Here is a 72,089-nt window from a genome sequence, read left to right on the forward strand (position 1 = left end):
AAATATTCAATAGTGAGATTACTGGATTGTAGGGTAGTTTTATTTTTAATTTTCTGAAGAACCACCACTGTTTTCCACAGAGACTACACCAGTTTACATTCCCACCAACAGGGCATGAGGGTTTCTTTCTCCACATCCTTACCAACACTTGTTATTTTTTGTGTTTTTTTATTTTAGCCATTCTAAATGTGAGATGACTAAATTTCACTTTTAAGAAAATTTCCAGGTGATGCCTGTGTGGCTCAGTTGGTTAAGTGACCAACTCTTGTTTTCAGCTTATGTCACGATTTCATGGTTTGTAAGTTTAAGCCTCGGTGCAGAGCCTGCTTCAAGTTCTCTCACTCTCTTTGTGCCCCTTCTGCATGCTCACTCTCTCTCAAAATAAATAAAGAAGCTTAAAATAAAATCTCTGAGAGTGGCCTTCAATGCTGAGAACATGAATTTGAAAACATGTCAGCTAGAGCTTAACAATAGAGATGCTTCCTGCTAAAAGGAAATACAACTTGAATGGTGGTTACACAAGTGTTCGATAATTGAAGTAAATATATTTAAAGAAGGAAAAACAAACTGCACGTATATTACTATAGCAGTATATTTAAAACATATTTTTCTGGCCATGAAATTAAGTGAGATAACATGCAAAAAAGCTTTTGCTTTGATTCTTACGCACTCTTAGATAAAACTGATATAAACTTGAGGCCACACCAGTATAAGATTCATAAAATGTAGACTTTTCATTTCATTGTTAGGTGCTTACACTTTATTATTCAGTGCCTGGAAGTGCCTACACTTTCTGAGGAACAAAGTTTCATGAAAATTGCACTGAAATTATTTTGAAGTTTGAATGTGAAGATGCATGCCAAGGCATTCATTGGTAGTAGTAAATAATTCTTGGCTAACTCAATTGTTTTCTAGCATTTCCTGATTTACCAGAATGCTTTGGTTAACCACCTCAGGTTGACAGGTTATGGTGTCACCGATTCACTCTACAAGGAGAAAGTTAACATTTGATTGTGTTATAAAGTTATGTCTCTTTAAACATTCTCATGAGGAAAAGCAGTTTTATTTCTAATTTGTAGACTATTCTGCATCTTTGGTATTTCTTCCATGGGGTTTTAGAAGTAAGTTAGCATTGTGAGTCCTGAAATACAACCATTAACTCCTCTCTTTATTAGCCTATCTTGCATCTCCATAGAGTTGGTCAGAAACATACACATGCAGCCTTCAGCATGCTATTGAGTTTAGGTGGTATTACTTGCTAATTTAATGCAAATTTCAGACTCAATAGGAACCTTGCCTCCATACTGTCTAGGGAGTCACAGAACCAATGGGTAGATAAGAGACAAACCCAATGCTCTCCCAGTTATGCCAGGGCCTAACATGTCAATTCTGTTTGACAAATATATCATTTGAGTAAATATCTGTTCTGATGTCCCAAGTTGTGCAAAGAATGACCATACAATTCTAAAAAACTGTCCGTAAAAGGATCTGTCTCAGTGGAAGTGTCATTCTGAAAGGTTGTAGCTGCCAATAATGCTAGAGAAACTCCACCCCTATGTGGAATGTGCTCATTTACCTCTTTTAGAAAGATGGGGTGGGTGTTGAGTTTGTAATATGAGGTTTCCAAGAAATGGAACTTCAGCATGAACTTTGTCTGCAGGCTGCATGTGAATATCTGGCTGGAATGTATATTATTGGCTTCATGGCTCTCAGAAGCTCATGGAAGAAGAGTGGATGTAGTTACTAGTCGGGAGAAACCTGTTAAATTTTGATTCTAAAAAACCTAGTAATTGATAATATAAATGAAAATACCAGTGAAAGTTTAAATACATGAGGTACATAGATTTACCAAATAAGTAAACTGTTTTTTTGTTGTCTGACTATGATAATTAAAAACTTATTGGGGCACGTGGGTGGCTTAGTCAGTTGAGCATCGGCTTTGGCCCAAGTCATGATCCCTCACTTTGTGGGTTCGAGCCCCGCATCAGGCTCTGTGCTGACAGCTCAGAGCCTGGAACCTGCTTCAGCTTCTGTGTATCCCTCTCTCTCTGCCCCTCCCCCACTCGGTCTCTCTGTCTTCCAAAAATAAATAAACATTAAAACAATAAATAAATAAATAAATAAATAAATAAATAAATAAATAAAAGAAATAAAAACCTATTAATTAAAGATATACAATTTATATATGTGGTCTTTCTCAACCTCTCTGTGTTTCTTTTCTGTCACAGTCCGTCTCTATGTCTTTATATATCCATGTGTGTGTGTTATCTATAATTTCTTTCTTTTTTTGGTGGGGAGGCAGAAAACAGATCAGATCACCTACACTAGAACTCAGAAATCGTCACTAGTTTAAGTACTTCCTTTCCTTTATATCCTTTTCTCTTTTTGTCTGCCTAATTATACATACATGGAGAGAAGTCTATAGTTCAGTGTATCTAGTTATCATTTAATCGATCATCAACATTTAAGGAGGTTATACTATCTGCCTGGTACTATTCTAAGCATTTTGCATGGACTAACTCATTATATACCCAAAAGAGTAACTGACAACAGGGCTATTATTAAATGCACAGATAGTTGAATCACAAAGATAGAAGTGGTAAAAATGGAATTCAAAGCCAGGGAGTCTGACTCTAGAACATAAACTCTTGACTGCTATATTATTTTACTTTGCAATTCTGTGCTCTGTATTTTTCCACATAATAAAATATATTTTGCTGTTAGCTGCTGGTAATGGTTGCCTAATATTTTATGAAATCTGATATTATTTATATATGGGAGGGGATGAATTTAACATTACTTCCTGTTAATTCACATAAAGTTTTTAACTTTCTATTTTTTAGTAGAGAAAACAGAGTGGGATTAAAATTGTTTTTTTTTTTCACAATCAATTTGGGTTTTTAGGAATGGTCACTAGGATTTATTTTTGTATTATTAAGTTCATCTTATGAATTAAAAAAACATTCTACTGTAAAAGTTCCTTGATGAACTAAAGACATGTTGCCTTCAAGTTTTTCTTGCCTTTTCATTGTAGAAGGTGGCTATCATCTTGGAATGACCTTATCTGTGAGAAGTGCAGATTCTGAAACTACAATTGTTTTAATGGCAAATCTCAAGTGCATCTGCTATTGAAGTCACTGTCTTTGTGCATAAAGAATACAAGGTATTTTCAAGATGAGAAAATTTTCATTTTGTTGTTGTTTCCATGTTCAATGCCCATAAACTATGCTTAGCAAAAAAAAATTACACTGATCTGTCTCAAGCTTAAAATGTTTGGTTGAACTATTTCATCAACCATAAGATCTTAAATCCATGCTAATCATTTCCATTTTTCAAATTTCTTAATGTTTGTTTATTTTTGAGAGAGAGACAGCACAAGCAAGGGAAAGGCAGAGAGAGAAGGAGACACAGAATCCGAAGCAGGCTCCAGGCTCTGAGCTGTCAGCACAGAGCCGGACATGAGGCTCGAACCCACAAACCGCGAGGTCATGACCTGAGCAGAAGTCAGATGCTTAACAAGCTGAGCCACCCAGGATCCCCTAATAATTTCAATTTTTGATCACAGTTCTCATTTAGATTATCACTGTTTTTTTTTCCTATGCTATGGCAAAAACCCATAAAGTGTTTTAATAAGAAAGAAATATACTTGCCTAAATATGATACCCAAGTTACTTGTCCACTTGTGTATTTATACACAATATATATAATATAATATACGTTGCACGTTTGCATCTTCCCGAAAATTTATGTTGAAAACTAACCCCCAGTGTAATTGTTTTAGGAGGTGGGGCATTTGGAAGCTGATTAAGTCATGAGGATGGAGCACTTATGAATGAGATGAACACATTTATAAAGACACTTCCCTTGCCCATTACATTTTGTGTAGCTGCAGTGAGAGGACATTTCTCTATGAATCAGGAAGCAGGCTCTCACCAAACACCAAATCTTGGATTTTCCAGGCTCTGGAACTGTGAGAAATAAATGTTGTTTTAGCCACCCAGGCTATGGCATTTTGTTATAGTAAGCCCAGATATACTAAGAAATTATCAATATCTATCTATATTTATATATTTTTAAAATATATATATTTAGATATATGTAAGTATATATATCTAAATATACTAAAAATTATCAATATCTATCTATATTTATATTTTTTGAAATATATATATTTAGATATATGTAAGTATATTTATCTAAATATATATTTGTTAGAATATTGATATGTCTAATTCTACATTCCATCTATAATTGTATCTATAGATGGATATAGATAGATACATATGTGCATATAAACATATATAGTAACTGGATAAATGAGAAATTGCTAGAATTTTTTATTGTAATATCGTTAGACTAAAGAACAAATTTATAGCATTGTAATAACATTTTCCATAGCATAGAACTTTTGAGATATATATATATATATATTTTTTTTTTTCTTTTTTAAGAGAAATGATTGTGAGGTGCCTGGGTGGCTCAGTCAGTTAAGCGTCTGACTCTTGATTTTGCCTTAGGTAATGATCTAATGGTCTGTGAGTTCAAGCCTGGTGTCGGGCTCTAGGCTGACAGCTCTCGAGTCTGCTTGGGATTATGTGCCTCCCTCTCTCTCTGCCCCTCCCCAGCTCACTGTCTCTCTCTCAAAATAAATACATAAACATTAAAAAAAGGAGAGAGAGATGATTGTATTAGAAAAGGAAAGTGGTTTATACAACCAGATTTAATCATCAGAATCAATTCCATTGCCATACAAGGTGTAACTCAAATTGACTCACATAAATAAGGGAATGTATTGGCTTATATAAAAGAAAAATACAAGGGTAGATTTGATTCCAGGAGTGGCCAGATTACCAGGGTCAAACTAGGTTGTAAAGATTCGGCCCATTCCCATCTCCCCACCCGCATGTGGGTGCTTTCTTGTCTGTGCTTTCATTTAGGTTAGCTTCACTGTCAAGCAGCAAATCTCCAAACTTAGTTGCCCTGACAGGTCCTTTACTGACTTTCTAGCTAGTGATTTCACTAGAAAGAGATATTTTCATTCCAACAACTTTCAACAAGTGCTGGGACTGAGTCTCATTTATTCTCGGGGTCATTGTCAAATGCCTGAAACTGCCAAATGAAATGCACTGTATTGGCCAAGTTATGTATCTCACTAGAGCTGACATGGCATCACCCCCATGGATGGAGATGAGGATTTGTTTTCAAAGAAAAGTTGGTTCAAAGACAGCAGAATGAAAGCCTTGCAGGCAAAATTCGATACACTTGACATAGCATATAAAAAGGGGGTATAGCATTATGATATAAGAAGAATAACTTGAGCATGAGGTTTGACTGAAATTGAAAGCCAACTTGTGTGTTGAAAATGGCAGAATCTGTAAAACTGTTATTTAGAAGTAACAAGCAGATTAATTTCTACCAACATGTTCTACCGTTTGGAGAATATGATCAGAAGGATCATTTAGTAGGATTATGATTAGGAAAGAAAAATTTTGAAGACCTTGACAGGCTCTGAGGGAAATAATGCTCAGGTTGATAATGTACGTAGTTTTCCATATTAAAGGACTTTCTACAAGGCTACTTATATTTATTGTTTTCAAATTTTAATGTTTTTATTTATTTTTGAGAGAGAGAGAGAGAGAGAGACAGAAAGAGACAGAGAGAGAGGGAGACACAGAATCCAAAGCAGGCTCCAGACTCTGAGCTGTCAGCACAGGGCCTGATGCGGGGCTTGAACTAATGAACCGCGAGACCATGACCTGAGCTGAAGTCAGGCGCTTAACTGACTGAGCCACCCAAGCGCCCCTCTACAAGGCTACTTTTAAAGTGTTTTATTTCTATCTTAAAAAAGAAACTGGTTTACCATTTCCCTGCCAAAGTTTATACTTATTAATGCGTATGACTGAGTGAAGTCTTTGCTAAGTGCTTTTTATAGAAGAAAAAGGAGATTTGTTATGAAAGACTAGTGGAAGTTTTACGGCAAATGGTCATGGTTTGGGGTCTGTATGGCAACGTGTAGCCCGGTGGGTAAGAGGAACTTCCTCAAATTTGTGTGTAACCCAGGACTGGTGAAGAAGCTCAATGTCTGGTGGATCATGAAGCAAAGGTCCAGGGCACATCACTTGTGGACCAGGCAGTGAGCAACATCATCAGGGAAACATGAGGAAACTTCATTTGACTCAGGAGAAAGCAGAATATAGAAGAAGCTACTTGGCAAGATTTCATTCAAAGTGGATAGAACTAGAATGTATTATGCTAAGTGAAATAAGTCAGTCAGAGAGGGACAAATACCATATGATTTCACTCATGTGTGGGGCGTAAGAAACAAAACAGACGAACATATGGGAAGCAGGGGAAGAGGAGAGAGGGAGACAAAGCACAAGAGACCCTTAACAATAGAGAACAAGCTGAGGGTTGATGGAAAGAGGTGGGAGGGGAGATGGGCTAGATATGAGTGATGGGTATGAAGGAGGGCACTTGTGATGAGCACTGGGTGTTGTATGTAAGTGATGAATCCCTGAATTCTACTCCTGAAACCATTTCTGCATTGTATGTTAACTAACTAAAATTAAAAAGAAAAAAGAAGAAGCTACTTGGTGAGTACATTGATAATTAGGTATATGAATACATACAGATCCCTTGAAAGATTTATGAGAAGGGTGGATTATGTTTCAGTAAATGAAAGATCATGCAGCCAAAGATGAAAATAGAATAAGACCTTGGGAGAAGCAACATGCCTGTAATTTCATTGATTAGAATTCACCGGTGTGTTATGGTAATATTTATATTGGTATGCAATATAGATTTCAAAAAGATATTTGTTGATATCTTGACCATACACGATCAAGTTTTGCTACAAATACAATCCACTCCTCAAAAAAAAAAATCACTTCCAAATTGTGACTATATTTACTTGGATAAAGATACTAAGATTTAGAAGTAAATGTTAAGCTTTTGGAGCATGGAGGTTCCTCAAAGAGTTAAAAATAGAAAGAACTACCATACAACCCAGCAATTATACTGGTAGGTATTTACCCAAAGGGTATAAAAATACTGATTCAAAGGGGCGCATGCCCCCTGATGTTTGTAGCAGAATTCTCAACCACAATCAAATTATGTAAAGGGCCCATATGTCCATTGACTAATGAATGGATGAAAAAGATGTGGTATGCACATACAATGGAAAACTGTTCAGTCATCCAAAAGAATGAAATATTGTCATAAAAAACGAGGGGGAGGCAAACCATAAGATACCTGTAGAGAACAAACTGAGGGTTGACGGAAAGAGGTAGCTGGGGAAAAGGCTAGATGTGTGATGGGTCGTAATGAGGGCACTTGTTGCGATGAGCACTGGGTGTTGTACTTGAGATGACTCACTAAATTCTACTCCTGAAATTAATACTACACTATATGTTAACTCACTAGAATTTAATTAAAAACCTGAAGCATAAGAACCCAATGAAAGAAAATTAAAAACAAAGAAAAAGTTGTGTCACACTAAAGAGTGGTGATCCTCTTTTATATCTGCACAAAAAAGCATTTATGTCTGAAATATTAAAAATCTAAAATTAATGGGAAATTAATTAATTGAAATTAATTGAGTAAATATTTATACAATATAGAAATTAAATAATTTATATAATTTAATTAATTAATTATATATTTATATAATTGCTTAAAATTTTTTCCAGTTTATTTATTTTGAGAGAGAGTGAAAGTGCATATTTGAATGTGGTGAGGGGCAGAAGAGACGACAGAAGGAATTCCAAGGAGGCTCTGCGTGTTGTCAGTGCAAAGCCCCATGTGGCGCTCCAACCCATGAACCACGGGATCACGACCTGAGCCAAAATCACAAGTCAGACTCTTAACCGACTGAACGACCCAGTCACACCCCTATAATTGTTTCAATTATAAGATTTCCCATTACAATAATTTTGAAAATTTTATTGGACATCTACTTTAAATTTACATAACGTATGTAGTTGAATATTTGGTAACACCTAGTTTAGGGTTATAAAGTTATTTTTGAATAAAATAAATAATAAAAGACTTCCTATTAAAATTTTTTTAATTGATTAATTAATTTATTTTGAGAGGGACAGAGAGAACGCAAGCAGGAGAGGGGTGGGCAGAGAGAGAGAGGATCCCAAGCAGGTTCTGCAGGGTCAGCACCAGAGCCTGACGTGAGGCTTGAATTCACAAAACCGTGAGATCATGACTTGAAACGAAATCAAGAGACAGATGCTTAACCAACTGAGCCACCCAAGTGCCCCCAAAGTCTTCCTATTTTTAAAAAATGTTTTATTTTTGAGGGAAGAGAGGGGCAGACGGAGGGGGGAACAGAGGGTCTGAAGCCGTGGTGACAGCAATGAGCCCGATACAGGGCTTGCGCTCACAAACCATGAGATCATGACCTGAGCCAAAGTCGGAAGCTTAACTGCCTGAGCCACCCAAGTGCCCCAAAAGTTTTCCTCTTTTCTTCAAATTACTCAGTTTACTTCAATACTTAATAAATGTCATCAAAGCTTAGATGGGGGATGATGAATTTTTATGTTGTTTACAAACAAAGGCTTTGAGGTTTGTAGTTATTACTGAATTATAGTTTAGAGTTACATAAATTTGGGGATAACCAAATTCCAAAAGTACTTCCCAGGGTTCATTAAATTACAATTTTTGCTGTTAGGTAATTTGGTCAGGCACATGGGCCATCTGTTGAATTGAATACCGGCTGTATAATCTGCTTGGACCATCTTTTTGTTGTATATAGTTTATCTCATTTATTTAATTACTACATGCTTCCAGATTTTTGTGGTTTGCAATATGTTCACTCAACGAAGTTCTGTCCATATTGCATTCTTATTCATTGAGAAGCAACTAACATTTCTTGTTGATTAACAGTCTGCTTTGCTTATCATTTAGTGGTAGAATGATAGCACCAGCACTGGTTTATTTCTCTTTTTGCAAACTTTATTATGTGTTTATTATTGGTAAGAAATGTATGCATTTCATTAAAATTATTTAATGTTTTCTTTCTTCCCTTGTTCAGAAAATCTGAGCATCTTATGGATATTAGCATAGTTTCTCTTCACTTTTGTCATATTCTGAAATATTTTAAAGTTGGAAATGTTTGAAAATGTGGAATTCTCGCCTTCTCTGTCTCTCTCAGAAAAAGTTATGATTACTCTGATATTCAACAGCTATTACAAATTATACCTGATCCTTCATCTTTCACCTTTTTATTATTATAGTCATCATCTAGAGATCTTTCAGATTATCCTCCTAATCCATATAGATTCCTATTTTCTAGTTTTCCATGAAGAGCTGAGATTGTATCTGCTTGCTTTTCTTACTTGAATGCATTCATGTAATGTGGAAAATGAACCATCATCATTTCCTTTATATGGTATCAGCACATTAATTTCTAAAAGTTCTGTAAGTTAAAGCATTTTGCATTGCATGCATTTAGAGGAATAAAAAAAAACAAATTCAACTATTTGCTTGTCTGGTTGTCCTATTAGTATAGTACACTACAGTGTTCTTTATCTCATAATTTTTTTGTGAAACCATTAAAATCTCTGTATTGCTTTACATGTACAGAAGCACTTCTCAGGCATCATAGAATCCCTCTAGTTTACTGTACTAAATTGCTTAAATTTTAATATGTGTTTAAAGTATTTGGAACTGACACTGTGCATTTAATATTATACCCTATGGGAAATCATGCTACTGATTATTCCCCCCAACACATTTTTTTTTTTGGTTTACTTCTATATAATTGATTGTCATAATTCTACCATGTTAAGAATTCATTTGATCTCGTGTCTTTAAATTTGGATCATGTTGACTTTCAATTTTTAAAACATCAAGAGACTTCTGCTGCAGAACAACACTTCCACAAGCACAGCCATAAAAGCTGAATAACAGCTGGTTGAGGCATTTGGGAACAAACTCAAGGCGGAAAAGCCATGAGGTTTCAAGATCACAGAGAGCGAAAAAGCGCATGCACATTAGAGCAAGCCTCATATCTTCTGCTGCCTTTCCCGTTTAGGCATGTGCTAATTACTAAGCCACACTTGGCAAGAGTTATGTATATGTATTTTGTATATTTTTTCTTTATGTACATTGCCTTCAAGAGAAAAATGAATATATTAATTACATTACTCATTCATCTCAGTAAATTATATACTGAGACTATTAATTTCAATCTTTAATTTTATTATTCTTTTTGCTTTTCATCTGTATGATGCCTTATGTGATGGGTGGCTTTTTTATAAATAAGAAAATTGTGCTTTCTACGTAATTAACTGCTGTATTAATATGACAAAGCATAGAGAGCTAAGTGAGAACTTGTTCATAATTATTTGTTCTTTTTACTTTTAATACATTTATTGAAAATCATCTCAATAACAAGGAATATTTGTTTACTTATTTTACTGCAATTACAAAGAAAATTTACCAAATATGCGTTGTTTCTTATAGGTAAGCAATACTAATTCATGTAGTTCTCAAAGTTGACTCAGAGGACACAAAAATAGAAAGTTTTTGAAAATCAGTTTACAGTTATAAGAATTAGTTGTTCATGAAGACGAAACTACTTACGTTTTGCCTGGCATAATAGATCTAGATGGAAAGTAGATATAATAAAGCATAAATCCCATAAAACTATATAGAAAAGGTATTATAATCTGCACATCCATTTGTATTTAATAATTATGCTTGTGTTTGCATGGCTTTTATGATTTATGAAGCCTTGGTCGAATTACCCAAATTAGCTTCCATAATTATGGAAAGAGGTTAATAATGACAACCCGGTAGCATCCAGTGTCTAATAAAGTATTCAATAAATATTAACATTTCTGTAATAAAAAAACGTATTTTCTTCTTATTCAATTATTTTTAGGACTATATTTAAAGTATGATAAAATAATTAAAAATTGACAGTACTATATAGTATTTTAAGCATCAAGTAGATATTTATAAAAAATAATCTATTATTTGAAATTTCAAATAACCTTTCATATCAGAAATTTATATTTAATTTTATAAACAATTAGCACCTAGAAAGAAATTTAGAGATCTTCCAATCTAACTCTCTCATTTTGTAGATGACATAACTGAGATGTGTAGATATTAAGTGTATTTTCCAGAATCACAAAGACTATTACTGGCAAGTCTAAAATTAAATTTCATATTACTTTGTTTCTGTTCAGTATTTTGGCTTCATAGCTGACTGTCTCTTAATTTATTCTCACCATTAGGAAAGGAATTGAGGTAGAAATTGTGATCATAGTGCCTTACTTATCAACTCTAAGTAAATGTCAGTTAAGTTATAACTCACTATGATCATTCTAGTTTTCAATCTCTTTTTTAAAGACTTCATTTCTACATTTTTATTGCCAATGTCCATTTTTCTATTTTGGTAATTTTTGTTGTATCCGTTTAAGATTTTTTAAAACAGGAATATAATCTTCTCAAATATATTAATACTTGTTATTGCCAACAGAGCTGACATAGATTCAAAATGACTGTAAGGGTATATATATATATATGTATATATATATATACATACATATATATATATATATATATATATGCTAGTAATGAACCGACCCAGATGAAAAATGTCCACTAAGTTGTGGAATATGAAAAATGAAAGAAATGTATGCATAAGTAGAATGTACTAAAAGAGGCAAAACTCAACAAGGGAGCCATTTGCATCACTAAAACTCAAAAAAATTACCAAATATGTCCAAAGAGTAGTGCAAGGTGGAGATGAAAGCAGAAGGATTAGTTGAAATTGTAAGAAGAATCCGTGAGATCCCTTAGGTCCCCTTTCCCAGTTTTCATTTTTCTTAGCCTGGTGAACAGCCCCCACGCAACAGGAAACAAGAGGTTTACTCTTTAGCGAAAGTAGCAGGAGGCAAAGAGACTCCCCATTAGGATACCAGGAAAAAAAAGAAAAAAGGTAGGGGAAATTAATGATAGTTTAGCTATCTGAGCATTGCCATTGAGAAATTCTTCCCAAGCTCCACGCTTTCCCTGGTCCTCGATAAGGAAAGCTCTTCTGAGAATTTAATATAATTGGACAAGGCAGCATTTGATTATGTTTCGAGGTGAAACATGTGCTGTTATCAGGGAATAATGTCATAGTAGCTTTTACATTGCTTTGATCTGACTTAATTGATTCCAGAAATAAACCAAAAAAGATAATGAAATTGAGTGATTTGGCTAATAACCTTATATACAGTTTTCTGTGTTCTCTATAGTGATGACTGGATCTAACTAATTTCTGGTTTCAATTGAGCATGCTCGTATTCTGGCTTAGAAGTGGCTGTGATTTCTGATTATATAAATATAATTTGTTTTTAAATGAATTTGTCTACATTGAGGTGCTCAGATATGAACCCTGCAAAGACTGAAATGTTCTTGCACGCTTGTTGTTCCATCAAAAATATCCAACAATTGATAATTCATAAAAGCAGCATGAAAACCTTGTGCTTCCAAAGTTGAAATGACCGTGACTAAAAATTTAATAACAAATCACTATTCCTCAACCAGCTCTTCCAGTTTGGATTGATCATGTCCACAGATGATGATGGTTTATTTTCTAGCTCAAAATGAAGAATGTTCAGGTCTGAGAGCTGAGGCCATTATTGTTCACGTCCTTTTGATCCAGGAAATTCTTGCCCAAAAAGGCAAAAATAAGGCTGTAACGTTCAACATACTGCATTATTTAAAAAAAAAAAAAAAAGTGATGAAACGAATTTATCTAACCAAATTGTTCATCCGGGCAATTCGATATTAATCAAGCAATTCATTTACTTACTAAAAATTACTTCAAGGCCTATGTCTTGCTGTGTCCAATAATACTAAACTATTATGTCACAAACTTTACCCGATCTCAATAAATAATCTTTTTAAAGGACAACTTGATCTCAGATTCCAAAACCATGAATAAGCATTCATCCATAATTTCCCCCTGCAAGTCTCTCTTTAAACTGTAGTGTTTTCCTTTACTGGGCATGTTTAATAAACTTTGCACTGTTAACAGATTAGTGCACCAGTCTTTCGAGAGAGTGAGCTTTCAGCAGGGATTTCTTTCCCCAACTCAGCAGTCTGGTTATATATAAAGTTGAAGTTCAAACATACCTGAAATATAAGCCAGAACTTTCATTTCTCCTAACAAATAATTTTTAATTCACTGAGAGCCATGGTAGAGAGATGAATTTAGCTATATTTTATTATGGAGATCGTTTATTTGATCTCTTTACAGTAGGTTTATTTCAGTTCCCCACCTTTGGTGTTCTTGAAGATTCCTTAAGATAAGAATGTGGTGTGATCATTCAATAGTTACCACATGAAATGTTAAACATTTACGACTCTAGATCTGATATCAGAAAGACTTCTGTTTTATTCACGTCTATGGAAAGCCCACACTGTGCATGATATGCGGTTGCACTCCATAATATTTGTTGAATTAATGAAAATATTAACTGATTCATGGCTTGTAGAATTCCCTTCACTTCTGGCACCTGTGGATTTAATTCAATTTCTTCCAGAGGTAAATATCCCATCAATATAAACTACATTCTATGAATTACATTTTATCCACCAGGTGTTTATAGTGCAAGAGTTTCTGTTTCAATCTCACTGGCCTTCTCATAATATCAAATACTAGCTCCTTCAATGCATCCAGTCAAAATTCTGGAAAGGAAGCTGGTGAGAGGAGAAAACAGCCTAAAGGAACGATTTAAACCTGCAGGGACTGTTTAAATTTCTGAATGGTACAACACTTTACCTTTGATTTTAGTAAGTTTATATACTCTGTTCCCAAGCAGATGGTGAAGCTTATGAAGAAGGTGAAATGTGCTCTAGAGAAATAAAGATGGTACATCCCAATATAGTGTTAATAAGTTACTGACCTAACATTATAGGTCTTACACAGAGACTCTCTCAGATTCATTTTTGTGTGTCAGAAATCTTGTTATAAAATAAATACTAATTATTCATCCTATATGTTCAGTGATCAAGATTTTTTTCTTGCAGAACCAGATAAAATATTTATCTTATTAGTGAGTCTAGGCATAGAGACAATTGTTTGGGGTTCCTCAACCAGGATGATCTTCTTGTCTTTCTTACCCTCTTCATTCCTTCTCCCTACTAGAAGATAATTTTCTATTATAGGGGTATATCAGTTTAATGCTATGATAGAAGGACAGTATTGTTAGGAGGTGTCTTATTTATCTTATAAATGTTCCACTTTGAAAAATCTAAACAGATTAATTGTACCAGCTTAGTAGGACTTTGACCACAAAGATACATTGCCTTGCCTCTAATTTTTTGACCCCAGCCTTGATCACTGAAAGGGGAGAAGATAAGAGGAGGGATTCCAAGAATAGTTTATCAATGTATATGAAAAGTCGACCTGAAACATAAAAATTATTTTTTTTTAATTTCCTTTTGTGCTGTGAATGTGTGTTTGGTAATCCACAATTACACTGCACATACACATTCTTTGAGACGTTGAATTTGTATTTCAATTCAAAATTTGAGAACCTGCTGTGTATTTAGTATGACATTGATTTCAATTCCCATCTTTTCTGTTATGCACAGGCTTTCAATTTGTACCTCATGATTCACTTATTATCTGGGATCAATGGTGGTTGTTCTACTTCTGCTAGAATACATGTGGCAGATTGTTTTCCTTGACCCTATAAACCTTAACTGATAGCAGTATAAAGGAACAATCAGGAAATGTTGAATGTCTGGGACAGGATAATAAAATGATTTATACAAATGAGCTAAAATGAGAAAAGGGGGCACGAGTGAAGATAATAAGGATGACCAAATCCATTGTGTTGTTTACTATAGTTAGGTACCTATGGATATTAACTCTTACACCTCAAACAAAATAAGTCTTATTATTGATTGTCTTTTTATTTCTGGAATATTGGGTATTATAAGAATTTTAAATACAAACTGTAAGCCAGTGATTATTTTTTAAAAGGCATTATAACTAATTTCATTTCTTATAATCCTTATCTATAAATGCCAATGTTCTTGTACTTTCTTGTAATCCTGCAAGACAGTCTAAGTGCTTATTTACGCATATCCTATGCACAGTTAAATTAATTTATAAATCTAACTTCTGATTTTTTGCAATAAAGCCAGTGCACGGTGTATCCAATTGAGCTATTTTTACAGCACAAAATGATCAAAACTTCCATTATTTAGGGCGCCTGGGTAGCCCAGTCAAACATCAGACTTTTGATTTCGGCTCAGGTCATCGTCTCACAGTCGTGTGATCAAGGCCCATGTTGGGCTCCACGCTGAGTGTGAAGCCTGCTTAAGATTCTCTCTCTCTCTCTCTCTCTCTCTCTCTCTCTCTCTCTCTCCTTCCTCTGCCCCTTTTCTCAGCCCATGCTCTCTCTCTCTCTCTCTTTACAATAAACAATGATGCCATTATTTATCCAACAATCGAATTGAGAGCTAACAAAAATTTGCTGACTTCCTCTAATAATTTAAATCATCTATGGTACATAGATACCAATAAAAAAAGAATCCTGAGGTCTGTTATGACGCACCACTATTTTTAACAAACTTATATAACATCATTTTAAGATGTATAGCTCCAAGTTATACTCTGACTGCGAGAAGCTAGAAACCATTAAAAGCGAGTGACTTTCTGCCTCATGCTGAGTATGACTTTTTAAAATTAATTCAGAGTACCTTCAGATGCCAAGAAGAAAAAGTTTAACCACTAAATCTCTCTCCAGATCTGTCTATTTTCTTAACAAATAACCAGGCAACAGGTGGTTTGAGGTACCGCACAATCTCCCCATAATCTCTAGAAACTAGCCGCGTCAAAGTTGCTTGAAATTAATTATCCAGATACGTTTCACCTAAGCATCTCCAAAACAAAATTCTTGTAGTCCTATGTCCCTTTATTATTAGATGCCTTTCACTAATTCACATACCAGTGTCTAGAATTAACTTATATCTATTGAGTAACATATGTACAAATTGTTCTCTGCCTTTCTAATATCCAATCTGAATGTAAAGTGTCTTACCTTTCGACAACACTGATGTATGTAATGTTCATTTGGATTCCAATCTTCAGCAAAGTTATGATTTGTACATTCTTTCACTATTCAAATACCCTGAAGTCAATTATCCCCCTATCTATGGACACATTCCATTAACACCATTTATGCCTTAAGTGAAAAATATTAAAAATAAATTATTTTATTTGGACATAAAATTAGGCTGATTATGACCAATTTTTATGTTTTAATCATTTAACAAAATGGTTTTCTTAATGTTTGAGTCTTTTAAGACTACGAAAGCAATTGACAAGAAATAGGCACATTAAAAGGCCTTATGTTAACACTTATTGACATAAATTATGATACTCTATTTACATTTTGTCAGGATAATAATCAATCATTCATGTCCAGCTCTCATTTCAATATAATGGCATAAAGATCAAGGCGAGTTATGAAAGCAATTATCTAAAACTCACCATTTAGGTAATATAGAGTTCAAATATTTAAGCTAATTAACATTACTACTACAAAAATCCCTATTAACAAAATTATTAACCATATAATTATTCTTACTGAGGCCTAACTCTTATGTGGTTTTCAATAATAATGAGTGAATAGAACCCAATAAAAACTCCTTTTCTCTGGGAAATAGATTAATTAATTGTTAAGGTTTTAAAAAGAAAAGAATGAACAGAGACGACTGAGATCAAAAAAATTCCAGGAAGAGAGATGCATTTCACTGAAAGCTGATACCAGGTAGTACGTAATAAGACTATTTTGTTCCATTGATCTTGTGACTATTTCCATGCCTGTATGATGCTCTTTTGATTCATATGCCTTTGTAATATAATTTAAAATCAGAAAGCGTGAGGGCACCTGGGTGGCTCAGTTGGTTAAGTGTCTGACTGTTGACTTCAGCTCAGGTCATGATCTTACGGTTCGTGAGCTCAAGCCCCGTGTCATGTTCTGCACTGATAGCGTGGAGCCTGCTTGGGATTCTGTCTCTCTGTCTCTGTGTGTGTGTGTGTGTGTGTGTCCCTCTTCCACCATCAGAAATAAATAAATAAGCATTTAAAATCAGAAAGTGTGATTTCTTAGCTTTGTTCTATCTCAAGATAGAATAGCTTTGGCCATTCAGAATCTTTTGTTGTTCCACACAGATTTTAAGATTGCTTTTTGTGCTTCTTTAAAGAATGTCATTGGAATTTTGGAAGGGAATGCATTGAATTTGTAGGTGGCTTTCAGTAGTATGGACAATTTGACAATATTCACTCTGCTGTCACTCCATAAAGATGGCTAGACATGGCTGTCAGAGCCAGGAGACCCAGGGAGGGGGCAGCTCCATCCTTCATGTAGCTGCCTCAAATGGTGGGATGCCAGGTATGTGCACACGCTTGTTCCAGGGAGAAACCTGTGACTTTTTTTGCTCTCGTTATTGAGTGAGCTGAATGGAGAAGGAGCTGTCCGCAGGATTCCCCAGTATCCACGGAAGATTTCAGCAAGCCCCAGATGAAGTTTGGCCCTGAGGCAGCAGCTTTGAAAGTATACAGATAAAACCCTTTCAGGGAAAGACTTGGAAATTGGTATTTTGCCTGTTTCCTTTGTGTTGAACCCTGGGTGATCGCTGTTTGAGAACGACTTCTTTATTTCCTATGGTCTTGTAGAACTCGTGGATGGAAGTTGTGTTGGATATTAGAGCCTGATGATCTGGGGACCAGTCCCTCATGCAATAACTATAAAAGCTGGGGCACAGACACGTGTACAAGCTGTTTCCCGTGAGATTTTGGTGACTTGGAGAGGGTTTGAGAAAGAAGTCAGTGGAGGTGACTGCAGGCTTTCCCAGTCTCCTGGGAACATTGTAGCAGGCTCCTAGTTATGTATGAAATTAGAAGCCTGGTCTTCAAGCAGCAGCTTTTAAAGTATGTATATAAACCCTTTCAAGGAAACAATAATAAATGAGTCTTTTTACTTGCCCCCTCTGCATTGAGCCCTGGGTGATAGTTGTATTTTTTTCTTGCTTGCCTGTTAAGAAGAACTTCCTTGTTTTCTATAGTTTTGTGGGTCTAATGGATGCAAGCCTCTTTGGCTTTCAGAGCCTGGTGTTCTGAGGGCCTATCTTTCAGGTGGGAATCTCTAAAGTTGGGGCACTGGAGGTGAAATAGAGACCCCAAAAGTAAACCCACATATATATGGTCAATTAATTTATTTAAAAAGGAGCTAAGAATATACAGTGTGGAAAGGATAGTTTTAAAAAAAAATAATAATGTTGGGAAAACTGAACAGCTATACACAAAAGAGAGAAACTAGACTTTACCTTCCACCATAAATAAAAGTCAACTCAGAGTGGGACGCCTGGGTGGCTCAGTTGGTTGGGCGTCCCACTTCAGCTCAGGTCATGATTTCGCCAATACTGAGTTCAAGCCCATATAAGGCACTGTGCTGACAGCTCAGAGCCTGGAGCCTGTTTCAGATTCCGTGTCTCCCTCTCTCTTTCTCTGCCCCTCCCCTGCTTGCGCTCTGTCTCTCTATTTCAAGAATAAATAAACATTAAAAAAATAAAAAAAATCAACTCAAAGTGGATTAAAACTTGAAGAGAAGACATTAAACTTCAAAACTGCTAGAGGAAAACATAAGAGGTAAGCTCCTTGACATTGGTCTTCGCAATAAGTTTTTGGAGTTGACATAAAAGCAAAAGAAACAAGAGCAAAAATAAACAAGTGGGAGTACATCAAACTAAAAAGCTGGTGTGCTGCAAAGGAAAATCATAAAGTGAAAGGCAACATATAAAATGGAAGAATATATTCACAAACTATATATCCATTATGGGGACAACATCCAACATATATAAGGAACTTACAAAACTCAGTACCAAAGAAGCAAACAATCCAATTTTAAAAGGGACAAAGGATTTGAATAGATATTTCTTAAAAGAAGACACGCAAAGCAACATCACCAATCAGTAGCGAAAAATACAAATGAAAACCACAGTGAGATATCTACTCACACCTGTAAATGCTGATGGTGACGTGGAAAAAAGGGAATCTTTATACCCTCCCTGAAGTAATGTCAATTGGTAGAGTCACTATGAAAAACAGTATGAGGTTTCTTTGAAAAATTAAAAATAAGGTGCCTACATGGCTTAGTCAGTTAAGCATCCTATTCTTGGTTTCGGCTTAGGTCATGATCTCATGGTTTCTGAAATTGAGCCCCACACTGGGCTCCATGCTGACAGTGTGGAGCCTGCTTGGGATTCTTTCTGTCCCCTCTCTCTGACCCTACCCCCACTTGCACTCTTTCTTTCTGTCTCTCAAAATAAACGAATAAACTTTAAAATAAAATAAATTAAAAATTAAAAATAAATCTACCATATGATCCAACTATCCCACTCTAGTTTTATATCCAAAGGAAACTAAATCATTTTCTCAAAGAAGTATCTTTACTCTCATGTTCATTGAAACATTATTTATAATAACCAAAGTATGGCTCTGTGTCCACTGATGGATAAATGGATTAAAAATTGTGATGTGTCTATATGTATACATATGTGTACATACATATGTGCATATATATATATATATATATATATACACACATATACAAACAAAAACTGAGTTTATTAACTTTTTAGGCAAGGGAATACATACCAATAAAGAATTCATACTATGGAATATTATTCAACCTTGAAAAGAATTAAATCCCTCCTTTTTTGTGTGTACGCTACACGGATGAAACTTCAGGGCTAAGCAAAGGAGCCAGAATGAGAAAAACAAACACTCCACTTATTTGTGGAATCCGACAGAAAAAAAATTCTAAAGTCAAAAAAAAAAAAAATAGGGACACAGAGAGTAGAACGGTGGTTGCCAGGAGCTTGGGGGTAGGGAAAATAGAGAAATGCTGGTAAAAGGTACAAACATAAGTTGTAACTTGAATAAAGTCTGAGAATCTAATATACAAATGGTCCAAGACTGGTAACACTGTATTGCATAATACAAATTTGCAAGGGAATGGAATATTAATGTTCTCACCAAAAAAAGAAACAAAACCAAAAACAAGGTAAATATGTGATGGATGTGCTAATCACACATTGTACACTTCAAATATCTTATGATTTTATTTTCAATTGTACTTCAAGAGTTGTAAAAAGTATCAGTATTGGCTCACTGATCGTGATGAATGTACCTGACTAATGCAAAGTGTTTGCAGTAGGATAAACCATCAACTGTGTGCAGGGGGCGGAGCTATGTATATGAGCTTCTCTGTATTGCCACTCCATTTTCCTGTAATAATTTTCCCATAAAATTGCTCTATAAAAATAAAATATATTAAAGACAATCAATATGAAAAAATAATGGAGAAATAATTATAGTGTAAGATGTTTTGAAACTATGATTTTAAGATTCTGGAAAAGAGAAAGCAAACAGTAGAAATAAGGTAGAGGAAACACAAATCTAAGGCAACAGCCACAGTACATGGCCTCCCAAGGGAGTCACCAGAGATGCTCCAAATCTTGCAAAAATGATACAAAGATTAAAGATGGACGTGGGTAGTGAGAACCGTACTTATAAACTTTGCTGCAGGTGCAATCCACTCTCTTTCCTTCACAGAACTATCAGCACCTAATTGTGGCCTCCGCTTGTAGGTAAAGTCTAGAAAACATTTTAGAAAAAGTTGCACTCTACCTGAGAAATCTAAGGACGGATATTAATTCCTGGGAAAAGAAACAGAAAATCCTAAGAGAGCAAGGGGCTTAAGGAGGGATGGAGAAGAAAGAAGTGGAGAGAATGTCATTCCCCTAAAGTGAAATGAGCTGAAGTGTTCCTCCAATACTCTACCAGAGCAGTTTTGGGGATTTTAGTTGCCTGCTTCTGTCTGCTGCTTGATCCATACTCTCTCTGGGGTAGCCGGTCTATCAAGACTTGTATTGAGGAGAAAGCCTGTTATAGAAATATGCATGTCACGACCGCAGAGATATGTTGCATTAGGCACCGGAGGAATCGTACTTTCAGAAATCTGGATGGAAAAGCAATAAAAAATACATATTTTAAGAAAACCAGCAACATGAACAAAAAAGACTGAGCTGAACAAACAAAAATTAACTTTCAAAGAAATTATTATAAGACTAGAAAATAACCTTTGAAATTTATATTACGTATTCACAGAAATTGAGAAAATGTTTTATACATAAAATGCAAAGAGACTACTATAAAAATGAGCAAAATAGGAGACAAGTTCTTGAAAATTAGATTATGACCTCTGATATGAAAAATTCACAGGATAAAATGAATAATAAACCGTTAAAAGAGGAATATAAAATTAATCATATGAGAAAAATTGAACACAGATGACAGTGTATAGATAACCAGTTGATAAATGATCAGCTAATATTTGGCAAGGTAGCTAAGAATACTCAATGGACAAAAGAGGGTCTCTTCAATAAATGGTGCTGGGAAAATTAGATATTTACATGCTAAAGAGTAAATCTAGAACCTTATCTTACATGGCTCACAAAAACTAACTTGAAATAAATTAAAGACTTAAATGTAAGACCTAAAATGGGGAAAAATCTTCTTGACATGGGTCTTTACAATGATTTCTTGGATATGACACCTAAAGCAGAAGGGGCAAAATCATGACTGCCTCAAACTCAAAACCTTCTGCACAACAAAAGAAATGAGCAACAAAATAAAAAGGCAACCTATGGGAAAATATTTGCAAGCATACATCTGCTAAGGGTCTAATGTTCAAACTTTATAATGAACTCCTACAACTCTATAGCAAAATAACAAATAGCCAATTAAAAAATGGGCAAAGGACCCACATAGACATTTTGCCAAAGAAGATATTCGATTGGCCAAAAAGGTACATGAAAAGGTGCTCAACATCACTAATCATTATGGAAACGCAAATCAAAATCATAATGACTTATACCTCACATCTGTTAAAACAGCTATCATTATGAAGATAAAGGGTAACAAATGCTGGTGGGGATGTAAAGAAAAGGGAACACTTGTGCATTGTTGGTGGGAAGGTAAACTGGTGCAGCCACTATGGGAGACAGTATGGACCTTCCTCAAAAAATTCAAAGTAAGACTATCATATGATCTAGCAATGTCACTGCTGAAATAAAATCATATCCTAGAGAGAGATGTGCACCATCATGCTCATTGAAGCATTATTTAAAGGAGCCAAGCCCTAAGTGTCCATCAGTGGATGAATGAATAAAGAAGAACAATGTGTGTATGTACACACACACACACACACACACACACACACACAGGAATATTATTTAGCCACCAAAAAGAAGGAAATTCTGCTGTTTGTGACAACATGGACGGATCTTGAGGGCATAATGCTAAGTGAAAAAAGTCAGAAAAAATAAATATTGCATGATCTCACTATGATCTCACTTGTGGAATCGCAAAACACAAAAACAAAAACAACTCATAGAAACAGAAATCAGATCTGTGGTTGCTACAGTAGGGATGGGAGAAGGGGGAATTGGATAAAGGTGGTACAAACTTCCAGTTGTAACATAAAAAAGGTCTAAAATTAATGTGCAACATGACGACTATATTTAACAACACTGTACTGTATATTTGAAACTTGCTAAGAGAGTGCATTTACAAGTTCTTATCACAAGGGAAAAAATAAACCAATGTGAAGTAAGGTGTTGAGTAAGTTTATTGTGGTAAATTTTTTTGCAATATATACATGTATCAAATCATTATGCTGTACATCTTAAACTTATTAGATGTTATAGGTAAATTTTATCTCAATAAAACTGCTGGAGAAAAGAAAATCAGTTTGTTATTTACTGCAAAAGAATTAAAGAAATAGAAGAAAAATCCGTAAAGCACTATATTAATATATCAGGACTTCCTTAAAATGAGAATAAATAAAATTGAATTGTCAGAAACAAACAGAAAATGGGAGAAAAATTCACAGAGCTGAAGAAATATACTGTCTTTGATTCAAATTATAAAACCATATGATAAATTAACAGAAGGCCCACCCGCCTGGGCGTTTCAGTCAGTTAAACACCAGACTCTTGATTTTGGTTCAGGTCATGATCTCACAGCCATGAGATTGAGCCCAGTGTGGGCTCTGAGCTGCTCATGGAGGCTGCTAGAAAGCCGCTCTCTCCTTCTCCCTCTTCCCCTCCCCCATTTGCACACTTGCACACATGCTTTTTCTCTTTAAAAAAAAAATACCCACCTACCACCTAGAATGTCAACTTTGTAAAATTTCAGAGCCAAAATGGAAAAAAAATAACATACTAAAAAAATCATAGGTAGTTTTTAACATTTATATTTCATGTTATATAAACTCAACAAATATAAAGTTTAAATGGCTAACATTTAACAAATATAACAAAAATAGTAACATCTGGCATAAAATTTCTATTATTTTTAAAAGCCTAATATAAAAATCAAATGCATGTGAGGCTAACATATCCCTTACTGTGATTCTTTTCTTTTTATGAATTTTAGTTGCCTTTAAAAACTGCACAAAGGCCAAACTCACATATGAAATCATATGGGATAACATTCATAGCAGATTCCATTCGCAGCCCATATCCCAACCATTCTGATATGCTCCTCAGGATTTCTAGGACCAGCCTCTCTGGACCAGAGGGGATTTTTCTGGAATCAGTAGAAAAGTGCTGCAGGTCTGTATGCTATTGTGGTGAATTAAGACCTTTGGTAACAGCTCTCAGTAAATGATTCCCGATAATGTGTATTTACCACAGATATGCTAAGAGAAAGAGAGAGAGAGAGAGAGAGAGAGAGAATTTGAGGGAGGCTCCAGGCTTCAAGCTGTTAGTTCAGAACCAGACGCGGGGCTCCAACCGTGATATCATGACGTGAGCCTAAACTGGACACTCAACTGACTGAACTGGTGAGGTGCCCCGGATATGTGTTTAATAACATTTCCCAAAGTGTTCAGTCAGGATACTCTAGTTGCCTGTGGTAACAGCAGGCTTAATACTGCACTCTCACTGGCTATCTTCTCTTCCAGGTACCACTCCCTGGTTCCCCTCCTTGAGGTTCCTATATATACTAAGACTATTCAAATCTCTGCCTCGGGGTCTTTTGGAAGAATTCAAATTTAGACGGGATCCATTTTCAGAAAACTTGAAAAAATACAGCGATGCACCACTCTGTGTTTTGAAGAACAACTAAAATAAGAGGGGTGGGTTAAGATGGCAGAGTAGTAGGGGGACCCTGGGCTTACCTCATCTCTCAAACACAGCTAGATCAACATCACATAATTTTGCACACCTAGAAAATCAACCAGATGATTAAGAGAACGATCTGAACAATTAGAGGCAGAGAGTGTCGCAGGCTTATTTTAACAAACAAATCAAAACACACTTACTTAAGGGTCCATACACTCCCCACTGCAAGCAAGGGGAAACTCTGCACAGCACTGATCTGTGGAAAACAGCAGCCAGAACACAACAGGAGAGTGCACACAGCATACACCAGAAGCACTTCCTGAAACACCAGGCACTGGACATTGTATGACCCCTCTTAACACAGCATTCTTTTCATGAGCAGGAAACACAACAAGCTTTCATAACACACAAAAGACAGAAACCTAGACAAAATGACAAGATGGAGGAATTCTCCCCAAAAGAAAGACCAAGAATTAAAAACAGCCAGGGATTTACTCAAAAAAGATATAATCTATATGAGCAAAAATGTATTTATTTATTTATTGATTGATTGATTGATTGCTTATTTATTTTTGAGAGAGAGATAGAGTCGAGCAGGGGAGGGGTAGAGAGATGGAGACACAGAATCCAAAGGGGCTCCAGGCTCCGAGCTGTCAGCACAGAGCCAGACATGGAACTTGAACCCACAAACTGTGAGATCATGACCTGAGCTGAAGTCGTACGCTTTACCGACTGAGCCACCCAGGCGCCCTTATATGAGCAAGAATTTAAAACAACAGTCATAAAAATACTAGCTGGGCTTGCAAAAAAACCATAGAAGACACCAGTGAAACTCTTGCTGCAGAGGTAAAAGACCTAAAAACTAATCAGGCTGAAATAAGAAACACTATAACTGAGCTGCAAAACTGACTGATGTAATGGAAATGAAGATGGAAAAAGCAGAGGAATGAATAGTGATATAAAGATAAAATTATGGAAAATAATGAAACTGAAAGGAAGAGGGAAAGGGAACTATTAGATCACAAATATAGACTTAGGGAACTCAGTGGCTCCTAAAAGTGTGATAATATCCATATCATAGGAGTTCCAAGAGAAGTGGGAAAAAGGGGCAGAAGGTTTATTTGAATATGTTATAGTTAATAACTTCCCTAAAGAGAAGAAGGAAATGGGCCTTTAAGTCCCAGAGACATAGAGAATTCCCTTCAAAATCAATAAAAACAGGTCAGCACCAAGACATATCATAGTGAAACTTGCAAAACACAAAGATAAAAAGAGAATTCTGAAAGCAAATAGGGGAAAAAAATGTCCTTAACCTATAAGCGTAGACACATAAAATTAGCCACAGACCTGTCCGCAGAATGGCATGATACATTCAACATGCCAAATAGCAAAAATATGAAGCCAAAATACTTTATCCAGCAATGCTTCATTCAGAATAGAAGGAGGGAGAAAGAGTTTTCAAGACAAGAAAAACTAAAGGAGTTTGTGAACATTAAACTAGCTCTGCAAGAAATATTTAAGGGGACCCTTTGAGAGGGATAGGGAGACCCAAAACAACAAAGGATAGAAAGGAACAGAGGCAATCTACAGGAACAGTGACTACACAGGTAATATAATGGCACTAAATTCATATCTATCAACAATTACTTTAAATGTAAGTGGACTAAATGCTCCAATATAAATACATAGCTTACCATAATGGATTAAAACAAAACAAAACAAGGCCCATTCATATCCTGCTTATCAGAGACTCATTTTGGACCCAGAGAAATCTCCAGATTTAAAGTGAGGGAATGGAGAACAAATTATCATGCTAATGGGCATCAAAAAAAACCTAGAGTAGCTATACCTATATCAGACAATCTAGATTTTAAAACGAAGACTGTAGTAAGTGATGTAGAAGGGCACTGTATCATAATAAAGGGGTCTATCCAAATAGAAGATCTAGCAATTGTAAATACTTATGCCCCCACTTGGAACACACAAATTTATAAAGCAATTAATAACAAACTTATTTATAATGATATTATAAACTCATTTATAATAATACAGTAATAATAGGGGACTTTAACATCTCACTTCCAGCAATGGGCATATCATCTAAGCAGATCAACATGGAAACAATGGCTTTGCATGACACATTGGCCCAGATAGACTTAATAGGTATATTCAGAGCATTTCATCCTAAAATGGCAGAATACACATTTTTTGAGTGCACATGGAACATTCTTCAGAATAGATCACATACTGGGTCACAAATCAGGCCTCAACAAATATGAAAAGATTGAGATCATAACGTGCATATTTTCAGACAACACTATGAAACTTGAAGTTAACCACAAGAAAAAGTTTGGAAAGAATTCCAATACATGGGGGTTAAAGAACATCCTATTAAAAAATGAATGGGTTAACCAGAAAATGACAGAATAAATTTAAAAAACACATGGAAGTAAATGAAAATGAAAACTCAACATTGTAAAAACTTTGTGATGCAGCAAAGGTGGTCATAAGAGGGAAGTGTATAGAAATGCAGTCCTTCTTCAAGTTGCAAAAAAAGTTCTCAAATACACAATCTAACCTTACACCTAAAGGATTTGGAAAGAGAACAGCAAATAAAGCCTAAAACCAACAGAGGAAGGGAAATAATAAAAATTAGAGCAGAAATAAATGATATTAAAAAAAACCAGAACAGGTCAATGAAGCTAGGAGATGATTGTTTAAAAAATTAACAAAATTGATAAAACCCTAGCCAATCTTATAAAAAAGAAAAGAGAAAGTACTGAAATAGATAAAATCATGAAGGAAAGAGGAGAGGTCCCAACCAACACAGCGGAAATACAAATAATAATAAGAGAATATCATGAGCAATTGCCTGCCAACAAATTGGGAAATCTGGAAGTAATGGATAAATTCCTAGAAACATATAAAATACCAAACCGAAATAGGAAAAAATAGAAAACTTTAACAGACCCATAAACTGCAAATAAATTGAACCAGTAATCAAAACTCTCCCAACAAACAAGAGTCCAGGGACAAAAAGCTTCTAGGGGAATTCTACCAAACATTTAAAAAAGAGTTAATATCAATTCTTACAAAAGCGTTCCAAAAAATGGAAATGAGAGGAAAACTCCCAAACACATTCTATGAGGCCAACATTACATTGATTCCAAAAAGCGGGCAAAGACCCCACTAAAAAAGAGAATTACAGACAAATACCTCCGATGAACATGGATGTAAAAATTCCCAACATGATACTACCAAATCAAATCCAACAGTAAATTAAAAGAATTATTCACCATGATCAAGTGGGATTTGTTCCTGGGATGTATACCTGGTTCAATATTCACAAATAAATGTGATACACCACGTTCACGAAATAAAGAATAAGAAACATATGATCCTTTCAATAAATGAAGAAAAAACATTCAACAAATGGTGTTAGGAAAACTGGATGGTGACATGTGGAAGAAAGAAACCAGACCACTTTCTTACACCAGACACAGAAATAAATTGAAAATGGATAAAAGACATAAATGTGAGACAAGAAACCACCAAAATCCCAAAGTAGAACCTAGGCAGCAACCACTTTGGCCTCAGTTGTAGCAACTTTTACTAGAAATGTCTCCAGAGGCAATGGAAACAAAAGCAAAAATGAAATAATGGTACTTCATCAAAATAACAAATTTTGCACAGCAAATAAAACAATCAGCAAAATTGAAAGGCAGCCTATGGAATGGGAGGAGATATTTGCAAATGACATATCAGATAAAGGGCTAGTATCCAAAATCTATAAAAACTTATCAAGCTCAACACCCAAAAACTAAATAATCCAGTCAAGAAATGAGCAGAAGATATGAACAGACATTTCTCCAAGGAAGACATACAAATGGCTAACAGACACATGAAAAAATGCTCAACATCACTCATCATCGGGGAACTACAAATCAAGACTACCATGAGATACCACCCCACACCTGTCAGAATGGCTAAAATTAACAACACAGGAAACAACAGATGTAGGCGAGGATGCAGGGAAAGGGGAACATTCTTCCAATGTTGGTAGGAATGCAAATTGGTGCAGCCACTCTGGAAACTGTATGGAGTTTCCTCAGAAAGTGAAAAACAGAACTACCCTATGACCCAGCAATCGCACTACAGTTTTATACTCACGGGATCCAAAAATACTGATTCAAAGGGGCTCATGCACCCCCAATGTTTATAGAAGCACTATCAACAATAGCCAAAATATAGAAAGATCCCAAATGTCCATTGACTGATGCTTGGATAAACAAGATGTGGTTTATATATACAATGGAATATTACTTAGCCCTCAAAAAGAAAGAAATCTTTCCATTTGCAAAGATGTGGGTGGAACTAGAGTGTATTTTGCTAAGTGAAATAAGTTGTCTCAGAAAAGACAACTATCATATAATTTCACTCATATATGGAATTAAGAAAAAAAACTGATGAGCGCAGGGGAGGGGAAAAATAGAGACAGGGAAACAAACCATAAGAGACTCTTAAATGTAGAGAAAAAACTGAGGGTTGATGGAAGGAGGAGGGTGGGGGATGGTCTAAATAAGTGATGGGCATTAAGGAGGGCACTTGTGATGAGCACTGGGTGTTATTTGTAAGTGATGAATCACTAAATTGTACTCCTGAAACCAAAACTACACTATATGTTAATTTACTTGAATTTAAATACAATATTGGAAGGAAAAAAAATAAAGTAATGGATCATTTCTTAGAATGAAATAACTTTATAAGTGGCATTAAAGTACCTGACTAGAGTTTTAATGAAACTCTATATTTGGTCAAATATATATAATTTCAAATCCTTTCAAATCCTATAATTTCAAAACCAGTATCCAAGAAGATACTGGTTTAAGAATTAGATAGTATGTTGTTAACTCACTTGAGAAGTCTTTCCAGAGAAAGGCCTCTGAATTTTTCTTCGAATCTCAAAATTTTTTAAACTTATTTTTGATGGTAATCGGGCATTATTGGTATTTAAGTAGTTCATTCAAATAACATAAATTTCACTCGAGAATTGTCCCATTTATTTGAATTGTCTTTGTTTTTGCTTGTAAGTTGTTAATTACGGTCAAGTTTTCTTTACAGAAATAGAACATAAGTCATGACAATTTTAAACATCTATTATACCTTAGCCATTATTTAAATTACATATACACTTGAGTTTGGAATCCTAAGTTTTCATAACAGAACTAATAAAATTCCCTGGTTGAATAATTTTCTGTCAACATAATGATATATTCAGTTATGTTTCTGATCAGGCAAATGTATATTAAATTCAAGAGTCATGAATGACTTGGTTTGTGTTTGTTTTGGTTATAAACGGAATACAACATAATTACATATAAATTTCCCAAAGTATTTAACAGTAAAATTTTGACATGCATAACATTTCCCTGATATGATAACACTTAAAAGCTATCAATATTTAAACACACTTTAATTTGTGTCATTAAGGCTGATTGCATTCCTGTAAATTGCCTTTCCCCATAATTATAAAGGACTCAATTTATTCATCAGTATGTTAAACCATATATAATGTTTAAATTTGAAAAAAAAAAGACTCATTTATCAGAAAAAAAAAAAAAAACATGAAGATGACTTAACCCAGATATCTAAAGTTACTGATAGAAGATTATCTTTTCTTCAACACTGTCATCTGGCTATGTATTTAGATGTTTGTCTGTTTTATTATTTCTTTAAGGTACTTTGGGAGCTTTTTAATGACAGGTTTTTCTCCATTTAAAGAAAAAATCTTATATTTTACTTCTTTATATATTGTTACCTATTTAATTTTTTTGGTCTTCACGGAAATAAATATAAACCTTTAATGAAAAATTAAAAAGATGATTGTACCTGGAGAAAAAAAGAAGTCTACATTCCTGGATGAGTAATCTGCATTTTACCTATGTATTTAAAGGACTCCTAGATATAAATCTCATAGGATTTTGAAGCAATACGAGAAATACTTGAGTAACTTGGAGAGATTGTGTGTCTGAGAATACCCAGAAAAATGTAGGGAAAAAGCGTTGTTTAGCATATACTCATTCTGTCAGTTGATTTTATATATATATATATATATATATATACACACACACACATGTATTTATATATATGTATTTATATAAATATAAATAATATAAATAAAAAATAAATATTTATTTATAAATATTTTATAATATATTTATAAATATAAATAAATGTAAATAAATGTAAATGATAAATATAAATATAAACATAATAAATATACATATATATATAATAAAGACACTGGATTTTTGTGTATATACACACACACACACACACACATATATATATATATATATATATATATATAAACCTTTCTCTCTCTATCCTCTTCCTCTCCTTTTCTCTTTTTATCTCTCTCTCTCCCTCCCTCCCTCTCTCAATTGCCCTTAACTTGTGGCAGATATATTCTTTAAAGTCACTGCACACACCAAATTAATGAATAGTAAACCGTTGCTTCTAAGAAAAATGCAGGATTAGGTTCCTAGGAGTCCCTGGTTCCATGTTCGTCAGCCAATAAAAATTTAAGCTTGTTTTTTGTTTGTTTCTATTTAAAGATGCCCTACTTAATATATATCATTGATTCATTCACATTGAACTCACAAACAACAAATAACTCCTCACACAGGAACAAAACTTACTAACACATCTCTTCTCTGTAAGAGACATCAGAGCTTCTCATGCTCAGAAGCACTAGACAGAACTTCAGTGCTGTGCTTGGGGCCATTTTTAAACAGCAAAATTGACAAAAAGTACAGAAATGTAAAATATGTCCACAAAATACACCATGAAAAGGACACTTGTTTGCAGAGATGAAACAAGGAGGTAGAAGTATCTCCTTGTTTCAACTAAACTGGGAATACACATGAGGGGCAATTCAAAATTTCCATCACCTGTGTGTCTCTGCAAATGACCACAAAAGCACCAAGAGTATTGACAATACATTTTTTTCTATCATATACATATTGCCCTGAAATGCAAATTTTCTGTGTGTAGGTCAAAACCAGTGGAATTTCAAGCAAGTTTATATGGTTCTTACAAATGTTTGTCTTTTCATTTTTGCAAAATGAAGAATACAACCGTAAAATTAATAAAAAAAACGTTTTAGTTGTCAAAAAATTCTCTGTTGAATTGACATCAAGTTTAGATAATATCTTTTCTATATCCTGTTGCAGTATTTGTTTGGTTTCTTATTCAAATCAGTTTGACAACCCAGAAGACAAATAGTTGAATAAACATATTTTTAAATTATATCTATCTTAAAAATACTGATACATCATCATAGAAATACACATTGGAATTCAATAAAGAGGTACCTAAGAATTAAAAATAGCTCTACTTATTCTTTTTCCTATACCCTACTAAAAGTCCAATTTTGAGTTTCTTTTTATTTTTGTTCACCAAACACAATGTGCATTTTGGATTTTTTTTTATTATTGTTACTATTTTTTTTTTATTTTAGAGAGAAAGAGATCCAGGGAGAGGGGCAGAGGGAGGAAGAAAAAGAGAATTTTCAGCAGGCTCCACACAGAGCATGGGAGGGAGGGAGGTATCTCATTTGAAACATATGTACTTTTCCAATGTCTTATAGACTTTATATCCACTCCCAAAGTCAAAGAAAAGAAATATGATAGGTATGTAGTAACATCTCACTGTGGTTTTATATATATATATATATATATATATATATATATATATATATATATATTATATTTATATATATTATATATAATTACAAATGAATCTCACAATCTTGCTAACCTATTTTCATTGTCTTTTTTAAAGTGACTTTTTCTCATTTTTCTATTTCAAATTTATTCTGAGAAGTTTTTTTTTTAATTTTTTTTTAATGTTTATTTATTTTTGAGACAGAGACAGAGCATGAACGGGGGAGGGGCAGAGAGAGAGAGGGAGACACAGAATCCAAAGCAGGCTCCAGGCTCTGAGACGTCAGCACAGAGCCTGATGCGGGGCTTGAACTCACAAACCGTGAGATCATGACCTGAGCCAAAGTCAGATGCTCAACCGACTGTCACCCAGGCACCCCTCTGAGAAGTTTTTTATACATTCTGGATTCTGGACATTTATTAGTTTTAGGAGTTTTTACTATCTTTTCCCATTCATTCCCTTTATGCAATCATTTGAGGAAAAGTTCTCATTTTAATATAATTAAATTTACTAATTATTTTTTTCAAACAATGTTTTTTGTATCTTATTTAAGGCATTACCCTCAGGTCATGATATTTCTATATTTTCTGGAAATGTATTAATTTACCTCTCACAATAGGTCTATTATTCACTGAAAATTGAATTTTGCTATGTTATTATATGAAATAGAGATTCAAATTAATTTTTTCCATATGGAGGCATAATTTTTCTAGAATCATTTATTTAAAAGAACATTTTTCTCCAATTATCCTAGGAAAGTATTTTTGACATGAATCTGACACTTCTGTACAAGAGGATCTGTTTCTGAAATCTCTAGGTTTTCATCTTTCTATTTGTATATTACTTCATTATTTCTGCAATGCTTATCAAGTTTAGATTTATAAGTCTAGATAATTGTTTGGGCAATTTCTCCACTGTGTGCTTCTGTTATCTTTTCTTTAATAGGTTTTCTTTAAACTTTTTGCTAAATGGGTGATGGGTATTAAGGAAGGTACTTGTGATGAGAACAGGGTGTAGTAGGTAAGTGGCGAATCATAAATTCTACTCCGGATATTAATATTACACTATATGTTAACCAAATAGAATTTAAATAAAAATTTTGAAAACAGAACAAAACAAATAAGCATAGGTTAAAAACAAAGAAGTTAGAGAGAGGCAAACCTAGATGCCGACTCAGCTACAGAAAACAAACTTAGGGTTACCAGAGGAGAGGTAGATGGGGTCATGGGTTCAATGGGCGGTGGGCATTAAAGAGGGAAGTTGTCCTGAGTGCAGGGTGTTTGTATTTCAGTGTTGAGTCACTATGTCGCATCCCTGAAACTAAAATTACACTGTATGTCAACCAACTAGAATTTCAACAAAAAACACACACAAAAGAAAAGGAAATAATTTGCTAGTCTTAGCCATATGCTATCCATTTAAGTTTAGAACTGATGTATCAGGTCATATAATAATTTACTAAGCAGTGCATTTATATTTTTGTATCTGTTATATTTTAAAAAGCAATAGCTTTGAATAGGTAAGACAAAATTGCACAATAACTTTACAGGAAAAAAATTAAAACTTCAGTGAGATACATTAAATAAATGAAGACACACTACTTGTTAGTGGGTGGGAATTATTAAATTATTTTAAAGTTGTACTTATTATAAGGTAAACACATTTGTAACAACCATCTTCATCAAGATACAGAACTATGCTAGCGAGTCCAAAAGTCCCTCATGTATCCAAACCCAATCCCAGCCACCTCTTTTCCATCTATACAAAGTAAACACTATTTCATTACGGTAAAAACTTGGTATTTTTTGATAGTTTTGTCATACAAATGACATTACTAGTCAAACAATTTAGTGTCTCTCGCCTTTTTACTTTTTTTAATGCTTTTCAAGTTTCTATTAATTTACAATCCCTCCCGTCCCTTTCTTTATTATAAGATGTATCAGTTAAACAACCTGTACTCACCTGGAAGGTGATTTTCCATGGTCTGGATTTTGCATAATGTATATGCATGCTGAAATTCAACATGTTCCTCATTCCCTTCTATTTGGTGCAGATTGCATGCTGGATACAGAAAGTTGATCAGATTCGAATTTGCTGCCTTTGGCAGGACTATCTCATTGCTCGCTTCCCTTCCTTCCTTCCTTCCTTCCTTCCTTCCTTCCTTCCTTCCTTCCTTCTTTTTTCTTTCTTTCTTTTTTCTTTCTTTCTTTTTTCTTTCTTTCTTTCTTTCTTTCTTTCTTTCTTTCTTTCTTTCTTTCTTTCTTTCTTTCTTTCTTTCTTTCTTTCAATTTTTTAATGTTTATTTATTTTAGACACAAAGCACAAGAGAGGGAGGGGCAGAGAGAGCCAAAGAGAGAATCTGAAGCAGGCTGCAGGCTCTGTGCTGTCAGCACAGAGCCTGACACAGGGCTCAAACCCACGAACCATGAGATTATCACCTGAGCTGAAGTTGGACACTTAACCGAATGAGCCACTCAAGCGCCCCTCATTGTTCTCTTTTCACGTGGAGTTTTTGAGAATGCAAAAACTGCTGCCTTGGCTTTTGTCATCTTCTCATAATCTTGTTCCTATTGTGCATTTTATAAGACATATCTAAGATGCTATTTTCAAAGACATAATTTTTGTCAATTTCTGTAGTATAGGTGACACACAGTTACGTTGGTTTCAAGTGTACAAGTGTAGCTATCATCTGTCACCATACAACGCTATTACAATACCGTTGACTATGTTCCCTATGTTGTGCCTTTTAGTCCCAAGACTTATTCTTTGCATAACTAGAAGCCTGTACCCCCCACTCCCCTTCACCTATTTTGCCCATCCCTTCACCCAGAAGATACACTTTTAATTTCACTTTGTGCTTGTAACTTTTTTCACACATATAAAAATACTATTACAAATACCCATACTAAATTTGTATGGATTTTAATAGTTCTTATGATTTATTTGTTTCTTCACACACATGCCAGAGTCCAGCTCCAGCAGGTCCAGGGGTTCCCAAAGGATGAACGGCGTCGGTGAAATAACAAATGGACACAGACAACAACAGTGTGTTCAACTGGCCGCTTTATTGTGGCAAACGTGGCTTATATTTGTTAGCAATTTCCTTGTAGCATGCATCATCTATGTTTCTCAGCTTTACCTAATTATAAAAATGTTCCTTTGTGGAATCACCCATTAAGGAACAGCATGGTTATTTTCTTGTAACGTTCCCTCCTGCCCTTTGCTTATTGGTTAATTTCTCTATACTATTTTCATTATGTATCTACCTTTATTTATAGTTTATAAAGCGTTTGCTTTGCTATTTTCATGAAAGGTCATCTATCTCTCAACACCTCAAGTGGAACGTTTACAAGGACATGACTTCTTAATTGTTCCTTTGAACCATTTGCAGTACATGAAACAAAAGTATTCGCTTTGGTCTGGGGTGCTGGGAGGGAGCCAGGAGGGCCCTGGGAACCCAGGCCTTATGTGCTCCTAGAGAGACAATATATACCTAGGAACTAATGAACCATTCTTTACCTTAACCCACCAGGTCCAATCATCATCTGGAATGCCTCCTGGGGGCCAAGTGGGCCTAGGGGTTGGAGTCACTGGTATCCATAGACACATTCCTTTGTTGCCTGAGTGGGGATTTCGAACCCATTTGTCCCCTCCTTGGCTGGGAAATATATGGGGCTATCCTTCCTTTAGGTAGAGGAGTCTTCATAGGGGGTGGCAAGGGCTGGATGTAGGGCTGCATAATTTCCCTCTGGAATCTTATTTCTTTCCCCAATGGTTCTTTTCCCAGGGGGCCTGTTGTGGGCAACTCCCCAACTGACAGATCCCCAGGTACTTTCATTGGTAAGGGGGCTTCCCTGACCAATGCTAAGGCCAAATTACATAAAAGCAGGAGTACAAGAAGCTTCACTTTCGGTGGTCCGCCATGCAGTCCCCATCCATCCACCTCCAGGGCCCTGCCATCAGGCCGGTTGGATAGCTCGGCTTCCGGCACACATATAATATTACATCATCGGAAAATTAAAGTTTCTTTTTACCGTTCCAGATATTTTTCCATTTATTTATTTTTCTTACCTTATTACATTGGTTAGACTTCCTATATGATACAGAAGTAAGAACATAGGACATTCTTTTTTTTTTAAATTTTTTTAATGTTTATTTATTTTTGAGAGAGACAGAGACAGAATGCGAGTGGGTTAGGGGCAGAGAGAGAGACACACACACACACAGAATCCGAAGCAAGCTCCAGGCTCCGAGCTGTCAGCACAGAGCCCTACATGGGACCCGAACCCACAAGCTATGAGATCATGACCTGAGCCAAAGTCGGACACTCAACTGACTGAACCACCCAGGCACCCCAGAACATGGGACATTTTTGCTCTTTTCCTATTTCGAAGTGCAGATTTCAATATTTCACCATAAAATACAGTAGTTTCTATAGGTTTTATGTAGACACTCCATATTAGATCACAGAAATTTCCTTCTATTCCCAATGTGCTCAGAAACCTCTTTGTTATTTCACATTGATGCTTAATGTTTTCAAATAAATTTTTCAACCTTTCTGATAATTATGTTATATCTCTCCTTTACCTGCTTTCAAATAGTGGTTTTCAAATGTTAAAACAACCTAACATTCATGAGCTAAATGTAGCTTGATCATGATATAATATACTGTTTACAGACTGGTACATTTACATTGCTAATAACTTGTTTAGGATTTTTGCATATATGTTCATAAAAAAGATTAATTTGGTTTCCGTGGTGGCAAAACAGGTATCATGTAGAATTTTCTTTGTGTTGCATTCTTGGATTCCTTGTTTTCCCCAATCTTTCATAAATTTTTAAATATATACATATTCAATTTTAGGTAATATTTTAAATGTATATTTCCCCATGTTAACAAATAATTTTACTTGAATTAAATTTCTAGACTTGAAACACTTTTTCTTCAGAACTTCAAAATTTTGGTCTTTTAGCTTTTAATGTTGCTACTGAGATTTTTCATGCGAACTTTGATTTTTTGGGGATCTGAGATATTCAAGAGTGTGGGATAGTGTTTACACTTCTAGATACAGGTAATATTTTTACCAAATGAAAACATCACATGAACAAACTCACATACATAGAAGTGTGTGTGTGTGTGTGTGTGTGTGTGTGTGTATCACATCCTTCATGACAGAAAAGTATATGGATTTCTTTGTATTTATTTTTTGAAACAATTATTTCACTTTGCAATTTTTTTCAAGTTTAGTTTAAATATAGTATGGCATATACATGAAGTAAATATTTTCAGGGGACTATATCAATTAATAAATGACTGTTGATGAGAGGAGAAATTAAATAAAATGGAAGAGGAGATAGAAATGGCACAAGTTAACATACAGAAGTATGTTTATATTCCATCAATTTTACTAGAATTTATTGACATTTAAAGTGTCACTACAAACAGAGGTGCCTGGGTGGCTCAGTGGGTTAAGCATCCAATTTCGGCTCAGGTCATGATCTCACGGTTGGCGAGTTTGAGCCCTGGGTCTGGCTCTGTGCTGACAGCTCAGAGCCTGGAGCCTGCTTCAGATTCTGTCTCCCTCGCTCTCTGCCCCTCCTCCACTCGTACTCTGTCTCTCTTGCAAAAGTAAATAAGCATTAAAAACATTTAAAAAATAAAGTCTCATTGTTATTCATTAAATGTAAAATGTTTTCTGTATTGTGTATTCATTTGGTAGGATAAATTTTCACAAGTGATGTGTTCCCTGGATTTTTATCTTTTAGTACCATAGATAAATGACAGAAATAAAAAATGCATAATCGTGAATAGAGTGAAAAAGGTTATTTTATTATTTATCTTTCAGTTTATCACCTATTTTACCTTGGTGCAGCTACAAACCATTCAAATTCAAACTATTCTTCTCGAACATGTTATGCAAAAATTAATGTACTTCTGGCATAAAATATAACAACAAGGATTTGTGCCACTGTAGTCATTAGATGTTTGGAGGAAAAGTTTAATTTAGCAAGTGGTCAAGTTTTCCAGTGATTATATTTCCATTAAAAATGCATTAATCTGTTGATTTATAATTATAATGATGTATATGGTTTCTCCATATATTCTGCTACTCGATGGACCCACACGATCTTATCACTACTCTTTTGTCATTTAGAGTTAGTTATTACTGGTCCTATCTTCACAATACTTTTTTAGGGCTTCTATGTTGCCATGTCTGTGAAAGAATGGGGCCAGTGGCCATCAATCTTTTTTCTTTCTTTCTTTCTTTCTTTCTTTCTTTCTTTCTTTCTTTCTTTCTTTCTTTCTTTCTTTCAAGCTTCTTTTATTTCTGTTTACTTTTATAACATTATTAGTACCTTAATAAACACAACATTTCTATCTGTAAAATACTCTTATGTGAATATAGCTAAATGGTACTAATATTGGGCAAAAGAAAGACCACCACTAATGTAACCTGCTGAAAGAGTAATGACAATGGTGTGTTTTGTAAATCCTATTAACAGAAACTTCGATTCCTTGATATGACATTAGAAACCCTAAAAATCCCCACAGGTCAAATATCTGCTATTCTCCCTAAAATGCTATTGTGGTCTTTACAAGACTTCACTAGGTACATTTTATAAATGGCCATTAATATAATATATTGACAAGTTTACACTTGTCACAATTTACACTTCACTATAATTTTAGCAAACAACCAAGTCGTTTATGCAGTAGCAAGATGAAAAGTGATTTAATGACATTGTAATCAATATTGAACTCATAAATAGACATGTGTATTTAAGACAATGATATGAAGTTTTTACTATGAGTTATTTACCATTCATTAACGTTTTTCTTTTAATCATTAGGACTGAGTCGTTTGCAGCATACAAATTTTGCCATGGTGTTAATGGTGGCATCATTAAAGATAGAATAAACGTATGCCTTTGAAGAAACTGAAAACAAATCACAAACGTTCTGAAAGTTATATGATTCAGAAAGATATCACTGCCACTACAAGCATATCAATCAACTATGAGAAGTTAAAATAAAAACATGAAGAAAATGAATAATTAATAGAGTACTTACTATTTTCTCTTTCTAAAATGTAATTAATATACAATTACATGGCTTAGAGAAAAGAAAGAAGTCAATCACGATATTTTGAATCTTTGGAAAATGCTGCAATAAATATTTTCATCACTGGTTGAATTAAGATCATATTGCATTCTTCTCCTATTGTAGTATATATACATCATTATATGCACATGTAGGCATTATTGAAAGCATTTAAATGGGGCTGTAAAATGAAGATGGCTTTATTTTATCAAAAGTCCCTGACTGCCTTCTAGCCAGAAAAATGCTGAGTAATACAGAAGGTTTCTCTTGAGTCGATGTTCTAGCAAAAAAAGAAGTTGAAGGAAGAAGACTCAGTCCATCAATAAAAGAAAAAAAAAATTGCTGTAAAGGGGCCACTACATAGTGAGCACTAAAGAAATTTGAGTTTCTCTTTCCATAAATCATAGACACAACTATCAGACTAATAAAGTGTTTCTTAGTATTGAAACACTTTTTACGAGATAATGGTTATTATAACTATAGGCTTTGGGATAAAACTAAACTGCTTCCTAGGTATGTGATATTATTTTGTGGAGGGCTCACTAACTTTAGGTCTCAGTTTTCTCAGTTTAAACATTTATCATGAAAGTTTCTGTCAAAAACATGCTGTGAGAAGTAAATGCAATCATTAATATTTACCATTATCACATCATCATTGCTCCTGACATTTTCCTGATTTTAACTGGAAAAAAAATTGTCCTTAAAATACTGCCTTATTTATGGCACCCTCAAGAGAAGATTCTTCTTTTTATTTTGCAACCACTATTTGGAACTAGAGGCAAGGGACAACTTTTGTTTTATTCTCAAATAGACTTTCATATAGTATTTTCTGCTTTTACTTTTTTTTCATTATCCAACCCTACAAAATATATATCATCTTTGACTAATATCTTATTTTCTTTCTTGTCATCATACTATACCAGCATCCGTATTCCTTCTAGGCCTGGAATGTAGGTTATGATGGCCCAATCCCTGATGTCTCCTAATTGAACATGTAACTCTTACACACCATTGGAATTCGTTGCTGGATCCAATCTACTCCAAACCATATTGGTTGTCACATTGTCTCTCTTGCCCTATTTCACTTCTAAAGTCTTAAACATAAAATCCTAGACTATGTACCAAATTTCCTCTGGCCTGCTTCTTCATAGTCTCTCCCAGGATATCTACTCTCAAATTTGCATTATGACTTCTAATCCAGTGATGAAAAATAGTTTTTATCAATATTCTACCAATTGATAGTGGCTGGTTGGAGCACTACACTGAGAATCTTGAGCCTGAGGATAGGGCTCAGCAGGAAAGACTTGTGATCGATTATCAGCATTTAAAATAAAGCAGAAGTGCATCGTTGCACGTGTGCTAAGTAGATATAAGCCCTTCAACCTTTCCTATTCAGTGAAACTATCATCCTTTGTCTGAATACACATCTCTCATTACATAGTATATAGGTGAGAGGGTTATTGGCAACCAATGCTATTATTTTACAAGTTCCATCTGTCACTCTACCCCTTGGCCTTTAGTTCTACCCAGCAAATGGTCAATTTTCTGCTTACAAGCATTTAAACTTTGTGAAATAAATTACCAAGTGTATACATTGGTTAAATTATACACTCCACTTGAACCTAAGCCAGCTTGTGACTGTTTTGACTGATCACGTACCGAAAAGTTATGTTACGTGACTTCTGGAGCATATCATAAACTACAAGACTTACTGCACCTCACCTACTGTCTCTCTCTCTCTCTCTCTCTCTCTTTCCATCCCCCACCATCTCTTCTTCAATGCTTGTCCTTGAAACCAAATCATCATGTTATAAGGAAGTCCACACAAGGAAAGGAAACATGTAGATGTTCCAGCTGACAGTCTCAGCTAAGATGTTACGGTTATAGATGGCATCAATCACTAGACATGGGTGTGAGCAAGCAGTTAAAGTTGTGGTGTGTGAGTTATTGAGTGGCTATTAAGCACTTGAAATGTGACTATTTCAAATTGAGATGTGCTTTAAGTGCCAGATAGACATTGAATGTCAAAGATTTAGCAGGACAAAAAAAGGGAAATTATTTCATTAATTTTTAATGTTGATTACATGATGAAACAGATTAGGTTAAATAAAATATTATTGCATTACTTTTACCTATTTCTTTTTACTTTTTCTTTAGTGTGGAACTAAAACTTTTAAAATTACATACGTGGATTGTTATATATTTCCCGTGGACAATCCTGCTGTAGATGATTCTGGCTCTCAGCCTTTGAGATGTCCCAGCTGATGCCAAGTTACTCTGCTGCCCTCTTTCCAAATGGCAGGTTTGTGAGTAAAATAAATGTTTTCATACCTTTTACTCACAAATCTGCAACACGCCTCATTCTTCTTCCTCAGGAATGAGTGTCTTAGTTGTCTTTCAACATTACATTTTCTCTCTCTCTCTCTCTCTCTCTCTCTCTCTCTCTCTCTCTTTGAGAAAGAGTACAAGTGGGGCAGGGGCAGAGAGAGGGGGACAGAGGATCCAAGGTGGACGCTGTGTTGACAATAGCCAGCCCAATATGGGGCTGGAACTCGCCAACTGCGAGATCATGACCTGAACCGAAGTTGGACACTCAACCAACTGAGCCACCCAGGTGCCCAGCTCTATATTTTCTTGATTTAATTTGTTAATTTAAAGGTCCACCCTAAATTTTTCAGAACTTAAAATCTATTTTCCTAAAACCTTTGAGTAAATAGTTGCCCACACTAAAGGTAGTAATCACAGCTCCAAGTGGAAACATTTAGTTTTAGTATTTTGGTTATGTGATACAAAAAATATTTTCAGTAATGTTTTGTGTGTTTAACAACAAGAAAGATCACTGTTAAGTATAATGTGATTTGATTAAATTAAGAACACTTTTAAAGACCATACGTGTTTATTTCAGTCAGACAACTAATTTTATCTTGAATAAAATGAATTTTTACTTTTGCTGTTAATTAAACTGTCAATTTATTGTATTGGGCAAATTTAAATTCCAGTTAGTTAACATAACAGTGTAACATTAGTTCAGATTTTAATACAAGCTAAGGTATCTGAATTGAAGGGTAGAGACAAAAGCTTAAAGAAAGACCAAAGGACCTTTCTTTTGAAAGATAGAATATTACAATACAGAGGCAAAACCAAGAATTGATGTCTATTTTGCAATTAGAACATCTAATTAAAATGCAGTCAATAAATATACTCTGAAATATTTAGGAAGAGAATAGCAATTTGCTCACACTTGGGATTTAAAGACAGATATCAAACTTTTATGTGCATAAGTAGACAATACATCTGCTTATAAATCAAAAGTGAATTTTGACAGTTAATCCTGTTAACATTTGGATTATCGATTAGAATGACCCTTTAACTTAGGGGTCACTTTGGGAATGCATCCAGGTCTTTTAGTATTTTATGAGTAAAATGTCAACATAAATTGCCCTCTTAAATGTGGAAATGCACAATGATAGATAATAAATGTACCCTAAGTGGATAGATTAATGTCATTAAGAGACCAGTGCTAAATTGAAGGTTCTTAATTTATTAAAGTTGGCCAGCAATATTTTTTGCAAAATTACCTATTGGAATGTTTGCTTTAGTAAACTTGAAGTCAGCAGAAAAGTGACTTATTCTATAGTTTTCAGAGTAAACTTAAATAAGTGGTATGCCTCTCAAATAAGTTACCATGTCATCCTGTCACTTGGAAAATATAAGTACTTAGTAAATATTACAAGTTAAAAATAAGTTTGCAACATTTCACATTTTTAGTGACCAAATAATTTTAAATACTCAATTAGTACAGTGAAGAATAAAACTACGGTAAACTATTCACAAAAAATAAAGATATATTTTCTTTCCTATTCATTTCTCAATCCCAGGACTGGTTGTATTGTATTTGGAGCCTCAGAAGACACAGGACTGCAAATCTTGCTTCCCTCAAAGCTCAATCAGCGACTCATGAGCCGTAGTGGGAGATTTTAAAGCATCATGTGTTCAAAAACAAAAGCCACCTAGACCAACAACAAAGAAACACATGAAGAATCAGAACAAAATAATGACTTATCTATAAGTGTATATAGAATTATGTATATTAAAATGTCTAAAACTGTAGCAAAAAAAAGAATACCCATTGTTTTCTGTTTTTGGGGGGTTTTCAAAGTTTTTATTTAAATTCTAGTTAGCTAACTTGCAGTGTTATTATAGTTTCACGTGTACCATATGGTGATTCAACACTTTCATACAACACCCAGTGCTCATTAAACAAATGTACTCCTTAATACCCATCACCCAGCTAGCCCATCCCTGCACCAACCTCTTCTCTGGTAACCATCAGTTTCTTTATAGGAAAGAGTCTGTTTTAGGATTTTCCTTTCTCTCTGCCCTCTTTCCTTGGCTTGTTTGTTTTGTTCTTAAATTGCACATATGAGTGAAATCATATGGTATTTGTACTCTGTAGCTCCATCCACATTGTGGCAAATAGCAAGAATTCATTCTTTTTATGACTGAGTAATATTCAGGTGTGTGGTGTGGCGGTGCTGGTGGTGGGGTGTGTGTGTGTGTGTGTGTGTGTGTGTACATACATATATATATACATACATATGTATGTATATATATACATACATATGTATGTATATATATACACACATATATATATACATATATATATATGTATATATATATATGATATCTTCTTCATCAATTCATTAGTCAACGGACATGGGTTGTGTCCATAATTTGGCTATTATAGATAATACTGCCATTAACATTAGGGTGCATATATCTTTTTGAACTACTATTTTTGTATTTTTGTTAGTACTTTGTAGTTTGAATTAGTATATTTGTAGTGCAATTGCTGGATTGTAGGGTAGTTCTATTCTTAACGTTTTGAGAAACCTCCCTTCTGTTTTCCAGAGTGGCTGCACCAGTTTGCATTCCCATCAACAGTGCATGAAGGTTCCTTTTTCTCCACATCCTTCCCCACACCTGTCATTTCTTGTGTTGTTCATTTTAGACATTCTGACAGGTGTGAGGTGATATCTCATCACAGTTTCAATTTTCATCTCCCTGATGATGAGTAATGTTTAGTGTGTCTGCTGGCCATCTGTATGTCTTCTTTTTGGAAAAATGTCTATTCATGTCTTCTGCCCATTTTTTCACTGTATTATTTGTTTTGGGAGGTGTTGGGGTTTATGAGTTCTTTGTATACTTTGGATACTAACTCTTTATCAGATATGTCTTTTGGAAACATCTTCTCCCATTCCTAGGTTGCCTGATACTTGTATTGATTGTTTTCTTTGCTGTGCAGAAGCTTTTTATTTTGATGAAGTCCTAATAGCTTATTTTTGCCTTTGTTTCCCTTATCTCTATGGTCAGGAACAAAACAAGGATGTCTACCATCACCACTGTTATTTAACATAGTACTGGAAGTCCTAACCACAGTAGTCACACAACATAAAGAAATAGAAGACCTCCAAATTAGCAAAGAATAAGTAAAACCTTCACTATATGCAGATGACATGATATTCTATACTGGAGATCTGAAAGACCCCACCAAAAAAAGGCTAAAACTCATACATGATTCAGTAAAGTCACAGGATACAAAATCAATGTACAGAAATCTGTTGCATTTCTATACACCAATATGGAAGCAGTAGAAAGAGAAATTAAGGAATCAATCCCACTTACAATTGCACCAAAAAACGTTAAGATACCTAGGAATAAACCTAACCAAACAGGTGAAGGACCTGTACTCTGAAAATTGTAAAACACCGATGAAAGAAACTGAAGAGCACAGAAAGCAGTGGAAAGACATTCCATGGTCATGGACCAGAGGAACAAGTATTATTAAAATGTCTATACTACCTAAAGCAATCTACACATTTAATGCAATCCTTATCAAAATACCAACTGCATTTCTCACAGAGCTAGAACAAATAATCCTAAAATTTGTATGGAACTACAAAAGACCCTAAATAGCTAAAGTAACCTTGAAAAAGAAAAACAAAGCTGAAGGCATCACAATTCTGACTTCAAGTTATATTACGATGCTGTAGTGATGAAAACAGTATGGTACTGGCACAAAAATAAACATGTAGATCAGTGGAAGGATGCCCATTGTTTTTATATAATCATGAAATAGTCACAAAGATTGATGATACCTTGGCTATCAAATTTTTTGAAAAATCTTGATAAATTCCCCAAATGAAGAAATCATGAACACTATTCTAATTATAATTTATTAAAGTTTTTAAAAAGAATAAAAAAATAAGTGAAATAACTAGTGACTTTGAGAATATTTATCTAATAATAAAGAATATTATATCATGAAAAACCAAAACCTTACTAATATGGCCTATGTGTCACTATGAAGAAACTGCATCAGCTTAAACTAGTTGTCATAAAAAAGGTAGAAAACAAAAGTATTTCTTAACACAGGTAAATGTGAAGCATATTAACCTTTTAAATGTGTGAGGATAGAAATTATAAAGCAGAAGCAAATGAACTTTAAGACAAGCCATGATATCTGATGAGATATATGTATGTATGTATATATATATATATATATATATATATATATGTATATATATGTATATATGTATATATATATATATATATGTATATATATATATATATAAATTCTTAATATGTATGTAACAGTTTGGAATACAAACCTCATTTGGAACAAATATAGACTATAGACTATGTTTGCATTCACTATATTTATATATAAAAACATACATGAAAACCATATACATTATAAATAATACATTTTATTCATATTTCTATATTTTATTCATTACATGCATAAAAATATAAATATATTATATATTTATATATAAAATATAATTACAGAAAAGTAGATTTTCAAGTTTATAAGTTGAGATTACTACAATTATATATTAATAAACTTGAAAAACCAACATAAAGTTGTTGATTTTTTTTGGTAAGACATCAACACGTAGGATACTTAGGTAAAAAAAAAAAAAAAAGGATAGAAAAGTAAATCAAATATCTACTTCTGAAAATGACTGTCAAGTCCAGAAAGTTTTATAAGCAAATATGTTAAATAATTAAATAATTTACTAAATATTTATTGATCCCCAATTATGTGCTCAAGGATACACTGGATGCTAGATTCGTAGAGAAGAGAGGGGGTTACATATTATCTGGTCTGATGAAGTTTACAGGTTATGGGAGGAGTGAAATATTTGAGGGAATAATCACAATAATCACAATTTCTAACAATGTTAGTAATTCTGAAAAAAACAAAGCAAAGAGATGAGATCCTTTAAGAAATGAATCTGGCTTAGAATAATGTTGGAAGTGTTCTGAAGTCTTGCCTAAAACGTGAGATTAGAACTGAGAGTGTATGATGAACAGATTTCGAAAGTATATGTGAAGATCAAGTATATGTGGAGAGAGAGCACACAAGAGAGAGTGCGCTTTAACATACCTGGTGTATGGCAAGTGCACATACATATCAGCTTTTGTTATTATTAGGTAATTTTTACCAATTATACTTAAAATGTTTGCTTTGTATGCATATCGTTTTTTGATAAATATTTATTTAAATTCTGGAAGAATCATCCTATGAGGCAGGGAGGGAGACGAATTTTCTGCATTAATAATCAAATGGCAATGTGGCAATATACGTGATTCTAGTTAAAAAAAAAAAACAACAACTAAGCTTTGTATTTAACAATCTGTAGGCCAGGATCAAATATGAAGTGAGATACAGTTTTGGTACATCATGTTCATTTCTATTTTTAAAATCTCTTTTCAGTAATCCACATTTTGATACTTTTGGAAAATTCTTCCTTGCTTCCAATGGAATATTGATAGTAAAATTTTCATACAACATGATTTCAATTTGAAAATTATACCTCGCCTTTCATTTACAGGTCGGTTTGTTTTTGTTTCATTTTTTGGTGTGTACCCAATTACATGAGGAAATGATTAAATCAAAACATCAAGAAGAATTTCTTTTTAAATTAGGTTTTAGAAGTTCCCACCAAAGCATAGACAAGTATTCCAGGAAAGGAAAGGCAGTGTGAAATAAGAACAATTGGGTACCGTCTGTGTGACTTTGTATTTGAGTGAGTTTAAGAAAAATGGAGGCATTTTGACAGAAGACAAATTACTTCGTAATTGCATCTAGAAATAGCTTCTTTTAATGTAGTAAACAAATGTCATCCTGACTAGACACATCAGAAAATAGTCTCAAATAGAATGAATAAAGTAAAAAACGAAAGAGTTGACATGTTTGAGAGAACTAGGCAATGACTGAGCATTTCTCTGAAACAATTTTTAAAAAGAAGTGAAAATAAGGCGAATGGAATTTCCCATTGTAGGAGGAAACCTCGGTGCTGCTCAAGATGGAGCAGCCCATTCTGTCTTTCAACAACTGCTTTCCAGATATTATCTCAGAGTTATGATTTATAAAATAACATTACAAATGATTTATACGGTAACTGAAGCTGGTTGTATATATTTAACTAGAGCGTCATTCTATTTTACTCAAATGGAAGTAATTTCAATTTCCCATTATTATCATAGGCTATGCTGTATGCTATAATACATTAGTGCCAAGGGCCCACTCACAAGTTTCAGAAGAGTAATATATTTAGAACCATCACTTGTGTCCCATCCCTGAATATAGACAGGGGATGGGCTAGAGAATCCATTAAATCCAGAAACATTGAAAAAATACTTTTCTAATAAGTTCACCTAGACTACTAAAGTAAACTCAGGTCTTTCCCTCTAGTCTTTTTCATGCACAGTTGTAAATTAGTCTTCATGGATAATTTTTTATTGCTGTTTATTTTTTTATTATTTTATTCTCTCTAACGCTAATTGTGTTTGGGCTAAAATCTGGATAGTTTTGTTTGGTAAACTTTCTGTGTCATGCACCAATGTAGAAAACAGCTGGACTGGCTAAAATCAAAGCAAAGCAAAGCAAACAAAACAAAACAAAACAAAACAAAAACAAAGACACTTGAAGCCATAAATACATGGAGGTAGGAACATTAAAGAGTATGGCTAGCATTCAGTCGTTGGTAGTAAGGCAGAAATGGAAATAGAGTCAGGAACAAGGTTAGATACCAACTACTGCAATAAGAAATGCCAGACTTTAGATGAAAAAAAAAATTCTTTGGATCAGCATATAGTCAAGGCTAAGGGGAGAAAATAAAGATGGAAAACAGAAAGAGAATATGGCCGACCTGAATTAATAATAACATGGGAGGTGGTTCATGCAGGTGGTACATTTGAAGGACAGAAGCCCTGATCCTCATTTTCTGTCTTAACAGAGGGTCTGTCTAAATCCTGCATCCCAGAACCATGATTAAAGAGTGTTCATACTCTATCCTTATATTTTAGATATAATTGATGCTTATCATTATATTAGTTCAAGTGTACAATATAATGATTCAGTATCTGTATATATTTTGAAATGATCACCATAGTAAATCTAGTTAATATCCATCACCGTGTATAGTTACAGAATTTTCTTCTCTTGTGATGAGAACTTTTAAGATCTACCCTTGTAGCAACTTTCAAATATGTAATACAATATTAACTATAGTCACTATGCTGAACATGATATATTTATTTTATAACTGGAAGTTTGTAACTCTTGACCCCCTCCACCTTTATTCCTCATTTGGTTATCAAGTCTCACCATCTACTACTGCCTATGTGAAATTCCACATTGACAAACTGGTCTGCTCTGTGCTCATGGAGTATACCTTGTAATTTTCCGTTTTCTCCTTGTATTTGTTTACACTAAATCTCACACGGATTTGTCTCTTTTCTGGTGTCTTCTCAGTTTATCCTATGGATCCTTTGACTCTCGGCTCAAATCCTAGTTCATTTGTGATTCCTCCCTGAAAGTACAGATCACACAGTTTCCTCCCTGGTCTCTAAAACTGAAGAGCTCATCATCTACGCTATTCACTGTGTATGTTTGATATTGCTTACATTTTTGTTGTTATTTAACTTCTTTTAGATTATCTTTTTTGTCTAATTTTACTGTAGGCATTTGGAGGGCAGAAGCCACGATTTTGCTGTATACCACGTAAGGCATTACCAACGGTTCAATCAAATATCACAGTTGGGCACTTAATGTGTGCCGGGCTCTATGCTAGGTTCTGGTGTTAGAAGAAGAGATGAAATCTGTGGGTGCTTTAAACAAGCTTGAAGATTTTTCTGACAGGTGAAAAGATGTGTAATAATACCTAAATAGGAACACATGAAGTATGTCTTATGGGATTCGTGTTGTGGAAGAGGAGGTTGCCTAAGTAAATTTAGGTCTAAACTGAGACCTTAGTAGGCATAAGCAGAAAGAAAGAGTAAAGGACTTCTTCAAAAAGAAGAGTAAATCTTCTGTGTTCCAGCAGAAGATTGTTTTGAGAAAAATTCCGAGGGTTAGTCAGGGTGAAATTCGTTCGTTCACAGGATTTATACCATTTGTTGAGGAAAATTTGCTCAGCTGGTGGTTAGTGAGGAGAGTGATGAGCTGATTTGCTTTCTGGATGTTATTCCATTAATCAAGACCCAGAATTGACTTAAATATTTGCCATCAAGCCTAAAGTCTGACATCTGATATTCAGAGCCTTTGATAGATTGACTTCCAATTATGGCTTTTCCACCATAATCCACAATGGCCTCTTGTATTTCAGCTAGGAAAATATATTCACTATCTCCAGATTTGTCGCATATTTCTTATATACCTTGCTTTTCTATAATTCCCTTCTCAGAATTTTGCTTATTTACATACTATTTGTTTTCAAGCCTAAAATCTCCTCAAACAAATTTTAAGTTACTCACTGATTTTTACTCTTTTATTCAATGACTAATCAGTCACTGCTGTTTATTGATTACCTATTATGTGCAGTTAATGCATTGGGCTTTATGGAGCATATGTAAATAAATAGACTCTACTAATCAAAATATTTATTCTCCAGAGTAAAAAATATCATCTGGTCATAAATAACTACACAGGAAGGTAGACTGTGATATTTATCTATATAATTACTATAAATTTACTGCTTTGGGAGTTCTGAGGGAGGTAGACATTTTTGCAATTTGAAAGAATAGCCAGGGGGAATTACAGTGTTTTGTATGGTCCTTAGAAATCAGTTTTGGGGTGTGACTTTTTACAATGAGTATTAAAAATGTATTTACATATGCATTTAATTACTCTGCACTTTAAATGTGGAGGCTTTTTTAAACATCTTTTTATCTGTGTTCTTCTAAAAAGGGATATTTCTCATGCCTTCATTTCTGACAGTTTAGTGCTGGTCATAAGATAGCAAATGAATTAATATTTGCTAATTGGTTTATCATCTTTAGAAAAATAAATATTGAAAAGAAGAAAGTAAAGTTGTGATGAACCATACCATGCAGCCTTTGAAATTAGCATTATTCTTCCATTAAATGGGCTAGTGAGGTAAGTTACGCTGTCTCTCTACCATACTAAACATTACCAATTTAATAATTTGATAAAGAGTAATGTCACTTGGGGAGTGCAGGATTTAAAACTGGTGACGTTGCCAAAGATAAAACAATAGGTACTTTTTACAAATTAATAATTTTGCTTCTTCCTCATGTGGAATAAAAGAAAATAACGGGAAATATTCCAAGCAGTTGTTTAATGGAGCATACCCTCTTCACTCTTATTTTACTTACAACTGGCTTCGGTTTGTTTTTCTCCCATTGGTGTTAGCAGGGAAAAGGAAACAACAGTTTAGCACGTCTGTGAAAGTCAGCGTAAATGGAAATCATGAGTTCCCAACTATTACAATGCAAGTAGATCTACTTGGGATTGAAATAACAACATCAAGTTCCAATCCCTTGGGAAAAATTACGCCAGGCAGACTGATTGAGTGGAAACTATCCAATAAACTGTGCATGGACTTTATAATCAGTGAACCGTATAAAAGAGACTCAATTTCCTGAATTGCATGTCAAGAACTAAATTTACATGATGTAGCCACTTGAAGTAAACATAACTAAGCATGCTAGTATATGAACCCCTTGGGAGCAAATGGAGTATCACTAAACAACTGCCTGACCTCCCAGCCAGTGTATTTTATGTGACTGAGTGAATATTACTGCTTAGTGGGGAGGGTGGGGGGAAGTAATGCCGCTTACATAATTATTGTCTTTCTTTAACAAAAATGTAATCGTTCCACTATTGCAAAAATATAATAGTTTCACGATTGCTAGCTGTGCCAGTTTGTACAATAAGAGTTCCTAGAAAGCAGAAATAATAGTCTCCCAGTAATAGTAATGCTAGACTAAATAAATCAGATCACCTCCACCTCAGAGGACAACTAGAAAAGCCAGATAAGATATATTCGCATATGACTTTAAAAGCAAGCGACTACTAATAAATTCATCAAGTACTACCAGCTGTGATAGATTACTTGTGATGTCTGGACCATTTACAATGTGACTCTTTGGTTCTTCCCATCAGAAGGTGGAATCTTTCTCCTGCCCCCTTATCTACGCTGGTCTTGGGACTTGCTTTGGCCAAAGCAATCTGACAGAAGTGGCAGTTTTCCAGTTCTGAATCTAAGTTTCAAAAGAGATTTCAAGCTTCCGTTCCGTCTCTTGGAACTCTGCCACCACGATTAGACCAAGGCCAGGCTATCCTGCCCGAGGATGGTATAACACATGGAACATCACTGAGTGTGTCCAGGCAAGGACATCCTAAACCAACCAGCACTTTGTCACTCCTCCATAAATACAGGGGCATGCCCAGCCAAGAATAGCCACATCTGGCCCAGACAGAAACCATTCAAGCAATCCATTCATCTGTGCGGAAAATACGTAGAATTGTTTTAACCACTAAATGACTTGAAATGCCACTGTATTTACTTTACACACCAGGCCAGAACCAGCTTTAACGAGGTTCAGAGAGCCGGATATTTGAGGTCAATTTCCCTTTTTTCTTATTTACGAATGCCTTTTCAAAAGCTTAAAGCAACAGTAACAAAAGCTTAAACCCAACTGTTGACTTAAACATCTCCAAAGTTGAAAATCCTCTTTGCATTTTCAGACAAAATTAAGGAAACTAAATATATATATATATATACTCAGCAGATGGCAGAACAAGAAGTAGTAAAAATTGTTCTCCCAGAAGAAGGGTAAAGCTCCCATTTGGATGTTGGAAATGCAGAGCATCAGGGTGGCTCAGTCCGTTAAGCATCCGACTTCTGCTCAGGTGATCTCATGAAAGATCCATGAGTCCATGCCTCTGCTTGGGATTCTCTTTCTCTCCCTCTCTCTGCCCCTCTTCTACTTGCTTTCTGTCTCTGTCTCTCTCTCTCTAAATAAATAAACTTTTAAAACAATTATTAAAAAAGAAATTTAAAAAATGAATGTTGGCAATGCAAGAGGAATAATCAGGAGGGCATAATGGGAACTTTATTTTTCTAAAGCCCTTGCATATTTTTGTAGAAGGTGTAAAAAGCTGATTGATATTTAGACCTTGATTAGTTACGAATCATTTTGAAATCTCCAGGGGAATCACTAATGATAGTAATCAATCAAAGAGTAGGTAAAAAATGAGAGAAACAAGAACAGGTACAATCATTAAAAAGATAAAGCAATCCAAAAAGGGTTTGATCTGTCTCAAAAATATTGATCTAAGAACAAATGTAAATGGATCAGAGTCCAATTATAAGTCAAAGATATCCCACTTTAAAAGAAAAAACAAAACTTTGCTTTTCATAAGAAAGATATCTAAAATAAAAAGATATAAAGATTTTAAAAATGCATATATAACAAAAATATCAATACATAGAAAGTTGATATGGCTATATTTATAATGCTAAACCAGACTTTAAGCTAAAAGCATTAATAGAGTTAAAAAGGAGTATTTTATAATGTAAAGTTTTAATCTACCTGGAAAACATATTCATTATTCATTCATAAGCACCTAATAACATAGGCTCAACATATAGTAGCAAAGTACAGATCTGTGTGTGTGTAGATACAGATGTAGACACAGATAGAATAGATATATAGATGTATTACTATATCCCAAACTGCATAACATACACTCCTAGGCAAACAAGGAATATATCCAACAATTGACTATAATATATAAAAACAAAAAGAGGTAGAACAGATAAAATTGGTCTCTGGTATCATTTCAATACATTTCCTCCTTTCCACAGAACTCAACACTCCAATCCCCAACTCCAGATAACTATTATATGCTCAAGTTCTCAAATTTTAATAATAGAGCCTTACAATGTACAAATTATATATGTATATATATATATATATACACACACACATATGTACATATATATATATATATATATATATATATATATATATAAATTATTATTATAGAAAATTTGGAAAATATAGGAAAAATTTCAAAAAAATTTAAAAGCTCATGCGTCATCAGTAATCCCTCACTCTTCCTGATCTTGGAGTAAGGGAATGAGTGTGGATGTTGAAGTCAGACCTGAGTCCAAAAGATACCTCTGAGCTCCAGTAGTTGTATGACTTTGGGGAAAGGTACTTAACTTCCCTTAACTTCAATTTCCTCAGAGAATTAGAGTAGTTGTACTATGTTGGTTTTAAATAATTTCAATTTCACAGGAGCACATTCAGAAATTAATTATCAGTGTACAAATAGGGTGTGTCATAAATTCAGATATGGAAATATAGTGGGATCTCAGAAAGGAGGAAAAGTGGTATCGAAGGGAATTTGAAAATACAGGAATAAACACCAACCATCTCCCACCTCTATTTTTCTTGTCATGTAAACCCTCATTTTTCTTTTTCGAGTTCTCAGATCAGATGACAAATGACCATGAAAGGTACCCTGGTTGACCCAAGTTTGGGCCAATGCTCAGCCAAAGTCCAATTCACTGTAAAGAAGAAAACAGGATGAGATTTTACAAAACGTCTGCTCAATTGTAGCTGCTATGAAGGTGGGGAGGCTAATGAAGCAGGTCTGTACAAGCAGAGCATCCAGGACTTTGCAGTGCTACTGTCAACATTAAATGTATGTAAATATTTTAGTAATCATTCATAGTTATTGATGTTAATTATCAGAAACACTATGATTCAACTATTGATTCCATTTTTGTATATTTACTTTAAGTCATTTTACTTATTTTATACAAGCACATATCTATACATACATATCACTTCTTTTATACTCACACTCATTTATATACAAAAATATTTGCAATAAGTAAAGAATATAGATTTAAGCTATGCATTTTTCGTTAAACATTGTATTGCAACCCTCCTTATGGATTGGTGTAAACTCTTTATAAACAACATTTTTGATTGACTGAGGTTTTATTCTTAATATACAAATGCTATAATTATTTCATTTACCTAAACAAACTTTCATCTTTAAAGTGAATTGGAGGCTTAGCCTGAACAGATTGAAAAGGCAGGCAGCCGTATTCTGAAATGGTAATGTGTGCAATTTGTTCCATTTTCACACAATGCTATCTCATTGATAATACGTTTTTGATGTGAGATAAAATGCACAAAAGAGAATTAACATATATGCATATGAGTGTATCTTTCATAAACACAATATGCCAAATTTCAAATTCTCTTAACACTAATTGTTGGTAACAAAATTTGGCAACTAATCAAGCCTTGTGATATTTGTGTATTTTGTGATATTTCTTGAACTACACTGTCATGGGGTGGGGAGGGATTCTTAATAAAGAGAAAAAACACATTTTCAAGAGTCTTCATTTATTTATTTCCTGGTATAGTATAAGCATTTGGAATGAAATTGGCTCTAGCAAATAAATCTTGTTTATATTCTTTGAAATTAGATGTTGTTTATTTCTTCCATGTTCATAAACATGATGACAAAGTTCGGTCCCTAAGATTATTGTTTTCATTTACTTATCCCCAAAACTTTATGAACTTCCTTTATGGAACAGGAGTTTGAGTACTTGCAAAAAATATTTCTTTCTGTTGTTGCTTTGATGTTAAGAAGAATTATACTGTAAACTTCTTCATGGCAGGAAGTGCATCTACTTGGCACAACTTTTAGGGTACTTTTGTAGACAATAGTTATCACCAAAGGGTTGCAAATAAGTTAATTTAATTCTTGAAGATACTGCAAGGTATTACCTCTTTTTCTGAAATCAAGAATCGTTATTAGGACAGCAATAAGTTCATTATGATGTCAAACATAGGAGACATTCTATTTTAGAAGCATATAATATTAAGCATGAATAATAATATACAATAATAAATGCAATCAATATAAAATAAAACAGACTATTTAGTATAAGTATTCTAATGTAGAAACATACATTTTATTATATGTCTAAATAAGAATGGTAAAATAGCATGAACACTTGTCCCAGGCAGTACATGAGGCTAGTGATTGGTAATATATACCATATCAGAGGTTATTTTTGTTGTCGTTGTTTATTTATTTTGAAAGAGAGAGAGAGAGAGAGAGAGAGAGAGAGAGAGAGCTCATAAGCAGGGGAGGGGCAGAGAGAGAGGGAGAGAGAGAATTCCAAGGAGGCTTCACACCGCCAGCGCAGAGCCCGACGCAGGGCTCAAACTCATGAACCTGATCATGACCCGAGCTGAAATCAAAAGTCAGATGCTTAACTGACTGAGCCACACAGGCGCCCCTGTATATACCAGAGCTTTTGAACATTACTTCCAAGGCATGTTGGGCAGGTATGTGAGAAAAGAATGGGAATAAAAGGAATGCCCTGAGATGGTGCGTAGCATACAGACCGACTTATGTCCCAGCTTACAGCAATAAAGTCCTACCGACAGGAATATATTTAGCATGAGCATGGTACATGTTGGTCAAAAGATACAGAAATCACAGAGACTGTTGGATCAGAATAGGTGACTTCGTCTTGAAAGATATCAAAGAACAAAATGTCACTTCTGCTGCATTTTATACTCCATGAAAGACTAGTTGTTTCGGTGAAAATAATTAATTAATGACATTTTCCTAGTCAATTCGCAGAGGTAAAATGAATACAAATCCTGTAGACCTTTTCAAAAGAATCAGAGAACTTATGCAAGTAAAATTAAAATATATCTTGGAAACTTTTTGGAGATTTAATTGTGGAAGGTTTGGGATTTCAAACCAAACAGTTTAGTTGTTTATTCCAGAATAAAGAATCAGTCTAGGTATATATTAATAAATTACAAAGTCTAGAATTACAATTAATAATCAAATATATAAAGTAAGCATTTTAATACATTAAAATCTATGATTATTTTTTAATGATACTAATGTTTTTATATCCTTAAAATGAAATTTTCCTTATGAAAATATGACAAACCATGTCTCTATACTTATATTATTTATATACCAAATAGTTATAATTGCAAATGTAACCTTGTCTTAAATTTTAACAATTATTCAAATGCATTGTAAGTCAGTTATTTTACCTATAAAGTTTGACATTTCTAAAATATTTACTTTTCGCACTTTGTATGTAATGAAATATAATTGTGCAATATTGCATTATTCAAGAACAGACCAAACACAGGGCCACTTCAAATGAAAAAGGAAATAAAAAGAAGACTGCTAAAGATTTTGAAATAAATTGAAAATTTGTTAAGATTGAAAATCAAGTTTTGAATTTACAAACTACTTTTAAAATATTGTCAAGTTCGTAAGCAGAAAAGAAATGTAAATGTTATGAAGCAGAAATGAATCAGTAATGTAATCTGGTAGTGAAATTTGGGTCATTAACTCTGACATCAAAATTAATTTTCTTCGAAGGAAAGTATGGAAGTATCTCTGAGCTACTAAAATTTACAATGATGAGATCAGAGACACTACATGCTGAATATATAATAATTTGGAGTGGAGAAAGTCTCTTTTTTTGAAATTGACTTAAATAACATCTTTTTGTATCTCCTATACTCTGTTATTGTTCATGCTGTTCCCTTATCTGAAATTTTCTTCTACCTTTATTATCAAACTCTCATCTATACTTCAAGCACCCTGAAAAAACTACAAAGCCATCTCTGAAGCCACAATAACACTTGAATTCTCTTAAAACTTTTTTTTAAATGTTTACTTATTTTTGAGACAGAGAGAGACAGAATGAGAATGGGGAAGGGACAGAGGCAGACGGACACAACAGAATCTGAAACAGGCTACAGCACAGAGCCTGACACGGGGGTCCAACCCACAAACCCTGAGACCATGACCTGAGCTGAAGTCGGACGCTTAACTGACTGAGCCACCCAGGTGCCCCAAATCCTCTTTAAAAGGTATTTCCTGGAGTGCCTAGGTGGCTCAGTCGGTTAGGCGTCCAACTCTTGATTTTGGCTAGGGTCATGGTCTCACAGCTTGTGAGATCAAGCCCCGTGTCAGGCTCTGCGATGACAGCAGGGAACCTGCTTGGAATTTTCTCTCTCCCTCTCTCTCGGTCCCCTCTCCACTCACACACATGTTCTCTGTCTCTCAAAATAAATAAATAAACATGGGTGAAAAAAAGTACTTCAAGATAAGGTTTATTTCCTTCTACCTAATACTTCTGTAGTAATAATTATAAGCTTTTTATGTTTTTTTAGCACTCGATAAGTGTTATATAAATTGAATTGATTGATCCAGTTAGCCAATCTGGGAATCTGGGGTATGGACACTCTTACCAGGAAGCTTTCTATGCTTCTCCTAATACATGTTTAACTACAGCAAGGCTTTGATGGTGTCCCCAAATGCAGAATCAGTTCTATCATTAATACGTTTGTGATCATATGATCTAAAAAGGTTACTTACATCACTTTCTGCCTTACACTGATATGCCCTTGTACATGTAATTACAGTATAGGAATTCTGGAAAAAAAAGTTGGATAAAGTATTAACATATTTCTGGAGGTATATGGGAGGTATATCTGTATCTATATATCTACATATAGTATATGTTTCATGTACATATAAATATATAATACTATAAATAAATATATACTAGCATATAATAAATGAAATAAATTAATATATAAATTATGCCTGTCTATAAATTATAGCATGAATAGGTGATTCTTAGTTTTAATGAGTCCAGTCAAAGAGGTCCTAAAAAGGCATCTGAATCCAAAAAGTGTATTTATCAGGTGACTAATGGGTTAACATGCTTTATGTGTTTTATTTCTAGCAAAAGATCGATAGAGGAATATACATGTATAAGTGTGTATATGTGTTAAAAACTGTATAATGCAGCATTTATTAAAATATTTTTAAAAATCTTTTCCTTTCCTCCCTGTGTGAGAGGAATTAATTTTCTGAAGTCCAGTTTCGTCTTTTTACATGTATAGAGGTATCTTTGTGTTTTCACCTTTTCTCCCTTAAATATAGGAGACAAAAAGTTATTGACTACTAATCCATATAAGTTGTATAATAATTTTTGCTGAAAAGCTTTTGTCAATGAACTACTCACTTTTTTCCCCTTTAAATGTAATACATAGTTGGTTTGAAAGAAGGTAATTGAATGAGTTTGCTTTGCCAGTGGTTTTGGTATAACATATGTTGGGTTCCTACTACAGGTGCTTCTTTTTATAGCTCATCCTGAGGAAGCCTGTTCTCTCCTTATCTATGAATTTCAGTGACTGTACTTGCTATAGTGTCCCAGTGTGATGTGTGGATCAGTGGTCAAGCCAACTCAGGGTCCCCATCACTCCTCATAAGATTTTATAACCTTGGTGGTTGGAATTACTTTATGATTCTGTGCCCCAATGCTCTGGGGGTTTGGAAGGGGAGACAGGAGACACAAAAACACGATGCGTCTCTACTATGTTGGTTTCCATAGCAACAGTAGAATTGTTCTTATTAAGTTATGACTTGGCTCAAACTGATTCTTGAGACTGTTTTTTCTTGAGAAATGTGAAGTAATCCGCATTACATGGAGCTGCACATACCTGATTATTTCATTCTTTTTTTTTTTTCCTGGGAGAAGAGTTCTTTTATTCATTTGTGCTTTGCCATATTGGCTGACAAGACCTCTATTTAATTGGAGATTCTTTTTGTGGATGACAGCAATATCCATCTGGCAAACATCATTCCATGATTCAGTGTCTTTTTTTGAAATAAATAATTCGGGTATAATATTAATAATCACACAGAAACCTGGCATTAAGTCAAAGGAAACTCTTGTCCTCAGTAATGCTTTAGCCCAGAAGTGACACTTCTGTTTGTAAACACTTCAATAAGACTAATCACATAGCTTTGCCTAACTTCAGAAGGCAGACGAATGAAAGACAGTACACAGACTATTTAGTGAACATTACTATATTTATAAAAAAATGAAATTAATTTTGAGGAGTTATGTAGGATTATTTGCCTTACCAATTATTGGGAGTTAGGAGGCTACAATACTAAAACTGATTAGTAAAAATGGAATATAATAGGTATTCCAAAAAAATAAGGAAAATTAACATGTGGACAAAAATACATTAAAATCTAATATGGTAAAGATGATGTTGCTGGGCAAGGGGGAAAGGATTATGTTTTCAATAAATGGTGCTGGATAAATTGCATGTTTATACTGAAAAAAAAAAGCAAAAAAATCCCACCATCTATACCTCACATACACAATGAAGTCACTTTAGGTAAATTGAGGATCTACATGTATAGGTAACATGGTAAATCTTTTAAAAGAAAACATAGGCAAATCTTCTCAAGAATTTGGAGTGTTCAAAGTTTCTTGCAAAGGAAAACAACGTTTCCAAATATTTAAGAAAAAATGAATAAATTATACCACATTAAAGTTCACAACTTCACTTTTTAAAAATATAATTTAGAGAGTGAAAAAGGCAAACCACAGTGTAGGAAAAACATTTTGCAATAAACATATCTACAAATGATTCACATCCATTATATATTTATAGATTTCTACAACAGAGAGAAGGAAGAGAGCCCAATAAGGAAAGAGAAAAAGGACTTACTTGAATAGGCACTTTGTGAAGGAAGATAACCAAAATGGCCACTTATACATACTAAAAGATGCTCAACTTAATTAGTAAGGAAACGGAAATCAAAATCACAATGAGACACTACTACATACCCAGCAAAATGGATAAAATGAAGATATGCCAAGCCCAGAAGCAGGTGTGGATTAATTGGAATACTTATGTAAGCTGGTAAACTTATTTAAAAGACACAAAAACTCTTTACTAATATCATCTGACGTAACCACATTCAGATCCACGGAACTAGGATTCTAGTCCTTTATAGAAACTCTGTAGAAATGTGTTTATATATTTACCAAAGTACATTTTCAGTACTGCTCATAACAGCACTACTCTTAAAAGCTCCAAGCTGGAAACAAAGTAAACGTTCATCATATGTAGCGTAGGTCAGGGGTCAGCTTTTTTTTTCTTGTAGGAGGCCAGAGAGTAAATTATTTAGTACATAGGCAGGACATATGGTCTCTGTCACAACTTTTCCACTTCTCCATAGTGTGAAAGTAATCACAGAAAGTACATAAATGACTGTGTCTGTGTTTCAATAAAACTTTAGGGACAAACAAAGGGACAGGCCAAATTTGGCCTATGGGGCACAGTGGCATATATAAACAACCTCTGGTCTATTTTTAAAATGGAATGTTACTGACCAATGATAATGAACACACTGTAACTACTTGAATCCACATGGATGAAGCTTACATATTTTTGAGTACTAGAAACCCACCACATAAATATACAAATTATAGAATTCCACTTATAAATTGATCCTCTGTGGTGTTAAAACTCAGAAGAGTGGTCACCTGTGTTTGGGTGTGGGGGTGGGCAGGGGTGGTGTAGTGACCTAAGAAAAATATAAACATGGGAGATGGAAGAGACCTCTGATGAGCTGTTTGAACTGGCTTCTGGTTAAATGTGCGTATTCACTATGTGGAAATTCATCGAGCTGTGCATTTATGATCAGTGTAAGCTGCTGTATCTACATTATACTTCAGTAAATACTATTTTATCAATTCCATAGGAAAAAGATGGTCTTAGGAAAATTGATTAACATATCTACTTAATCTAACATTAGTAAGAATTTGTGTTTCTGATATGCTAACTTAAGTATATTCTATGTTAGAGAGATAATGGGGTTAAATTACATTTAAATGGAGACCATAGAACTATTTTTTATGAAAAATTAAAGAATATTCAGTCACATGGGCATAAATAAAAGCTGAAATGTAATTTTTCTTTTATATATTAATACATAGTAGAATAGTATTGAATTAATACATAAAGATTTGGGTTTTAATTTCGACTCAAAATGATAATCTGGGTGTTTTGGAGTTCTTAATATTAAAATAAGGATTCTTTTTATTGATATTTTTCTTTTTAAAAATCATGTGGAATTAAAAGTTACAGGTGGGAAAATGCAGAACATCAACAACTTTATGAAGTTATATGAATTCTCTCCTTCTGGCATAAAGATACAATCTTAAAATATATTGCTAAAAGAATATGTGGCAAAGATATACACCATAACATTGCTTAAATTTTATAATATATTAAAATATGGTGCATCCTAATATCCCCAAATAGTAAATTGGTTAAGTAAAAGACACTATTCCATTTGAACAAATATGATGGAAACACTAAATTAAGGTTTGGAAATTTAAAAATAAACTATAAGTTATATTTAAAGCTCAAATTGATTTAAAAATTTTTAAATAATTTTTAAATCACATTTTTAAGTTTATTTTATTTATTTTGAGAAAGATAGAGACAGTGTGCATAGAGGAAGGGCAGAGAGAGAGGGAGAGACAGAATCCCAGGCAGGCTCTGTGATGTCAGTGCAGAGCTAGAAACGGGCTTGAACTCACGAAACTGTGAGATCATGACCTAAGCTGAAACCAAGAGTCCAAAGCTTAACCAACTAAGCTACACAGGTACCCCTAAATAATTCATGATCACTAAAAAAAAAAAAAAAACACTAAACAAACCTGCTAAGGAAATAGTCAAGAATTATAAATAAATAAATAAATAAATTAATTAATTAATTAATAAAAATAAAAGATTATTTGTGGCTAATGAAGCCATTTATTTTTGCTTCTACTCTTTGGATTGTTTCCAATTTCTACAATGATTATGCATTACCTTTATAATTTTAAAATACACTGTTAAATATATATTCATTCATTCCTGTCATTTTATTTTATTATCTATATTTAGAATTTAAATCTATTTATCACAGCCACATTATGTAGGAGAATTCAAACCAGTAAATATTTATTAAATACCTCTGTGTTAGTGCAACACAGGAGTAAGGGTACTCACTATAAATATGTCCCACCACAGAATATTTTACATAGCAGTTCAAGTAAGTTACAAGTTAAATGAGGGGCTTGAGGAACATGTCAGAAAATGCATTTTATATTTTATCAAGCATAGCATCAAATACAGGTTTTATTTTCTTTTCATATAAATCTCAAATTGTAATTTACTTAATCATAAAATTATTTTAAGAAAGTATTTTGAGAGATCAATTATTTTCTGCAAGATTATGTAAACTTCCATATGTTTTACTAGTGATAGTTAACATTAGGTGGCACTGTTTTCCTTTTTCAAAGAAAAAAAAACTGCATTTTTGTTCCATGCCAGCCCATAATATAATCTTAAAAATTTACAAAGAAGGGCATTTCATTACAATGTGGCAGATGTTTTAGAAATGTATTGCCCACCAAAAATTTTATATACTAGATGCTGTATTGTCAGTAATATATATTATAAAAGGAGGAATATGAAACCATGTAGCAGGTTATGAATCAAGCTTCCAATGAGTATATTTTAAATTGTATTTCTATGTGTTTATTCTGGTTTTCCCTCACAAGGTTTTATACATTTCACAAAACTTTACCTTGTAATCTAAAGTCCTTCCGGAGGTGAGGGGGGAATTTTTCTTCTCAATACAGACATGAAATTTAATTTAGAATGACATTGCTATATTCTTATCTATGTTATTAATTATTGTGTTTGCTACAGTACCTAAAATCAAAAGTATTTTGTCCACTTTCATACAATTGTTTTATGAAAGAAAGTACTTATTAAGCTTTTTCAAATTTAACTTAGAGATTATATGTGCTATAAAGGCAGAATAAATAACAAACATGTGATATGCTCAAATACTTTTTTAAGATCTTCAATGATTGGGGAAACACATACACATGTACATACTTACACACACACACACACACACACACACACACACACACAATCACATCATTAACCACTTAAGCACACACTGAAAACAAAGCTAAGTTGTTGCTACTCTGTGAGTGTTTATCATCTTTTCCAGTACTGTTGTAATCATTTTTTAAATGATTATCTTGCTTCTTTCTTTTCAAATCAGCCTCTACTCTAAATGTCATCGTGTTTCTTCTAAAACACAAACCTTCAACGGCTCTTCACTGCTGAGAACATTTAATTACTTCTTTTGTCATTTGTCCCCATCCATCACTCATCAGATTTCCAAATGTATTCCCATCGCTTTCTATGTTGCATCATGGTATTTATGATTCCTGAGTAACTTTCTGACTTTCAATCTTACATTTTATACATTCTGAGCATTCTCTGGTTCAAATAACTCATTCCTCTTTTTCATTCTAGCAAATTCACTTTATACATCAAAAACATCAGCTAAATTGTCAACCATTGCGCCTAAGTTAAAGTGCTTTCCTTTATAACATATTATTGTATTTCTTTTAATGCATCCACCTTGTACTGGAATTGTCATGTCTTCTCCCTATTAGATTCCAAGAGGCCTCAAGGCAGAAACCACGTGCCCAAGAACATCAACATGTAAAGGGGCAGTACAGCAGAATTGTGAAGAATTTTGGCATCAGATGACTGCTTTGAAATCTTAGTTCAGCATTACAACTGTGGGACTTCAGCCAAGTAATTTAACTCTGTGGAGCATACATTTCTCATCTGTAAAATGGGGATGATAATAATATCTAACCAATAGAATGTACAAATGAGTTAATATTCAGGCCTGGAATGTTATAAAGTTTCCATAAATATCGATGGTTGCTATTACAATAGATATCTAAATAATCCTGATAGCATGAAGAAATTAATATTGAGGCCACATTGCTCTGTAATCACAAACATTGTGAAAGACATCAGTATACCAAAATAATAGCGTGTTACAAAATGGCAACTTTTTGTAACTTTTGTGTGATGAGACTTGACTTCAACTGTGTTGTTTGTCCAGTGTTGAATTAGTTTGCAATATTTTACCCTGGGAGAATTTACATTAATGGTAGGATTTTCAGAGTTTTTTTTTTTCTTTTAAGTAAATTTGGAAAATTTGACCACTTTTGACCCTATTCCTAATTGGCAAAAATAGGCTTGAACAGAATTACAGTATTTCCCTTAACACTGGAGACACAGTCCCCACTTTCCAGCAGTAAGGCTATCATTTGTCAGTCTTAGCACTTGAATATTATTTTTAAAAAGTTTTAACAATAGGGGCGCCTGAGTGGCTTAGTCGGTTGGGAGTCCAACTTGGGCTCAGGTCATGATCTCACGGTTCGTGAGTTCCAGCCCCACGTCAGGCTCTGTGCTGACAGCTCAGAGCCTGGAGCCTGCTTCTGATTCTGTCTCCCTCTCTGTCTGCCCCTCCCCTGCTCGCACTCTGTCTCTCTCAAAAATAAACAAACATTAAAAACAATTAAAAAAATATTTAACAATATATAATTCGTATATTAAACAATTAAACCATTTAAAGCATACACTTCAATGCTTTTAATATTTTCGTACAGTAGTGCCCTCACATCATAATCAACTTTAGAACATTTTCATTACCTTCCAAAAAAAAACCCTGCATACCTTTCCTGTCAAACCCAGTGCACCTGTTCCCAACCCTAGGCAACCACTAATCTATTTTCTGTCCTCATGAATTTGCCTATTCCGGATACCTGATATAAATGGAATCATACAATATGTGGTCCTTCATGAATGGCTTCTTTCACTTAGCATAGTTCTTTCAAGGTTTGTTCATGTTATAACATGTATCAGTACTTGATGAATAGCCACGGCAACCTTGAAAAAGAAGCAAAACTGGAGGCATCACAATTCCAGACTTAAAGTTATATTACAAAGCTGTAGTGATCAAAACAGTATGGTATCAGCACAAAATAGAGACACAGATCAATGAAAGAAGTCCCAATACTTTGTTTTTGCTTTTGTTTCTCTTGCCCCAGGTGGTATAGCTAGTGAGAAGTTGCTAAGGCCAATGTCAAAGAGGTTACTGCCTGTGTTCTTTTCTAGGATTTTAATGGTTTCCTGTCTCACATTTAGGTCTTTAATCTGTTTTGAATTTTTTTGTGTGTACAGTGTAAGAAAGTTGTCCAGTTTCATTTTTTTTTTTTTTTTTTTTTTTGCGTGTTGCTGTCCGGTTTTCCCAGTACCATTTGTTGAAGACACTCTCTTTCTCCCAGTGGATATTCTTTCCTGCTTTGTCAAAGATTAATTGATGGTATAGTTGTGAGCTTGTTTCTGGGTTTTCTATTCTCTTTCATTGATCTGTGTGTCTATTTTTGTGCTGGTACCATACTGTTTTGATCACTACAGTTTTGTAATATAATTTGAAGTCTGGAATTGTGATGCCTCCAGTTCTGCTTATCTTTTTCAAGGTTGCTTTGGCTGTTTGGGCTCTTTTGTGGATCCATACAAACTTCAGGATTGTTTGTTCTAGCTCTGTGAAAAGTGCTGTTGGTATTCTGATAGGGATTGCATTAAATGTATAGATTGTTTTGGGTAATACATGTATTTTAACAATATCTGTTCTTCCAATCCATGAACATGGAATGTTCTTCCAAATGCAATAGATTTATCTACATTGATTTTGTGTCCTGCAACTTTGCTGAATGTGTGTGTCAGTTCTAGTCATTTTTTGGTGGAATCTTTCAGGTTTTCAATATAGAGTACCGTGTCATCAGCAAATAATGAAGGCTTTACTTCTTCCTTGTTGATTTGGATGCCCTTTATTTCTTTTTGTTGCATGATTGTTGTGGTTAGGACTTCCAGTACTGGGTCAAGTAACAGTGATGACAGGGGAAATCCTTGCCTCATTCCTGACAGTAGTGGAGAAACTCCCAATTCTTATGAGCCGCACATGTGTCCCAGTCTGCAGGATCCAGGTCTACCACTTTGCCAGGGTCCTGTTGCCTAACCCCGGTGTTGGGGTGGCTGATCCTGCAACAGAATATTGCTCTTTATGCTTGGAGTGAGCCATTCATACAAGAAACCATTGGTGCTTCCTGACAACAGAACTGCCCCAGGTTCATGACAGCAGGCTGTGCGATACTTTCATTCCTATTTGGTAATAAGTGTAACTTTGTCCCCTAAAAAAAGTTGCTGAAACTTCATGTTCTCATTTATTGCAATTTCATTAGACTTTGATTTTCAATCACGTATTATTTGTTTTTAGGTCTAACATGGCTATAATAATCCTGCCCTTTGCTCTGCATCTTATTGCCTATATTTTGGACAGATTCCATGGGGATTCCACTGATTCTAAGTGAACAGCTTATCAGTGAAGAATGTCCTGTTATTCACTTATATTTTCTTTGTTTTTTTTTTAATTTTTTATACGCATATTTATTTTTGATAGACAGAGAGAGACAGAGCACAAGTGGGGGAGGGGCAGAGAGAGAAGGAGACCCAGGCCCCAGGCTCCGAGCTGTCAGCAAAAAGCCCGACGCTGGGCTCAAACTCACAAACCAGGAGGTCATGACCTGAGCCGAAGTCGGACACTTAACTGACTGAGCCACCCAGGTGTCCCATCATATAGTACTTTATCCTAAAGATAAAGTCACTTAATGACCATCACAAAACTAGCAGAAAGGAGAAGCTGGTTCCAATACTTTGTAGTTGCATAAGGATAGTAAAATCACTACTAAATACTCATATATTACTTTTACAGTGCTACTGTTCAGATCTGAACTTCCAATTTTTCCTGGTATATTTAGATGTCCCACAGGTACCTTGGATATAACGTCTCTGGTATTGACTTCATTTTCTTTTCTTAATATGTAGCTAATGTTTTTTCATCTATAACAAAAATATCATCAGCATATAATTGCTGAAGCCTGAAATCAGAAAATAGATTTTAATATTATCCACTCCTCACTGTATATCACCAAATAGATCAAGCCCCCCCCACACACACACACAGTTTTGGCCTTCTAAATACTTAATAAATCTATTCTTCTTTTCCATCTTCCTTGATACAGATATTATTACTTTATATATATTTATAAATATATTTATATATAATTGATTTATTGAAGATTATATATATACCATATGTTCATATAATCACTTCCTAAATTCAATTATTAATAGTCATAATAATGCTAAGTTTGCTTTCTAACCCAGTGTCCCCTAATGTTAATATCTTCTGTAGCCATAGTGCAATTATTAAAACTAAGAAATGAACATTGGTACAATTCTAGTAACTAACCTAAAGACTTTACTTGGATTTTTTAAATTTCCCCATTAATGTGTTTTTTTTTTCTTTTCCTGGATCTAATCTAAGATTTTACATTGCATTTAGTTGTCATGCTTCCTCAGTATCCTCCAACCTGTGACAGTTCCTCAGAATCCATCTTTCATGACCTTGACACTTTTAAAATGTACGTGTCAGTTATTTTGTAGAATGTCCTTCTATTTGGATTTGCCTGTTTTCTCATGTAGATTGTGCTTTTGCATTTTTAGCTAGTCTACCATACAAGTGATCTGACCTCTCAGTGTATTGATATTGAGATTATATGACATCATTATGTCTTGTTACTACTCATGTTAACCTCAATCATTAGCTAAGGTGGTCTTTCCAGGTTTCTTCAACTATACAGTTACTATTTTCTTTATTGATATACATATACATATATATATATATATATATACACACACACACACACACACACATATATTGCATATATGTATATATGTATGCATGTATATATGTTGCATATATATATATATATATATATATATATATATATATGTATTGGGGGAGATTTCTGTGACCATACAGAAATTCTTTTTTTCCTTAAAATTTTGACAACTAAAGTTTGTATTGATGAGTGGATCTTGCCTGTAACAGTTATTACTGTGGATTTTTAAGATAAATTTTTACCTTCCTCATTCACTCCACATTTAATAAGCTGATGTTTAATTACTAATTTATATCAGTATGGTTTCGTGAATATTTTACTCCATGGGCTATAAACAAACACTATCATGACTTTGTTGTTTGGGATAAATGGTTTCAAGTTTGTCCATTGGAATTGATTCTGACTGGCTATTGTGCACCTCCATATTTTTGCATCACAATAATTCTCCAGGATCTTAGTGAACTTTTCCTCTCTGAACCCTAGGATAATTGCTTCTGCAAAGAGTCATTGCTCATTTTATTTGAGAAAGTCATTTAGAAACCAATATCCGGAATGCTATTATCTTACACCCTTCCAGAAGACAAGCTTTTGTATAGTCGTCTTTGCCTTTTGTGTTATATTATCTATTCAAAACAATGTTTTCCAATGTAACTCGGGTTACATCCACCTCTTTAAGTGTGGTTAGAATTGCAAAATTATAAAATAGCTGTTATATTTTAATATTTCACTTCAGTTTTCTCCAATATCTTGCATGGTTATTTTTAAAAAATTACATATAGTAAAATTCTACTTACATGCTCTAAAATTCTGTAAATTTTACCATAAACCAAGTGTTAAATTTACCAAACAATCATGATACAAAACAGTTTTATTACCTCAACAAGTCTCTCATGTCTCTTTTTTTGTGGTCAACATTTCCTTCCATGGCCAATTTCTGGAAACCACAAATTTCTTTTCCATTCTTATAGTTTTGTCTTTTCCAGAATGTCTTATAAATAGAACTATATGATAAGCTGTCTTTTAAGTTTTTTTATTAACATTTATTTATTTTTTGAGAGTCAGAGAGAGACAGAGCACGAGCAGGGGAGGTGCACAGAGAGGGAGACACAGAATTGGAAGCAGACTCCAGGCTCTGAGCTGTCAGCACAGAGCCGATGCGGGGCTAGAACCCACGAACTGTGAGATCATGACCCGAGCCGAAGTCAGTCGCCCAACCGACTGGGCCATCCAGGCGCCCCTGTTGTCTTTTAAACAATTATTATTTTTATTTTTATTTGAGTATAGTTGACATTTAAAGTTACATTAGTTCTGAGGTGTATAACATAGTGATTCAACAAGTTTATACATTATGCTGTGCTCACCATAAATGTAACTACCATCTGTCTCCATACGTCACTATGTCACTGACTATATTCCTTATGCTGTGTCTTTTGTTTCTTTGACTTATTAATTCCATAACTATAAGACTTCTTTTACTTAGCAAAATGCATTGACAATTTTTGTTTTTAGGCGTTTTAACGTGTGTAGTTGTATCTACTTTGACTTTAATTCATACTTTTCTAATGATTACTTATGTCATGATGAACATCTTTTCTTACATTTCTTTGTCATTCATGTTTTTCATTTGGCAATGTGTTTGTTTAGACCTTTTACCCAGTTTATTGTCTCTTTTCTTATTGTTGAGTTTGAGTATACTTACAAGTCTTTTCTCAGAAATGTGATTTATAATATTTTATCCCTATCTATGGGTTTTGGTAGCATTCTCTTCATAACATCTTTCACAGAGCAAAAGAATTGAATAGTTAAAAGTACAATGTGTCATTTTTTTTCTTTTATGAGTTAGATTTTATTGCCATATCTCCAAAGTCTTTGCCTAACTCAAGGTCACAAATATTTTTCCTGTGTTTTCTTTCAGAAGATTGACAAATGTAGATTTAATATTTAGATGATCTTCATTCCCTCAAAAATGGCTCTGTCCCAAGTATGGACGATGCAGAGAGACTAGTGTGCAGTTCAACAATTCAATGAGTGCCCTCATTGAATGGGAGAATGACGATTTACCATGCCTCACATTGTTGCCATGGAAATAAGCTATTTTGGAATGATGGGATAATTTTGTTTTGTGGGTTTGTGGGGTCCCGAAAAGATGACTTAAAGATTCTCCCAAACAGGGGCACCTGGGTACTCAGTCGGTTAAGCATCCATCTTTGGCTCAGGTCATGATCTGACGGTTTGTGAGTTCAGTCCCCATGTTGGACTCTGAGCTGTCAGCTCAGAGCCTGGAGCCTGTTTCAGATCCTGTGTCTCCCTCTCTCTCTGCCCCTCCCCTGCTCATGCTCAGTCTGTCTGTCTGTCTCTCTCTCAAAAAAGAAACATTAAAAAAAAGGTTCTCTCAAACGTATTAGAAATAAACAGAAATATAAAAAGATGGGAGTATTAATGTCTCAATGTTGAGTTTGTAGACTGAGCTTCATACTTGTGCTAATCGCCCAATGACCTTAATGCAGGGCATTATAAAATTTCATGCTGTCTATTGTGTCTCTCCCTATACGGCCTCCCCCAAAGTTGCCTTTCCTTAAAGAATGAGCTATGATTTATCAATTTTTTTATTTAGCATCTTGAACTTTGCCTTGCTTGTATTAGACTCTATTTAAAATATTATTAGTTGAATGAATGAGTGAATGATGTTCATGCAAGTGCTTCTAAACTAAAACTGCTAAATATCTATATTTTAACATTTGAGAAAAGCTCTATTATCTAATAAGTCATTACATTCTGATCAAAAGCTTAGGCTAATAAGCTTTTAGTTTCAAATGGACATAGAGAGCAGTTTTTGAAAACAGATATCTTTGGGGCACCTGGATGGCTCAGTCGGTTGGGCCTCTGACTTTGGCTCAGGTCATGATCTCATTCTGTGCTGACAGCTCAGAGCCTGTAGTCTGCTGAATTCTGTATCTCTCTCTCTCTCTCTCTGCCCTTCCCTGCTCATGCTGTCTTTCTCTCTCAAATAAATAAACATTTAAAAGTTAAAAGAAAATAGATATCTTTTACAAAAATATTTCCTTAGAAACAATTTTTAATGTTCAAAAGGATTTAGGGGCTGTTCTATAGTGAAAAGCAAATTATCTGTCCCATGTTTATCCAGTGTAAAGTTGCTAATATGCTCAATTGTTATGACAGAAGTTTTGCACTTGTCCCATCTCTCACAGTATGAAACCAAATTTCATCTACCTATTGTATGGTCTACATTTGATGAATCTTCATTTTCTACCTGAAACATGAATTGTGATAATGAGGTCTGTTTTCTGAGAAAGAAAAGCAACTAAAATATTATTATGCCTTGTATTATGCAATCGAGAATGCCTAATAAATTGCATGTAAATTAATCCTGTTGAACTAAATTATATTTTCCTCTGAAAAAGTATTCATTATGAAACATATAATTTTTTATTGCAGTATGGTTGACATACAATGTTATCTTAGTGTCAGGTGTATAATATAGCGATTCAATAATTATATACATTGTGAAGTGCTCACCATGATAAGTACAGTTAACATCTGTCACCACACAAATTATTATAATATTATTGACTATATTTCCTATGCCATACAAAGGACAAAGTTTTTGATAAAAATTTATCTGAAATCATGATAAAACTTGCAATTGAAAAAAATAACAAAATATACTATTTTAAATTTTTAAGTACTCTTAAAATACAATACAAATAAATCCAATGCAATAAAGTACCCTAAGAATATATGATTAAGTATTTTAATAGAACTGAGATAGATATCTTTTCAAAGGATGATATATGTTAAAACAGTAACAGATTGGACTCTATATGCATTTGAATCTTCCATTCAGTAACAGAAAGTATTTTGCACTAAATTAAAATGCAAAGGATGTCAGAAATTCTACAAAAGTGGTACTACTTATGAATTTCAGACATTAAAAGATATATTCTTTCTTTTCTATCTTTTTGTCCATCTCTGATTGCCTAGATATCAATTTAAGAAATTCACTTGAGGGCAGAGGATCTTGTTTATTTCTCTATTTAGTTTATGATCTTTATTGTCATTGAAAATAAATAATGTGAGTAGAATAAACTATTTTCTTTTTGCTATATTTATCTATAAAGAAA

The sequence above is a fragment of the Acinonyx jubatus genome, chromosome D2, assembly GCF_027475565.1.
Source record: "Acinonyx jubatus isolate Ajub_Pintada_27869175 chromosome D2, VMU_Ajub_asm_v1.0, whole genome shotgun sequence".
NCBI lineage: Eukaryota > Metazoa > Chordata > Mammalia > Carnivora > Felidae > Acinonyx > Acinonyx jubatus.